A 72,089-nucleotide genomic window follows, 5' to 3' on the forward strand; every position below is an offset into this window, starting at 1 on the left:
GCCTAGTTCAAATTCCAGCTCCATGACATAGCTGTGAGACTTAGACAGAATTCTGTAACTCCATCTCCTATCTTACGTAATACAGGGCTAATAAAAACTACCTCGCTGGGCTGTGAATTAAATAAAGTCTGTAAATCACCTAGCCCAGTGCTCCTCAACCTTTAATGGGCATAGAGATGTCCTGAACATCCTGTTAAAATGCAGATTCTGAATCAATGGGTCTGCAGTAGGGCCTGAGATTCTGCATTTTGAACAAACACCCAGGGGATGTAGCTGCTGGTGGTCCGTGGACCACACTTTGAGTAGCAAGGCCTAGCCCAATTCCTGGCACTTAATAGGAACTCAGTGATGTCTGCTTCTCCCCACTCCCTGCTTTACTCTTTCCTCTTGGTGCCTATAACATTTTGTTCCTACAAAGTGCATAATGCTCACCACACATACTTTGGTTAGTTGCTATATCTGTGTCTCCAGCCAGACTGTGAGCAATTTGAGGATAGAAACTGTATTATCTTCCTCTCCGTATCACCGGTACCCAGCATAGGGCCAGGTATATTAAAAGGAATCAATAAATGTTTGATGAACTAAGCCTATAAAGTGGAAATACAGATATCAACTCTGCCTGTCTCAACAGGTTGTTGTAACAAGCAAATGTGATAATTTGGGAGAGCGTGGAAACATGCATAGTGTGCTACAAATATAAAGCATTATTATCCTTCAGCTTTCCACTCTGCATCAGTTCAGATTTATGCAGTTGAAGTATGTTTACTTGTGGCAGTTGCTCAGACTCTGATGATTATAAAACTCAGATTCATCTATGGTTTAAAAATAAACCAAATTCTCTTTGGGATAATAACTATCGCACTATCTGCCTATGGTAAGAAACTAACTTTAGTGATGTAAATGAAAAGGTTGTATCTTTCAATCAATCAATCAAGAAGCAGGCTCCGAGTACCTCTCTCCAGGTGGCACTGGGCTTTCTTATCTACCTCCTCCAAATGAGCAAGTGATACCAGCCGTATCGTCTCCTGCCTGATTGGAGGTGGGGGAGATTCACACAGGGAGGGCAGGATTAGAAGCAGGGTAGATGTGAGAGCAGTTCAGAAAACAGCTCAGAGCCAGGCTTGAGACCAGGGAGAAAACACACATGTCCTCTTGGAGGGAGGGGTGACGATCCAAGTGGCTATACCTGGTGACTCTGCCTGCGCCATAGCAGATGGTCTCAGGAGTTTGGGGAGGGTGGGCCTCGAAACTAGCCACCTGGAATTCATTCCTGGAAAATAGGTTACCCCCGGGGGGTGGTGGGGGGCGGCGGTGGGGGTGGGGATTATGCAGTGATTCACCTGAAATACATTCAGGTATGTTTTCCTTTCATGTTGCAAAAGATGATGCCAGGCAGGCCACCACCAAGGGCACTGCTTCTTGGTGGCAGTGATGGTAGGTGGTGGCGCGAGGGGGCTGAGACAAGTCATTGAGAAGACGCTGCCTCAGCTTAGGGACCTCTGGGCAACTATAGGATTCTAACTTGGGGGACTGGGGCAGTGGGGGGCAGAGGTTAATGTGAAGGCAAAATTCCAAAATGTAGCAACCTGGGACCTTTAGTAAGGCAGAGCTGTTGTGACAGTTTCATATAGATCAGGAATAAATGCCTACAAACCAATAAAATAATATTTTTAAATAATTATGATGATAATGAGTTAAAGTTCATAGCAAATTTTTTTTCGAAGTCTTTATTGAATTTGTTACCATATTGCTTCTGTTTTATGTTTTGGGTTTTTTTGGCCACGAGACATGCGGGGTCTTAGCTCCCCAACCAGGGATCGAACCCGCACCCCCTGCATTGGAAGGCGAAGTCTTAACCACTGGACCACCAGGAAAGTCCCCATGGCAAATTTTTTTTTAAAAAGCAAAATACAAGCCATGTGTTGAGAATGTTCAAAATTAGTTGAATACATATGTGTATATCATTCATAAAAATATTAATTCTGGTTATACTTGGGTGATTTTAATTTCTATGTTTACTTTTTTCTGTATTGTTTCTAATTAATATGTATAATTTTATTACCTGGAAAGTGTTTTCCTTATAAAAATGAGAGAAGATGAGAAGTAAATGAACCAAAAGATGAATAGTAGTTACCTGTGAATTATAGGCTGATGAATTTTTCTATTTCTTAATTTTATTTCTTGTATATTCTACAGAAATGTATATTGCTTTTATAATTTAAAATGTTAAGTTTTTTCTTAAGGTATGTATTAGCAGTAGGAAATAAGGAAAAATTCATAGTTGCCCTGTTCCAAACCTCAAAATGTTCCCTGATTCCTTTCTCTTATCCCCTGCACCTAACTTATCAGCAAGCTGGGTTGACTCTGTCTCCAAAACATATTCAGAATCTCATCATTTCTCCTCTTCCACCTTCATCTCCACCTTGGTTCAAGCCTATCACCTGAATGATTCTGTAATTACCTCCTGATTTCTCTGATTCCATTCTCTGCCGTGTATAATCTCTTCTCCACGTCATAGCCAAAGAGAGCTTTTGACTCATAAATAGGATCATGTATGTCCTCTGCCTAGAACCTTCAATAGCTCCCCATTACCCTTACAATAAAATCCAGGATCCCCACCCCAGCTGGAGCCTATCTCTCCAACCTCCTCTTCCCCACCTCTTCCCCTTGCTCACTTCACTCTGACCACATTGTTCTTTATGTTTCTCAGCTTAGGAGAGCTTGCCTTTGCTGTTCCCTCTGCCTTAGAATGCTCATCCCAAAGTCCACTTCTTCCTTCTCATTCAGGTCTCAGCTTAAACTTCAGAGAGGCCTTGTATGCCTATCTTCATCTAAAGTAGCCTGCCAGTCCTCTCCAGCTCACCACTCTGATGGCATGTTCATGACACCTGATATTTTCTAGCTGCTTGCATCAGAAAGTAAAGAGGAGCAACCTTGTCCTTCTTATTCACCCTGGTATTCCTAAAAACCTAGAACAGAGCCCAGCACATAAGACATGCCCAATATTTTAGAGTTTATGGGGAAGGTAACTAATGTAATTCCAAGTCTAGACTCATCAAGGCACAGGAAAGCACAGTTCTTTCCTCTGGCCAATTCTGAGAGGCTTCATGGAAAAGGTGGGAGATTCGGAGAGCTTCACAAGTCCCACAGACCGGTCCCAACCTACTTTTAGCCATCTTTTTTGGTATTTCGAGACACTTTCTTTAAAACCTTTCTTCATAGTATCCTTACTCTTTCTTCTCACTAAATTCCTGCATGTCCCCCTCCTCAATTTGATCTCTAGCCCAACTCCAGGAGAAAGTTTATATAACAGCCATGTCAGCCTAGGGACCTGTTCCTCCTGCTGGTGTTAATTTTCAGAACACACAGGGTTCCAAAAGAGAGACTCCTTCCTTACCCCCACCTTTCCCTACCACTCCGCATGGGATGTGCTGATGCAACGGGAGAGAGGTTTCTGGCAGAGGGTGCTATGGGGGGGGGGTCTCTGAATGCAGGTCCAAAGGCTCTGCACGCTGTGGGCTGTGGAGCACAGGGACCCACGTGGCATCTGGCTCCTCTCGTGGTAACTGTACTCAGGGAGGACTAGTGCAGCAAAAGGCCTGCCTTTGGGAAGTTACCTGACTACTTGGCATTTGATAAGTCAGCTTATGCCGTCTTATAGAGGGATGATTTTGAACGTATTTCATTCAGTAATGTATGTACATAGGCCCTGGGCGGTCTCCTAGGTCCCTTGTCCTAGATGCAACCACTTTGACCATCTGTAGACGGTTACTTAATTCACAGGATTTAGATAAGTTTACTGGTTAAGAAACGTAGGGACTGCAAATATTTTCTCCAGCCCTTCCCACATTTTTGATGATCACAAAGACACTATGTAATGAGTATCAGACACAAAATCAGGATACTGTTTGCCGATTCTTTTTTTTTAAATAAGTATGTAATTTATTTATTTATTATTATTATTTTTTATTTTTTTGGCTGCGGTGGGTCTTCGTTGCCACGCACGGGCTTTCTCTAGTTGCGGTGAGCGGGGGCTACTCTTCATTGCAGTGTGCGGGCTTCTCATTGTGGTGCCTTCTCTTGCTGTGGAGCAGGCTCTAGGGGTGCGGGCTTCAGTAGTTGTGGCTCACAGGCTCAGTGGTTGTGGCTCAAGTGCTCTAGAGAGCAGGCTCAGTAGTTGTGGTGCACGGGCTTAGTTGCTCCATGGCATGTGGGATCTTCCCGGACCAGGGCTCGAACCCGTGTCCCCTGCATTGGCAGGCGGATTCTTAACCTCTGCGCCACCAGGGAAGTCCACTGATTCTTTTTTCTTTTTTAAATGTATTTTATTGAAGTACAGTTGATTTACAATATTATGTTAGTTTCTGGTGTACAGCAAAGTGATTCTGTTTTATATATATATGTATATATATATATATACACACATATATATTCTTTTCCATTATGGTTTATTACAAGATATTAAATATAGTTCCCTGTGCTGTACAGTAGGTCCTTGTTGTTTACCCATTCTGTATATAATGGTTTGCATCTGCTGTTTGCTGACTTTTAATTCAAATTCTTACCAGGTTATCACCTGACTCTTCAAGGTCCTGGGTGGGCCGATGCTGTTTACTGTAGTTGAACAGATTTCCAGACGAACTAGAAAATCTGGAATCTAGGACAAGCTCCACACCTAGGCAGATAACACCCATGTGGTGATTTCCGAGTTGAAAAGATTCGCTGGCCTTCTGGGACAGCACAGTGCCCTCTCATCTGCCCTAAGCAGCATGGTGCAATGTGGAGTTACACAAAGAACATGTGCTAGACAGGCCTGGATTCAGAGCCTGCGTCTGCTTCCTGTGAACTGTGTGACCTGGGCCACGTTGCTTAACTTCCCTGAGGCTCTTTCCTCTAGTGTAAAATCAGAACAGTATCTACCTCATAGGGCTGTTGAGAGGATGAAATGAAATGATATGTGCAAATGGGCTCTCACCAAGTAGACATTCCCTGGTTTGTTACATAACTTAGGATCCACTGAAAATTCAGATGACCTCACCCAAGAGTGTCTTACGTGACTGGCCCCATCTGACTCTATGTAGTATCAGCATCTGCTGGTCTCCAAGGATGAGTCTCTCTCTTCCTGTTTGGAGTCAGACCTTCCACAGGTGATACCATTGCATCCCTCATCCTGGCTCCTCCGACATCTTCTTCCATCATTAACTTTTTCTCTCCTATATCTTGAGTATCTCTTGCCCATTGGCTCTTTGTCCTCAAGCTTGCTCAAGTCTTTTATGCTAAGACAAGGTCCATCAGTGAATCTTGTGCCCTCCACTAACTCCTACTCTTTTGCCTCTCTTCTAACAAGCTTTTTTTTTTTTTAATGAAAAGTTTTAATAAACCTAAAGAAGAGCCCAGGTGACTGGTCAGATCACTCTGGCTGGAACAGAACTGCCAGGGTCTGTTCAAGGCTAAGTAGGCCTCCCTCCTCCTTACAGGGCTGGCTTCCACGTTGATGGTAAATGAGGAAGCCTTTGGATCCGGCTGAGGCCTGGAGTAGGGCAAGAAGGACCAAACAGTGATGAAGGGAAGGGGCCCAATTCCTCCTCATGCTTCCCTGCTTTTAAGAGATTCCAGGCAAAAGACCAGCCTTCCTTCAGAAGAGTCATACACACCATTTTAACTGAGCTCAAGTTTGACCTGGGAGGGAAGGACATCCTAGGGCTCCCCCTTCCCCCGGAAGTTAGAGGAATGCACGTTAAATAAGTCCCAAGTCACATCCTCAGTTTCTCCTCCAGAACGAGCCTGGGTCCCATGGGAATTGGGAATCTGATACTCCATAATATGGTGGCTCTCTAGACCCTGGAAATTGAGGGGCTGGGTAAGGTATGAGGAAATCAGAGCAGGGGCGCTAACTAAAGGGAAAGGGGCTCGGGAAAGCCTGCTGATTCTGAGGGTTGACAGATGGTCTTTCTCTCCTTCCTGCCATCTTGGGTCCCTGAGAGCTGTAATCACTTCTGCGGAGCCCTGTGGGTTGCTGCGCCCCCATGAGAGGGGTCTCTGTTGGCATGGGAGACTGGGATCCATTATCCACCAGTGGAGGGAAGCAAAAGATGGAGAAGGTTAAGTGGAGTGATTTTGGGGAAAGAGAACACCCCTGAATCCTCTACCAGTATTGGCCTCAGGGGTTCTTCCTTTACTTTAGGGTTCTTGTTCCCAATCACTTGACTCTTAGGCAAGAGGGAAAGCAGAAAGGAAAGGGGGCCCAACGAAATGACAGTGGTCTACACCAGCAACTCAGGATGAAGAAGCTCAGCCAGCCTTATGAACAAAGGATCCACGCTCACTGTCTTCCCCTCCTCCACTCCCATTCCCTCCTGCCCCACCCCTGGGGCTACTGAAATCTCCCTTTTGTTGGGTCTTTGTTGCTGCCCGCAGGCTTTCTCTAGTTGTGGTGAGCAGGAGCTACTCTTCGTTGTGGTGCACGGTCTTCTCAATGCCGTGGCTTCTCTTGTTGCGGAGCACGGGCTGTAGGGGCGCGGGCTTCAGTAGTTTTGGCTCACGGGCTCTAGAGCGCAGGCTCAGTAGTTGTGGTGCATGGGCTTAGCTGCTCCGTGGCATGTGGGATCTTCCCGGACCAGGGCTCGAACCCGTGTCCCCTGCATTGGCAGGCAGATTCTTAACCACTGCGCCACCAGGGAAGCCCCCCAGGAGATACTTTTAAGTCCTTAGGTCCTGGATCTCTCTTGGGAGTTGCCGCCCCTCCAAACGGTTCCCTTGGCTCCTGAAACTCTTCCATTCTGCTTCTCCTCTTTGGTATCAGGGCTTTTGTTCCTTAGCTGCTCCGTGGCATGTGGGATCTTCCCGGACCAGGGCTCGAACCCGTGTCCCCTGCATTGGCAGGCAGATTCTTAACCACTGCGCCACCAGGGAAGCCCCCCAGGAGATACTTTTAAGTCCTTAGGTCCTGGATCTCTCTTGGGAGTTGCCGCCCCTCCAAACGGTTCCCTTGGCTCCTGAAACTCTTCCATTCTGCTTCTCCTCTTTGGTATCAGGGCTTTTGTTCCTCTGCATGGGTTCTTCCTCTGCCTACCCACTAAAAGTTGCTCCCAGGGATTTTCCCTTGGACCCTAGTCCTTCTTTGTCTTGCTTGGGCAACTTCGTCCAGTTTCAGGCTTTAAATACCACCTCTGTGGAGAACTTTCACGTCTTTATGTCTAGCACTGACCTCCTCTCTGAGCACCCAGAATCTATATATTACTAAATGCTGAGCATCTCTACTTGGGGATCCCGCGGATACCTCACTATTAACATTTTCAAAACTAACCTCATTGTTTTCACCCCACTTAATCCCTCACCCCCTAGATTCTATGAAACAAACCCTGGGATGCTCTCACCTCTATTTCATATATGAGTTCATGGCACTGCCGTCCACTCAGACACCCAAACCAGAACCTGGGTATTCTCTTAGGCTCCTGTCTCCCTGATTCTTCCTTCTGACGTTGAATGTCCATATACTAAATCCTGTTGGTGTTTGCTTCTGAAATGGTTCAATTCCACTGTAAGAATTCAGAACTATCTTTCTTCTGGGCTATGACCTCTTAATTGCCTCTGGACTAGCTGCTTCTTAAAACCATATTCGACTGATAGATTTCATATTCATATTCTCCTAGAGCAGGAGTGATAAATCCAAATTTGCCCTGTCATCCTCTTGCTTAAAAAACTCGAATGACTCCCTCCTGCCCATTAGACTTGAGGCTTTCCTTGATTTGACCCCTCTATTTCTCCAGCTACCCCACAACTTACACTTGCTCATTCTCTTCTCTGTGTCCTGGATTATGCTGGGACCTCCCTGCCCACCTCTCTTTACCTGCAAACTCTCACTCAGCCTTTAAGATACAACTCAGATGTTATCATGTCCAAGAACCCTCCTCTGAATCCTCAGGTGGCTTGCGGCTCCCTGTCATTTATCCTGTGACTATGTGTCTTAGGGAGTAATTGGGAAGACCAGCACTCAGTCTCCTAAGGTCTTCCCTTGGTGAGTTTACCAGTCAGGGTCTGGTACCCAACCTGGCAGATTCAGAAACCTGATTTCATCAGCATATTGAAAATGGATCCATCTCTTAGTGGCAGACTCAAATTACCTAACTTTTTGAAAAATGTATAAAGTCAGAATATCAAAAATTAATTATAATAAGAATTATAACTTTCCTAAGGGTGGTAATCCTGGAGTGTCAGAGACCAGTGCCTTCTTTCCCTGCAGAAAGACCTACCTGTAGAGGTGAATGAGAATCAGAACAATGGAAGTTAGATGAATCAAACAACTCTCGGAATCAGGCTGAAAAATCTGATGCCTCTATCTCCACATCAGGAAAGGGCTTGCCAATGGGACCGTAATATTAGAAGTCTGTTAACTAATGTTCCCTTTTCCCTGGCCAAAGCCAGGATAGTCACTGCCAATCCTAGTCTTTGTCATTCCTGTTTTATTTCCCCTGCCCCCTGGTCTGAGTGCTCCTCTCCCTCATTAATTCATTAGTGAAGTTACTGAAGAGGCTTGTTAGCTAAGGCCATCCTTTTGGCTTTTGCTTTGATCCTTTAAGTGTGGATTTCATAGTTTGAGAACTCAGCCTTATTTCCAGGTTCTTGATGGAGGCCTCTCTGTAGCAGCCAGATAGAAGCTAGAAATTCTAACATTATCCGTCATTGTCAGAAACAGGGGGCCAAGGCCTTGGAGGGGAGGCAAGGTGAGGGGATGAAGGGAATGGGGAGAAGTTTAAAGATTGATTCCCTCTTCTACCTCCATTCCAGCACAAATTCCAAAAGCAGCAGGCTTTTTAAAAAAATTAATTAATTTATTTACTTATTTATTTTTGGCTGCGTTGGGTCTTCGTTGCCGCTCGCGGGCTTTCTCTAGTTGCAACGAGCAGCGGGCTGCTCTTCGTTGTGGTGCACGGGCTTCTCATTGCGGTGGCTTCTCTTGTTGCAGAGCACCGGCTCTAGGCGCATGGGCTCAGTAGTTGTGGCACGTGGGCTCAGTAGTTGTGGCACACAGGCTTAATTGCTCCGCGGCATGTGGGATCTTCCCAGACCAGGGCTCGAACCTGTGTCCCCTGCATTGGCAGGCGGATTCTTAACCACTGTGCCACCAGGGAAGCCCTATATTTGTTTGATTTATTAGTTTTATGAGAATTACTTAAGAACTTGGGAAGGTGTGTTAATCAGAAAATTGATGTGTTTGAAAAACATAATCAAATTATTAAATGAACAAATGCTGTTTAAAATGATTAACCAAGTGGATCAGACATCAGTTTGTTAGATTTATAAATAGAATAAATGGATATACTTAATGTAAAAGCTGATGCACAAATTTTGATTTTGGAAGTAATATTAATTTAAAAAACCAAAGTAACTTCTTAATAAATGTTTCAGGGTGAAAAGTCTTAATGCATTTTTTAAATCCTTTCTTCTATTTTTTTAATGCTACCATAGAGAAAGTTCACAAGGAAATATACAAATCTATAAATGTGAATTTTGCTCAATAGTGAATTGCCGAGAAAGGAGCATTTGAAGCTGTGTGAGTAGGCAGTGAGTGTGCAGTTTGGGAAAGAGAGACAGAGGTTAATAAAAATGACAAAATATAAACTCTTGACTTCTCGCCTTCTTTCCAGACTTGTTTCTCTGTTGCCTTCAACTAAATATCCTGCACCACCTTCAACTTTGTATTTTAAAAACTTAGCTCATTCTTCTTTATCCCTAGCTCTCTACTCCTGGCCTCAGCCAACTGCTTCCCTGTAAAAATAACGTGTTTATCGCACCACAGTAAGCCCAGATCAATAGGCTGGAAACCTCGAAGCCAATTTTCACTCTTTTCTCTCCTCTCCCACTCTAAATCCATCACCCAGTCCTGATGGGCCTTTCTCTGCAAGGTCCACTTTCCTTCCCATTGTCTCAGTCACGGCTGCAGTCTATGACCACGTGGCCTTACACCAGGATTACTGTACCAGCATTGGGTCAGTCTCCTCTGCTGCAATTAGTCCTACAAAGAGCTGCCAGAAGAGTCATCAAACTTTGTTTTCATCTCTAATGTTTTATTTGCATGAGCTTTTACCAACTCCCCAATGTCTGTTGAATAAAATCTAAGCTCCCCTTGACATCTAAGGTCTTCTGTCAACTAGAAGTACTCCTCATCTTAGCATTCTCAGCTTTCATTATTTCTTGATGGAGCCCCTCTATTTTTGTCAGGCTAATTTGCTGGCTTTGCTCTCCACATGACACTGTGCCCACAAGCACATCTTTGCTTGGCCCATTGCCTCTGTGTGGAAGCCTGGGATCCCTCTCGTTTCTGATGCCTTGAACCTAGTTTCTTCCTCTCCTGAATCCTGTTAGGATTCACCTCTTTCTAGGCTTTATAATAGATCTCATTTAGCTGTATACAGTTCATAATCTCCTTGGTATCTGTATACATTTCAATAATTAATTTCCATGTGTTTACATAACTGTAACAATGTCTTCAGTTTTCCACGTGTATTATTTCCTTAAAGGAGCTATGTAAATTCTTGAGGGAAGGAATTTTACCATACTTGTCAATCACAGGGGTTGTAAAGAGATGAAATGAGATAGTTTATGTGGAAGTACTTTGTAAACTACCAAGTTTTATTCAAATATAGTGTTGGAGTAGCACTGTGGGGTGGCTGAAAAAGACAAGGACTTGGACTTGAAGCTGGAATTGGAAGAGTTGAGTTCATTTACTAGCTTCATCTTTTACCAGTTATGTTGTTTTAAGCAACATTTAATCTTTCCTGAGTTCTAGTAACCTCACCAGTGAAATGACCATAAGATGCCTTACAGGGTAGAAGGGGTTTTGAAGCTCAAGTAAATTGATATCAGACTTTTTTACAGACTTTAAAGCACCATATAAATGTATGTGTTTCAGTAATGATGAGAAGTAAGCACGTGTACTAATAAATGTTGACATAATGACCAATGCATGTTGACTTAGTGACTCAGAAAGATTACAAGATGAAGGGCACATACCATTATGGCATAAGCAGCATCACTTCATAGATGGCATATCATAGCAGATGCAAGTAGCTTTAATGATTCAAGCATACTGAACATCTCTAACTTACAAAAGAAGTAAATAGGACTCCAGATAAATATTAATGGAATCAAAGACCTCATACAAAAACAGTGTACTTTTTAGAGTAATTTACTGTGTTTATCGATTATGCAGGACTATTTGAAAGGCATGGCACTTGACCAAATTCTTGCAAGTTCTGGGCACTATATTTGAAATGCATTCAATATTTGCTCATTCAACATTTTTTGTTTTAGCAAATATTAATTGTACCCCATCTGTATACCAAGCACTGCTTTAGGTCCTGGAGTTATATTGGTGAAGACAGTTCAAGTTCCTGTTCTCAGGGATCTTACATTCCAATGGAAGGGAGAGAACATGTAAATAAACTAATTATAGATTATAATAAGGGCTATGAAGAAAGTAGTAGTGACGGGGCAGGGTGAGGGAGCACTATAGATGGCACATTCAGGAAAGACATCAAAAAGGAGGTGACATTTAAGCTGAGATTGGAGGATGAAGTAGAGAGCCACAGAAAGAGCCCAGGAAAGAGCATGCCAGACTGAGAGAAGAGTGAGTGCAAAGGCCCTGAGGCAGGAAAGGGCTGGCTGTGTTAAGAGGCCTATGTGGTTGGAGCCTAGTGATTAAGAAATCTGGAGCCAGATCATGCAAAGCCCAGTGGGTCTTGGTGAGGAATTTGGATCTTATCCTACATGCAACGGAAAGCCACTAATGGCGGTTACATATCATTGAAATTATAATTATACTATTTTTAAAAAAATCATAGTCAGTTTTATAAATACCTTGGGCCATTTCACAAAGCTTAACATGATTTGCTTCAAAATGTACATTTAAAAGAAAAAGGACTAGGCATTTTAAAATTTGTGCCTCCTCCATATGGGTGGGTGCACTGGGTAGGAGCTGTCATAGGTTCTGCCTGCTGTTATCCTTACCTGTCTTGTGAAATTAGGATGCTTCACATTCCAGATGCAAGCTGTCTCATCAGCAGAGAGGTCACCTTCAAGGATCCTTTATTAGATTCTTAAAGCTATGCAGTCATAACAAAGGAGACTGCTGATGTACTAATATGACATATCCCTAAACTATGTTAGGAAGAAAAAGCCTTGTGCAAAACAAAGGTGTACTGTCATTCCTTGTACATGTGGTCACACCAATGGTGAAGAGACCTGGGTAGCTGGGGAATACAGTGGGAGAGAATTCTTACTGTATACCTTTTAATATTTTTTAATGTTTTAAATAATGTAAACATATTACCTTTTCAAAGAATTTTTTTTATAGTATAGTTGAAGGATAGTTGATTCACAATGTTCTGTTAGTTTCTCAAAAAAAGATCCTTATCTTAAAAGAAACAGACAGGGCTTCCCTGGTGGCGCAGTGGTTGAGAGTCCGCCTGCCGATGCAGGGGACACGGGTTCATGCCCCGGTCCGGGAGGATCCCGCATGCCGCGGAGCCTGTGCTCCACAACGGGCGGGAGAGGCCCGGGAGAGGCCACAACAGTGAGAGACCCGCGTACCGGAAAAAAAAAAAAACCACAACGGGCGGGAGAGGCCACAACAGTGAGAGGCCCGCGTACCGCAAAAAAAAAAAAAAAAAAAAAAAAAAAAAAAAAAAGAAAGAAACGGACAATGTCTCAAAATTGATGAGAAGGAATTTGCATTGCTGAGTAAGCCTAAAGTTATTCTATATAATTAAAAGGAAGTTTAAAATCTAGACCTATGCTGTTCAATACCGTAGTTGTGAGCCATGTGTCTATTTAACTTTAAATTAATTTAAATAAAGTTAAATTTAAAATTCATTTCCTTGGTCACACTAGCCACATTTCAAGGGCTTAATAGCCATTAGCTGCATGTGACTAATGGCTACCATGCTGTATAGCACAGATATATCGATGGAACATTTCCATATCATGGAAAGTTCTTTCAGATAGCCTGCTATATAGACTTATGCAAAATACCACCAGGGTTCTGATCTAGCTCTCAAGACTTAGCTGATTAATACATAGAGACTCAGGAGTACAGTAATTTAAATATATTCCAATGCTAATTCCCCCAAGATGACTCACTAGAATGGTACTTTGAAGTATAATCAAAACTCCCGCCACTAGATTTCTAAGGCAGGCAGGGTTATAATTTTGTCACTAAAAAAAAATCAGTTTGCACTAGTATAAACACTGGCAGTTAATGGCCTGAGAGTTAAGAATTATTTTTCTAAATGTAAACTTAGATTAAGTAAAACTAACATACTTGATATTTACTGAATTTGATATTCTGCACTGATTCAATAGATGAGTCAGCAGTACTAACATGATAAGGGTGAGTAATGAGACTCAATTATATTCAACTTCTTTAGTACAATTTGTCAACTCTTCTCATTTTTGCTGTCATTTGTGATCACAGCTTTTCACAAATTAACACATTTTATTTATTTTTTTTAACACAATTTAACTGACCATAGTCATCATTTTCCTTCTGATACTCAAATTGGCAGAAGTTAGCCAATGAGTGTCCCTTTAAACTGGCTTCTGTGTTCTTCCACCCAACACCATTATTTTTTAAAGCTTTCTTGCTTTCTGGACTAATAAAATATTTTAAGACTCACCTGTACCTTCCCAGACCCAGACATGAATCAGTCATTCTTCTTAGGCATGTTGTTTTCTTTAAGTGAAAAATAGCATCAGACCCCAACATTTTTTGTTGTTGTTGTTGTTGTTGTTTTTTCTTCTAAACTTTTTGCTGTCCTTTTTTCTTTATTTTTTTTTAACATCTTTATTGGAGTATAACTGTTTTACAATAATGTGTTAGTTTCTCCTTTACAACAAAGTGAATCAGTTATACATATACATATGTCCCCATATCTCTTCCCTCTTGTGTCTCCCTCCCTCCCACCCTCCCTATCCCACCCCTCTCGGTGGTCACAAGACCCCAACTTTTAGAAATTAGGAGTGCATAGCATCAGCCTCGTGATGATGGAGTAATATTGTTCCTTGGCCATTTCATTAAACAGAGCTAGAAAAGATGTATTTTATTAAATGGTATTAGTTTATATTAATATTTCCAAATTAGTCCTCACATTACAGTATGCCTGCCTCAATTTTTTATTCTTCATCCAAGTTATAGTTCCTTTTTTTTATAATTCAATGAAACATTCAATTATCACTCTCAATAAAAATGTTGGATTCTTAACAAAGTTACAACAATCACTCATTTCTTTGATGATAAAAGCATAATACAGTAATATTTAGAAATAGTAATACTAACAGTGAAACTACTACATAACATTCAAATTTTTCTTTGCTTTTCTCTTAGAATGCATCTCACTAAGGATGTCCAGACCAACTATTTTGCCACTCAGTAAGCCTTCATTTTGCATGCTTATATTATACTTACAAGTGCAGGCTCTAGTCCTTTTGTCGTGGTCCATCTGAGGGCATCAGCAGGCAGACAACTGACACCTGAGTTCTTGGATGAAGTGGCTTTCAGCTTCTCACTTTTTCCTCTCGAGAAACTAGGATTCTGTTTTTCAAATGCAAATTATCTCATCAATACTTAATGGCAGATAGGCTAGCTTCACCTTACATATAGATTTTTATATGGAAAGAAATGGACAATGTTCCAAAATTATTAGTGAAAAGGAAATGATATCACTGGGTAAACCTGAAGTCATTCTAACCAATTAAAAGTAGGCTTAAAATCCAAACTATACAGCTATAGTTTTGCAAGTCAGAGACATACTGGACAGGTACCTACACACATAATTTTGTCACTACAATCATTCAACATACTCCTGTGAGGACAGAGGCAGTTATCCATCATTTAGCATAAACAGATTTTCTTGCTTAACCTATGAATGAGCCCAAAGGAAGATTTCTAAAAGGAAGTTAATCATGCCTGGTTGGTTTCCTAGAAGAAAAAACAAAACAAACCAATGAACCACAGTTACGGAGCTGCCTAATCATTAGTGATACGGAACCGGAACTGATTTTCTACATTTAATCTGGCGGGTAGGTCACTACTGACTCAGGAGAGCAGCTGCAGTGCTCTGTCAGGGCCTAACCCAGAAGAGGTGGTGCCATCACTGAATGCATTGCTGGTGGGCTAGAGGGTAGCTCTGTGCTGACCGTCCCTGGGCCTCGCTTTGCTCCGCCCTTGAGCTCTGTATTGAGTAAAGGAGCTTGATAAACGGCGGCTGTTATTAGATTAGAGAAACTCAGCCTGATTGCTTCTCTCATGCCCCCAGGCCCAAATGCCCAAAGCTGAGTTCAGTGCACCTGCTTGTGTACCCAGAATACTCTGTGCTCACCTACTACTATACCACTTACTGTGTAGCATTGTGATTGGTGGCAATCAGTCTGTCACCCCACTCAACTGTATTTCCTTCATGTAATATTTTACCATTATAGAGGTCTCCAGAAAATTTACCTTTCCACTTGGGAGTTGCTATATTCCCTCTTTATTCATATCAAATACGCTTCTTAATGTTAGACTTAAATACCTCATGAAACCCTGATTTATCTTACATAATAAAGTGTATTGTAAGTTTTTTTAGGTATATCTTAGAGAGCAATAGCTTGAAAATTATTTACAAATCTCTAAGGAAGTCCAATAGTCAAGTTTTCTAGAGAACTCTGCAATCCATTCACTAAGATTAAATAAACATCCACACCAGAGGTGAATTAAATGGTGTTAATGTCATTATACATTCTTTAAGGTAGAGATTCTCTTGTCCATTTCTGTATCTGCAGTGTTTCAAGGTACTTAATATAACACTCAGTAAATATATATTGAATGAGTTAAGTATACATGTAAATATATATACCTCTTTTTAATCACCAATCCAGAATAGGTGTCCTTTAGTCACCTACCAGAGACCTCAGTTTGAAAGTGACTTCAATCTACCTTTTTTAAAAAGCCCACTGATTTCTGAAGTATGTTGCCTAAAGGCTACACGGCCATCATTTTCTATAGATTTGGTAAGCTTTATGTCAAATTCAGCTCTCAACAGAAGAACTCTTTCTGGATTATAACTAGCCATTATAAAAGTTGACAAAAGAAAAACATCCACATGAAAATTGTTCCTGCATTTTTTTTTTGTAAAACCACGAAGACAGTTGCCCAATTTTCTAGAAAGTAAGCTCCACAAGGGTAGAGACTTCACTGGTTTTAATATTTTATATGCAAGCCCTTAAACAAGCATATACTGTACGCCTAAATGAATATTTGATTTGTAGTGAACAAATGAATGAATTCTATAGTTCAGTATCCTTCATATAAAGAGTTGCATAATAATTCCTTTTTAAGATTTATTACAGGAAAAAAGTTTGTCTTCCTGAAAAAAAACTTGTGTGCTTCTTTTCATTAGACAGTAAGAACGTGTTTTCTTTGAATTCACTTCCAGGAAGAGCAAAGTGGGACCATTCTAAGAATACCTTAATTGGTCTCTCTTTGTCTCTCCTCTTTCGAACGAATACTTTTACAATGCCACCAGAATTACCTCCTGATAAAACACAGGGTCACAAGATTAGATCCCATGCCCCAATCTATTTTTTCCAGTATTAAAGCCTTAATCTATTTCTCCTTGCACTTGCCCCCCTCTTTCACACTCTGACTTACCTTTACCCCTGTTTGTCTGTCATGTTTCAGCCATACGATTTTCTCATACCCTCAACACATCTTGCTTATTCCCACCTCCATGACATTCCTGATGTTATTTCCTCCACCTTCCAATGCCTTTCCTCTCATTATTCCAAGTATTAGCCCCCTTAATTCCCAGATCAAAGATCTCATCCTTTGATCTTGCACTGCCTATGTTTGAATCAAGGTTATTTGACTTCTTTAAGCCTTGGTTTCCTCACCGGCAATACTGTAGTTTCCTATCTGATAGGGTTGTTTTAAGTACTCAATAACTATTAGCTCTTAGTATTAATAAAATTTCTTCTATTTACCTGAAATATATTTTTGTTATTCCTTATACCTTAACTTATGTACTTAGATTATTTGTGCCTTAGGAACCATGGTCCTAGAGTAGAATACATTTCAAAGTTCTCATGTTGACCCCCTCCCCACATAATCCACACCCTAGATAGAAATTGATGTTAGTTTTGTTGTTGCTGTTGTTATTTATCTAATATTTAACACTGTCTTAATGTAGCCATTGCAATTTTCTATCCTCCAAAGCTAATGCTTAGGACAGTGACAGTTGTATCTTTTGTATGTCTGTTTGTGTATGACTCCATGTAATATTTCTGCCATGAATTTGAATTTAGTATCTGCCAAATTGATGTGTGGTTATATTCACAGAAATAGGAGCTGCTCAATAAATGGTAGCACTGTGCATTATGTAACTTATGTTTACATATAGTATCTTATTCAGGTCTCACAATAATCCTATTAGGTAGGTGGTAATATACCTATTGTAGCGGTATCCCCCTTGTTATCATTATGACATACACACGGATTTAACACAGATGGCTATGTCATTAGAAGAGCATCTTGTAAGAAACCTAAGTGTGCTGAGATTTCTTTGAGTTTCTTATTCTCTTCCACAACAAAGCCATTAATTATCTTTTTCTCCCAAGATTGTTTCTCTGTTTATGAGTCTATGTTTATGACTCTAAGTGGGTCTCTGTTTCAAGATCTATGTCTTCTTACTTGGCAGCCATTTTCTCAGAACTAACGTTACATCATCTGACACACAATGTCAGAACCAATTTCAAACTCTTTTATAAATCCCTTTCTTTGTTCTTTTGGTATGAGGAAAATATGTAACGTGTATGGAAGAAAACATAAAATTTGAATGGGACTCTTATAGGAAATCTTTCTGATCATGAGCATGACAATTTACAAATTTGAGTAGGTGCTGTGTTCCTCACCAACCAAGCAAACCAATGAAGCAGATAGCTAATATTCTTAAACATTGTATAATTTGGGTCTTATCATGGACATTGTTTAATATTTTTCTATTTCAAGGATCTACAGAAAGTATATCCCTTCAGTTGGGCGGAGGCTATAATATTCCCTTATTATTCAGCTCAAATATATCTCAGGATTACCTAAGATCTTATAAGACCAGTCAACTTTAGTTAGTCATACATTACATGGAATGTTATAAATGATTCTGGATATATTTTGAATATACACTGGATATAGCCTGAAAATTATTTATAAATCTCTAGTGAGCTTCAAGTGAACAAGTTCTCTGGAGAACTTTACATTTTATTTGCTAAGATAAAAACAGGTTAATTGAATGATGTTGATGTCATTAGACATTCTTAGGCACCCACAGTGAGATGCTGCACATATCAAGACATTATTCTGTCCCACAGCTTGCAATCTAAAATTAGAAATACACAGGCAAGCCAGATAAACATAGACAGCACATTCTTTTAAGGCCAAAAAGAAATGATGGGAGGGAAAAATGAGAGTGGTGAATCAAGTCAAAGGGAATTGACACATATTCTATCTTCTGCCTTTTACTTGTAGCCTTAATTACCTCTATCAGAAGTGATCACACTGTTCAAGTCAGACAGCTAGGCTGTCTGATAGCCTCTGAAGGGTGACAGGACACTAATGGGACTGCCACGGTATAGTGTCCTCAGCTTTGGAGGTCCAGAAACTCCTTTTATCCAGCAGCCCTGTTTGTCCCTGCTTGCCTGACTCTGGGTACTAAAGTCTACCTCCAAGCCCAGCACTGGAAATGAGTGGCAAGCCAATATGTTAGGAAATACCCCCTCCGGTAGCTGGTGGAGTTTGGAAGTAGTGTATTGCAGCAGGCCACGCGGTCTGGACTTGAACACAGCCCCAGCTGCCCTTGTGAAATTCAGGTTGAGATCTCCCTATTGACCCCTATTCTGTGTGGTCAGGCTGCAAGCCTGGCTGGCCCTCTCCCCGAAGTTAGGTTAAAAAAGGAAAAAGCACCTCCAGTGTGCCAGGCTTCATGCTCCGTCACAGGAATACAGACAAATAGGACCTAGGCTCTCTTTTGGAGCTTACAGCTTATTTGGGGAGACAGCTCAAGAACAGACTACTTCAGTATAATGTGGTAGATGTAGTGGCAGAGGGGTGGTGTGGGTAAAGGCCAGAGGAAGGGTACCCAGCCCAATCTGGTGGTCAGGGAAGGTGACAGGAGACAGGGGATAGTCTGAGAGCAGGACAGAACCAGGAGAGTTGCAGCCCAGAAGCCAAGAGAGTGTGTTAAAAAAGACAGAGGGAGAGAGAAGGAAGAGGAAAACAGTCAGATTCTTCAGATATTGAACAAGATGGACTTGAAGAAAGTCCATTAGATTTGACAAATAGAAGAGGGATCATTGATGCCTGTTGACAGGACAGTTATTGGGGAGGTGGAGGTATGAGAAGTCAGTGTCATGTTCATGTTGAGGAATTGAGGGGAGGCGAGAAGTGGAAAATAAAATCTTGGCTGTGAAAAGAGTAAATTAGAGAGGAATACATCATTAAGGGAGTCTTGACTTTTGATCAGAAAAACAGCTTTCTAATCAGAGAGAAAGGAGCTGGTGAAAGAGAAAGAGAAAGAGGTGAATGATGGATCGAGGGAACAGGTTCTTGATTCCAGTTCCAGATCCCATTCCTGTTTCCGCCTGAGATGGGCTCTGACCCCCACTTCTGATTCTACTAGCTCCCTCCCCCCAGGGATGGACTTTGCTTCTAGTCTCTCTTGTTCAGACTCAGCTGTACCTCCCTGAAATGTGAGAGTGACACCCACTGAATGTCAAGAACCGCAGCTGCATAGAAATCCTGACCAACTTGCTTCCCACAGTATTTAGTAATCTACAAAGAGCTGATATACCTTTTCAGTGACTAGAATAGTTTCGTCTGCCATCTAGAGCATCCTTCCCTGTGTCAGGGTGCCGTGATGGTTCAACTATTAACTGAACTTATCAGTTGGGAGGTTGCTTGTTCAAACTGGATTATCATAAAGAGAAATCTTTTGAGAGTGATTTAATCCAGCCTCTGGTGAAACCTGAGAGTAAGGTCTTTCTAGTGGCTGGAGTACTCAAATCCACCTTCGAGGGTGCTTGCCAAACTCCTGCTCTCTGACAAAATTTTCTAGACTCCAAGCAGACCATCTTTTCCCCACCTTTGTTATTTACAATGATGTGTTAGTGAGATTCACCAGAAACTGCACCCTCATCTTTCTCTATCAGAGGTATATACAATCTTAGTAATTATGTATGGTTTTTGGTAGTTTTAGCTCTTGGTGTAATTTCCAAGTTATTGGAGGTGACCCCCTTTCACATTTCTTTTAATGAGTGCACCTCTTCTTTTATCCCTTTTTGGTTTTTCATAGTTCTGTTCAGCAATTTAATGAAAACACTAAAACGAAGTCAGGTTTTCTTTTAAAGTCCAATAATGGAATTTCCATCCTCTTTTTCTTTTTAAGGAAACAAATTTAGAATCTAATAGAAAATCGTCACAGCCAGATTAAACACTGGGATTGGATGTTTATTGTACTCGCTGTAATGCTTATATGTATATGATTACCAGAGAGCTCATCCGCAGCCTCTTGAGGATAGCAATTTGTGTCTGTCATGTACTTTCCCTACATACAGATACACTTGGTAGGTATTCAATAAACATATGAATGGATTGATTTTAACCACAGAGTTCTAATAGATTGAATGGTGATTTGTCATCTAGTAATAGATGTGTCTTCCTAATGCACAGCCCTCAGTCTTGCTCTTTTGCCTAATAAAGCATGTAAGGCAACATGCTTTCCAAAATATTATCCTCTTCCTACCAAGACAGGGACAAAATAGCACTTATGTGGGATTCTGCAGGTTTAAGTTTGAATTAAATGAGAATAAAGTACCCAGTCCACACCTGGCAATATATTTGACATACATTAAAGTTTATTGAATAAAAGAATGAATTGGGCAATCATTTAACTTTAGACCATTCCCTTAACAGTAAAATAAAATTATTACTACTTGCTCCACCTCCCACACAAGATTGCTGTAGGGAATAAATGATAGGATGTTTATGCAAGTGCTTTAAAAACTGTGAAGTACATTACTACTTTAAAGTGGGATTTGTATGTTGACTTAATGTCATTCCTATTAACTGGTATTTTTGCTATCGATTCATTACAGCTACCATTCCTATTAAAGACCCCAACTAACTACAAAATTGTTTTAAACATTTTTAATACCGCGTTTAGACTATTTCTAATTTTGCCAGGTTGCAGGTCTGTGGTGCCATGTATGACTGTGATAGACTCATACTTGAAAGAAAAACATTTATTCTTCTGGAGTGCTGTTTTCTACCTCAAAGAAATTTCTGGCAGAAAGAGCACGAATAAGATTCCAACCTAGCACCTTAAGTGAACAGCGATCACGATACTTTAAAAAGGGAAGCGGACAAAGACCCCAAGATAGTTTCCCCCAATTAAAATCACTTTGACCAACGACAGCACTCAGTGGGGAGACCGGGGAGAGTCTAGGGCTCAGAACCGAGAGGACCGGGAGTAAGAAGGCCCCGCCCCTCCCCCTTCCTCTGTTGGAAGCACCGCGGGGCGGCGACCCGGGTCCAGCGCCAGGACGGTCGGGGGGTCCCCGAGCGGGCGGCCAGGATCCGCTGCCAGTTGGGGTCAGCGAGCGCCGCGGCCGTTGGGGACTCCAGCTCCCAGCAGGCACCGCTTCTGCGGCCGAGGCGCGTGGCGGCGCTGCCCGCTGGGACTCGTAGTGCGGTCCGGTAGGTGAACTGGGGAGTCAGCCCTGGCTCCTTTCACCGACGTTTCGGAAACTGGGCCTGGAAGGGATCATACTGGTCCACTCATGCCCAGCGTCCCTCAGGGGCGGGTGCGAGTGGAGCAGGCATGGCTGCCGCGCGAAGAGGCCCGGGTGGCCGTGCACGTGGGGGGTGGTGGGTGGTTAGAGCCGAGAAACCCGAAAGCCCCGCGCGCCGCCCACCGCCTCGGTGACGGGTTAACGCTTCTCCCGGGTGGAGGTGGGGCGGGATGTGTGGGAGGAGGGGCCGTCCCACTCGACTCCTCTGAGACCGGCCGGCGAGCCGACCCTCCCTTCCCCCACGGGCGCTACGCCGCGTGGGCCCCGCCCCCCGGCCGCTGCGCGTGCGCAGAAGCTCCGCCCCTCCGCCCCAGCCCCAGCCCCAGCCCCACCCCCGCAGCGGCGGCCGCCGCCACCTCTCCCTTCCTCTTTGCTCTTTCCTCCTCCTGTTTTCTTTTTCCTCCTCCCCCTCGCCTCCTTTTCTCCTCCTCCTCCGGCGGTGACGCTCGCGTAGGGCCCTGGCGTCAGACGCGCGGGGGCGGGGCGAGTGCGGCGCGGGGTATAAGTAGAGGGTGCAGGAGGCGGTGCTTCCCCTTCTCCCCGGCGGTTAGTGCTGAGAGTGCGGAGTGTGTGCTCCGGCCTCGGAACACACATTTATTATTTAAAAAATCCAAAAAAAATCTTAAAAAATCTTCTAAAAAACCCAAAAAAAATTTACAAAATATCCGCGTCTCCCCCGCCGGAGACTTTTATTTTTTTTTCTTCCTGTTTTATAAAATAACCCGGTGAAGCAACCGAGACCGACCCGCCCGCCCGCGGCCCCGCAGCAGCTCCAAGAAGGAACCAAGAGACCGAGGCCTTCCCGCTGCCCGGACCCGACACCGCCACTCTCGCTCCCCAGCCGGCAGCCGGCAGCCAGCAGCCAGCGGCAGCGGATCGACTCCTTTCTGCGGCTGTTGAGTAGTTTTCGATTCCGGTTGATTTTTGTCCCTCTGCGCTTGCCCCCGCTCCCCTCCCCCCGGCTCCGGCCCGCGACCCCAGCACTCGCTCTTCTCCTCTCACGGAAAGGTCGCGGCCTGTGGCCCTGCGGGCAGCCGTGCCGAGATGAACCCCAGCGCCCCCAGCTACCCCATGGCCTCGCTCTACGTGGGGGACCTACACCCCGACGTGACCGAGGCGATGCTCTATGAGAAGTTCAGCCCGGCCGGGCCCATCCTCTCCATCCGGGTCTGCAGGGACATGATCACCCGCCGCTCGTTGGGCTACGCGTATGTGAACTTCCAGCAGCCGGCAGACGGTGAGAGCCGGGCCCGACGGCGGGCGGGCGGCCATGAGGCTCAGGCGGCGGCGGCGGGCGGGTTAGGCCGGCGGGCTCGGGGGGAGGGGGCAGGAGGGCATGTCACCAGCCCTCCCCGGGGCCAGCGGGGCGAGGCTCGGGCGCCAGTACCCCGGTTCCCAGTGCCCGCGGGGACCCGCGCTGCCGGCAGCCGCACGCCCCTCGTACGCCGGGCCACTTCCTCCTTTGCGACCATTTTCTCGGCCTCAGCCGCTCTCAAACTTTAGGGTGATGACGCGCCGGGAGGGTGGGTGAGAATGGGTTCTAACACGACGCTCCCGCCAGTAGTTGCGGGATTCTGGGGTGTTGAGTGCCGAGCCCCCTTTTCCGGTAATAGGTGGAGGCGCTCCCACCACCCGAGGCTCTTGCCGGCGCTCCAGGACGCCCCAGGAAATGCATTTCGTTGCTCGAAAAATACCACGTGTTGAACCCTGTAACCTCACAGGCCCGAGGCCTGTTCCGGCTACTGGCCCAATCGCCTGGGGGAGCCACGGGGACTTAGAATAAAGTTAATATGGTGGTCTGGTGTTGGTCATCAGGCTTCTGATTCCGTTCTTAGTAACTTGTCAGTGACTGATGGCTCTGGAAGTATAAACTACCAATGAGACGTGCATTGGGGTTTTTCCCCTAGTTAACACATTTCTCACTCTTAACAGCAGGTTAGGAGGGAGGGGATGTGGAAGAGAACCCTTTTGGAGGCCATCGTTTTCTCAGGCTATTTAGGTAGTTGTGATTTTTTTAATCGAGTTAGTTGCGTAGTAGTGGTAATTTGTTCGGAATATTTTTTTCCCTCTGAAATAGTTTCTATGGTTTTGAGGGATTTTACTTAAAAATGCCGTCACCAATTTTGACTGGAAAATGTTACTTGTGAGTGACGCGTGGACTGGACCATTATACTTATGTGGCATTCTAGTGGTGGTTCCTTTTTTTATAAAGTAGTCCAGAATATCCATACATCATGGGGAATGATTGAGCACTAGAGTCAGCTTGAAATTTATGGGGAAAAAGACGCAGCTAACCTTGTATTTTTAAAGTAAAGTTAAACAGTTTGCAAAAAATCCAAAATTTGGCAGACAGATATGTGACCTGATGACTTGCCAGGATTTTTCTTTATATCTGGACCAGTTGACTTGCAGAAGTCATTTTCACTTGATTTTATGGTCCACTTTTGCCCTTTTCCCCCCTGGCTGCTTGAATATATGTCAAGTGTTACAAAACATAAGGAATTTATTTTTGTTTTTGTAGGAAAGGCCTTAAAGGTGGAATTGAAACTTTTATTTCATTAACAGATCTGGAGTTATTTAGTGATCAGCTTTTCACTAGGTAAAGTTAATACTGAGATTTTTGGGTAGGCAGGCTATTGACTGACAGCAAGCCCGAAGTTGTAAAACTGCACTGCAGGGTTTCTGCCCTTTTGCTCTGTAGGCAGTAGCTCCAAATGTCACTCCATAACGGTTCTTCCCAACTCTGGTCAAGATTTATCGCTGAATGAAAGATCAGGGAAGATAATTTGGGGGCAGATAATCACAAACTGAAGAGTTGATAGAGAAAACTTGGACAAATTCTAGAGAGCATGAAATGTAAACTTCTGAAAGTGGCTGTTATTCTTTCTAAATTTAACAATTTTAAATCCAAAAAAACCAATTTTTAAAATTTCTTGGGGTTAGAAAAGTTGAACTTCAGGTTACCGTGGTTACAGTATACTCACTGTGTATTATCCATCTATTGCCAGTAGACCAGTATTGTAACTACTCAAAAGAAGGTAGCATTTTTCCATCTTCCATTTATTTCATTTCTATATATACAAATTATTGTCTTTCCAAATATTATTTTCAGTGGTTTCCGTTTTTTTCTCCCCCTTATTTGTTGCTACATTGATGTATTTGTAGAATAGCTTCTGAAAGTGACCATTTTCCAATTTAACAGGAAGAGGTGACTCATTCAAAAGAAGCTCAAGCAAAGTCAGCTAAAAAACTAGGGGAGCTGAGTAGGCGTGGTCAATTGATAAATGAGCTGACAGTTGTCACTATCTTCTAGAACCTAAAACTTTTCATTTATAGAAAGAAGTGGCTGGAAAATTTGTCCTCTCACTAATTTTACAGTTAACACTAGCATGGAATTTGTGAAAATTGGTGTTTCAGGACTTCAAATGGACTGTGTGTTCCCACTCTAGGGACTAGTCTTTTCTACTTAAGGATATGTTTTTCCATTTAGAGTCTAAACTTTTGTAATAAGTGTTTCTTTAATGGTGTGGGTGCACATAATTTGATCCTTCATAGATGTAATCATAGGGTAGATTTTGAAATTTTCTAGCACTATTCAGAAATAATTGATTAATCATCAGTTATTAAGTAAATGAGTGATCTAAGATAAAATTGGTTTATATGTAAATAAAGCATTAAAAATGAATTGTGACTATCGTAGACCTGGTATTTCAAAAGTTTTGTGTTACATACCTAAGTACGTCCAACTTCACTTTAATTTTTGAAAGCCTGATTCAAGTCTTTCTGAATGGATAAAGCCTTTTTTTTTTAAACATGGCCATAGGAATTGTGCCATGAATCACTGAAATCCCCCCAATAAGTCAGGATTTTTTTTTTTTTTTTTAGAAAATGGACTAATTTTTGTACAGTACTGACAGTGATAAGCAAGAAACAATTTTGACAAGTAATAGAGAAGTTAAAATGCTTGAAAATCCATAAACTGCTCTGCTTGTGGGTAATCTACAATTGCTTACTGTCTTTTATGTTTCTTATTAAGCAGATTGTGAAGGGGGGAGTCTTGGTTTTACAGTTGACTAGGAACAAAAAGGTGCTTTTAAATTTCATGGCCATTAAAGGAAGAGGTTGTTTCAGAAGTTAGTTCTTAACGATACATCATCCATTAACAAATTAACGTGGGAAATTTGGGGTTTTTTGATATTTGTCTTCTCTTTTTGCGTTGTACAATTTAAATCTAGACTGGTATGAGGTAAGGTCCAGCCTTCTTGAAGTTTAAAGAGGTAGAGGGACCATGTGCCCTACTCTTCCCTCCACAATAGTTTATATAATTTTAAGTGGGCTATAAAAGTTTTGAAATAATATTTATTTTGAAAATGTCCTTCCTGCAGCGGAGCGTGCTTTGGACACCATGAATTTTGATGTTATAAAGGGCAAGCCAGTACGCATTATGTGGTCTCAGCGTGATCCATCACTTCGCAAAAGTGGAGTGGGCAACATATTCATTAAAAATTTGGACAAATCCATTGATAATAAAGCACTGTATGATACATTTTCTGCTTTTGGTAACATCCTTTCATGTAAGGTAAGCAAAAATATGACAGGTAAACATACTTACAGTGTTTTAGTTACTTGTAGTTTATTCCTTAAGATAGCAACCATGCTCTCTGTTAATGGATAAATATCTTTATTTCCCAAATGCCCAGGTTAGGTAGCTGACAAGTTATCTGAATACTGGAAAAATGCTAAATCAATAGCAAGTAATGAAAAATTATTACACATTTTTCCCTAGGTGGTTTGTGATGAAAATGGTTCCAAGGGTTATGGATTTGTGCATTTTGAGACACAAGAAGCAGCTGAAAGAGCTATTGAAAAAATGAATGGGATGCTTCTAAATGATCGCAAAGTGTAAGTATAAATATTTAGTTAATCATACTTCAGATGCTTTTAATAGTTCAGTTCATGCATTTTACAAGTAATATATTTGTGCTCTTAAAAGAGATACAGCTAAAGTGAAAATTAATAAACCACATCTTGGTAGATTTTATAATTGTCTTATAATTGTCTTTTCTCCACATTCAGTGTAACACAAGTAACAGTGAATTAATACAGGTGGTCAGCATTCAAACAGAAAAGAAACAGCAGAAGATAGGTATGCTGGAATATAAAGCTTTTTCAAAAATAAGTGCATGTTAGTTGAAAAACTAGAAATCCAGGCAGAAACTTAATTATAATTCCCAAGGTAGTAATTAGCCCCTTTTACATTCAAAGCTGAAGCTAAAATAACTTGCCTGTATTTACATGCTGGTATGACAGATAAACTGTGATACAAACCCAGTGGTCTAAATTCAGAGCCCAGGGTGACACTCTGCTTGGCTTTACTCCCACAGTTTATTGATGGAGTTTAAAGATTGTCATAATTGTTGTTTCAACACCTTTTGGCTCCCTTCCCCATGTAAAGATAAATCGTAATTAAACCAGAAGTCTTCATGATTAATCTTTTCTGAAATAAACTTGTTCTTAAAAGTTTCAAACTTTTAAAATAATGACACTGATAAAACCTCTATAAGACTTTCTGCTACAAGTTGTAAAAATACAGATTTTATGAGCCCAAAGAAATTACAAATCTCAATTTTATCCTCAGTGCCAGTGGATTTTGCTTAATTAGGCAAATTCAGCTGTGAGGTCATATCGTAAGTGAGCTGTGAGCTTATGTAAACTGCAGTGATGGCACGCAAATTGGGTTTGGTTCTTACAGGTCAACTGCATCACTCTTAAGGTGTGGTTCTCATAAATCTGCATCAAGTGGTCAGTCTGTACATGGAGAAGTCATGCACATGGTGTTACCTGTTTGAGTTCCGTCAATTACATGATTAAGGAAAGGCTTTGTAGTATGTAAAGAACCCCATACAAGTCTAAGAAAACCAGCAACTCCTCAATGGGAACAATGTTTACAAAGGCTAATTCTTAAAAATAATACATCTTTAAATGAGAAAAATGTTCAGCATCATTCGTATTCAGAGATGAAACTATCTTTTGCCTGTCAGCAGTGCTTTAGGGGAATAAAAAGAATGGCTACCACTGGTGGAGGTCTAGATTAAATAAAGAACTTGATTTATTGCTGTTTTTTGAGTATAAAATGACATAACCCTTTTTGGAAAGCAGTTTGTAGGTATAAACTTCAGATCATTTATATACCTTTCGAGCTGCCATGATTTCTGCAACTCTATCCTAAGAACAAATAACAAAGTTTCATAACGTTGTGGCATTATTTACAAAATAAAGTTTTGTTGTCCACAATGGAATATCATGTTCCCACTGAGAACATTTATAAAACTAATTGCATGGAGAAGCAGCACCATATGGGTGGGGGGAGGTGTGGGGTGCGGCTAAGGGAATAAAATGTAGGTGTCTCCTGTGGAAAGGAATTGTGCTGGACTAACGTTCTTAAGCACAGAGAACAAAAAGGCCTACGAAAAGTCAGTCATGATTTGGGTGGGATTATGGGCCATGGTTTTTTGATGTATATTATATTCTTTAATGACACATGTACTACTTTTAGGGAAAACCTCAATTTTTGAAACACATTTTGTTGATAATGCTGCAAAGAAATTTGTTCCAGGCTGTTGTATGTTAGAGTACAGAATTCAGTAGCTTAAATTTATATTTTAGGAGATTGCAAACGAAGTGCAAGAGCCATGTGGAAACAGCAACGATAAAAGCTTTTCTGTCTTTTCAGTGGCGTGGTGCAGGCATACTCCACTAGTTTGTACCGCTGGGCGTAATCTTCTTAACCCTAGGTTAGCTAGAAGGAAGGGAGAGGAGTGTGTATTAAGAAAAATGTTCTTTTTCATGATTATAGTGAAGAGGTTTGTTCTCACATTTCACTTAAGGTCCTATTTCTGTTTTATAGTTTGCTTTTTATTAGAGATTCTGAAGTTATCAGTAACTATTACAGAGTCAACCGTCAGGCTTAATTAACCTGAACTTCATAAAATAGAACCTAATTTTATAGTTCTTATCTATTTTATTAGATTTGTTGGACGATTTAAGTCTCGTAAGGAACGAGAAGCAGAACTCGGAGCTAGGGCAAAAGAGTTCACCAATGTTTACATCAAGAATTTTGGAGAAGACATGGATGATGAGCGCCTTAAGGATCTCTTTGGCAAGTTTGGTAATGTGTCTGAATTAAATTTTTATACTCAGTTCTGAGTAATTGTTCAATGTTACTTTGGGCTAATATTTTATACTAAAAAATAAATGGGACTTCACATATTTTAAAATATTGTAGTTATTTGAATTAAGCTACTGATAGTCCATTATACTAGCATATAAATAAAATTCTATCCAGTTTAAAGGTTAATAGCATTGTATTAGCACCGTAAGGTGTGACTGTAACTGGAACAGATCTTAAAAGCTTTTGCTATGTTAAGAAATTGTGCTGGATTTATGCACTAACAGATCCCATCTCATCAGAGGCATTGCATGAGACACAGCCAACTTAGGTTGGAATGTAGTCTTTAATTATGGGACAGGAAAGCTAGCCAGCTTTAGGATATTTGGCCAGTCTCAGCATCATGTTTGAGCAATTTAAAATAATGACTTTTAAAGACAAAGATCCAGATTTTCCTGTGAAGTGTGTAACCGGTCTCACTTCAGATAGTTGTGTAGCTGATCAGAAAATGAACTTTAAATTGTACTCTTGCAGGTGATTTACTTGCCCCTTACCTTTGCTTTCCTTTTTGTTTAACTTAAATAGGTGTCCCCTTTTTAAAAGCATTTCAAATCATAAAGAATGAGGAAATCTAATACCTTACTATTGCCAAGCTGGCATGCCACATCGAACCCTCTAAACAGTTGATGTGTGCCCATACATCTTGCAGATTCTCTGTAATCAGATGTGATTTTTAATCTTTTTTCCCCACCTACCTGAGATAATACTTAGCACTTCAGTTAAGTCTGTTTTATTTGAGGGGGTGGTGGGGGAATATGTGTCTTCAGAAACATGCCACCTCCTCCAGGTGCTTCTGCTATGTCAAAGGTCAAACCCCGTGTTTCCTCTACTCCTTGTTGAAAATCAAGTGGGCCAAGGCTTAAAAATTCTTAAAGAAAAGCAAATTGTTTTAAAATAATGCATTTGTTTTATACTAATGCTAAGAATAAAACTTCATCACCATTTACATTTGTCTAAAACATACCTCCTTAAATGGAAGGAGGAGTGTTTCAGGGAATAGACTATTTATTTAGCTTCTTAGTAGAAATAAAGGGTCTTTAAGAGAATATTTAGTGCCCATGGTGGGAGAGAAGAGGGTGGTTATAGGCGGGATAAATTTCTGGAGGCTTGGAGTTTTTTTTAATACCCATTTTTATATTTTTTTCATGGCTTTGTTTGTGTATTGAAACTTGAAATGTATAAACTAAATGTTGTATGGAATACCTTTGAATCATTAAAAAAAAATTTGTTTTTAGGACCTGCCTTAAGTGTGAAAGTAATGACTGATGAGAGTGGAAAATCCAAAGGTTTTGGATTTGTAAGCTTTGAAAGGCATGAAGATGCACAGAAAGTAAGACTTAAAATATAATAACCAAGGGCAGTGTGGGTTTTTCTGTATTTTACAGTAAGATGTGGGGGTATAAAGTTGAGTTGCTCTTGCATTGAAATACACATGCGTACCAACGGCTAGTCTACATGTTCATCTCCACATGTATTGTTTTGAATTACTTGCATTTTCTATATTTTGAGGGTGTAAATTGAAAACCTCTGTTGTCTTAAAACCTCAAAGTTTAGTTTTTATGGTGGGTCCATCTTTAGCTTTTATAATCTAACAAATTTTCTTTATTGTTCAAAAATGAATTTATATATTGCAAGCTAGTAATTAAAATTTTGTGGTCTTTGTAAGGCTGTGGATGAGATGAACGGAAAGGAGCTCAATGGAAAACAAATTTACGTTGGTCGAGCCCAGAAAAAAGTGGAACGACAGACAGAACTTAAGCGCAAATTTGAACAGATGAAGCAAGATAGGATCACCAGATACCAGGTTCATTTTTTAACTGAACGAGCAAAAATAAGACAGTGATGAGGAAATCTATTTTATGTTCATTTCAGTTACTGACAGGTAACTGGAGGGTTTGAGAGGGGAAAAGGAGAGGAAACATGGGATAAGATAATAGGAAGTATGCTTAAGTACCACTATGGTTTTCTTTTTCCTTTTTCTAAATTTTTTTTCTTTATTTTATTTTATTTTTTTTTTTTAGGGTGTTAACCTTTATGTGAAAAATCTTGATGATGGTATTGATGATGAACGTCTCCGGAAAGAGTTTTCTCCGTTTGGTACAATCACTAGTGCAAAGGTAAAGCATATGATACACTTTTTTTTTTTAAGATTTAGGGAAAATCCATGCCCATGGATATATGTATATAAATTTTATATTTCATATGGACTGTTTTTCTTTATAAATGAATGGTCAAATAGTTTTTTCTTTAAAAAATCAGCCTTTCATTTTTCAGAAAGTCATATCTTTGCTTCATTACTCCAAAAACATATTCAGATTTGAAGTGGCTGGAAAGGCTGCATTTGATGACCATAGTGATCGATCATCACATGATATGCACTGTTCTGTACTCTGTTAAACTAGTTATTTTACTGGTTAAAGAAAGCAATTTATTAGGGACTTGTAATTGTTACTATTTGAGCTAATCTATATTTGCTTACAGAATTCACTCTGGGGAGTCAAACTTAAAGCCCCCTAACAGTAAAGGTAGAGATCATGTTTGCTTTTACTTGAAATCAGAAATTAAGAAATACAACAGTAAGATTCTAGTTTAAATTCTGGAATTTTGATATAAGAACCTCTGCTTTAGGTGTTTTTTCTGGTGTCCATGGCCCAAGAATCCTTCTGTATTTAAAGTTCTGTATGTATGTACCTTGAGAGGTGGGAAGAGTATCTAAAACTTTAAACAGATCTCAAAAGAGTACAGGAAAAATTAAAACTGAGTGCTCTGGAGTGACCTCGTGGCTGATCTTTCTACTCTGCAACCCCATTGACTGAGGGAACTTCTATGATAGAATGTTAAGGAGCATAGTAGAGGAGAATACACATAAAAATGCAAGTGATGTAGTTGTCTTCTGTTTCATTCAGCCTGTGCTTTTGTAAGAGAACCTGGAGTATGACAGAATCTATTCCTGAGTTTGTTTATCCTCAGTATGTTCCTGAAAATCATTTAAATGAATATTGTGCATCAGTTTATTTTGAATGTATGAAGAAGCATGCATGTTTTACAAAGGAGGGTCTTTATTAAGTCCTTTTCAAAAAGTCCTTTGTGGATCATATCGCCGTTGGCAAGGAGGTGAAAAAGTTTCGCAGGAATTCTGGGAGAGGAGGTCATTATGTTAATTTGATAATGCTTGCTGAAAAACAAATTGGTCAAGACAGACGTGTAAAAAGGTGACCCCTCCATTTTTCATTTTCAGTCTTCAAAAGGAGTTTGGTTGGCCTTCCCAGATAATTTTCCATGCTTGTATACTTTTTGTATACGTATAAGCAGTTTTTATAAAACAGGATCATAGTATACCTATTCTGCAACTTGTCTTTTTATTTAACAGATCTAGGTACATATTTATTTCAGGCATTTTCTCATTTTTCGCTAAGGGCTGAATATTCATGGTATAGATGTACCATAACTTATTCTACTGTGCCTGTATTATTGGTCCTTTGGTTTGCTTTGCATGCTAACACTGTTAGACCCACCACTCTAACAAACATCTTTATACATGTATCTTTGCACACATACCAGTATTTCTGAAGTTCAAGAATTGAAGTTTCTGGTTAGTGTGTGTGTGTGTGTATTTAAAATTCATACAACTGAATTGTCCCAAAAAGGCTGAACAAATTAAATTACTACTAGTCTTTGTCAATTTAGTAGAAAGTGGGATACATCTTTTTAAATGAGATGTACTTTTTATGTGTTTACTTGTTTAGCCTATTCTTTGCATATTTTTATACTGCGTAGGTTATCTTTATTGATTTAGGGGAAATTTCATGTCAGCATTTTGTTTTATGTTGCAAGTATTTTCTCCAAGTTTTCCACTTAGGACTTTGGGGGTCTTGTGTCATCTTAGATTTTCCCTGTATTTTTGCATCTTCTGTTCAGATACAGAATCTTATCTGGCAATTTGATTTTTTTCAATGTGATGTGAATAAGAGCTCTAAGTTAATTCACAATTATCCCTTTGTACCACGTACTAGATAGTCCAAAGTCCGTCTTTTCCCCACTGTTTTTTTTTTTTTTTTTTTACGGTACGCCCCCCCATCGCGGCCTCTTCCGCCACGGAGCGCAGGCTCCAGACGCGCAGGCTCAGCGGCCACGGCCCACGGGCCCAGCCGCTCCGCGGCATGTGGGATCTTCCCGGACTGGGGCTCGAGCCCGTGTCCCCTGCATCGGCAGGCGGACTCTCAACCACTGTGCCACCAGGGAAGCCCGGAAACTGGCATTTTGGATTTTGACACCCAAGTCATCTATTGTTAGAGCTTCAACACAATGTTACCACCTAACCAAGAGTTTTTTTAAAAAAACAGCAATTTTTTTCCAGCAAAAAACTATATTCCTGGACCTAAACCTTTCTCTTCTGACTCTACTCTCATAGTACCTCATTCTTTCATTTCTGAACAATATGCACACTCAGTCCAAGGATTCAACTAACTAAACATATTGGATGGGAATTTCTGTGTGTACGTTTTTAAAAGGTTAATGTTCCTAAAGCAGTTTCCCAGTACTTAACGTAATCTAAGTTTAAAATACCAAACAATTTCTCCCTGCTTCCCTTCTGTCTCCTCCTCCCCTCCCCCTTTCTTATCCCTTCTCCTTCTCCTTCTCCCCCTCCCCCATCATTTCTTTATTTCTATTAACTTTCTTTGGTTTTTATTATTTATTCTCATTTATATGTCACATAAAAGTCTGGAGGGCTAGAATGGTCTAAGCCCCTTAGAGGTACAGGAAACCCATTCTAGGTACATGTATAAGCCAAAGATGCACTAAGAAATTATTATTACGAGCTCTTGTCCCTCTCTCTCTCTCTCTCTCTCTCTTTCTCTCTCTCTCTCTCACACACACACACACACACACACACACACACACACTCCCTCAGAAGGCTTTTCCTCTAGGTACTGTCCTCCTCCAGGTTCCAGTTTTCTGGATAGTCTAAACAATTTCCATCCTCCAGCCCTAGGACAACCTACTGTTCTTAGACCCATTTTTGGTATCTGCAAGACTAGTTTCCTTCCCGTTTAGGCCTGGTTTCTATAATGGGAATTCTGTATTTTCTCTCTCTCTCTCTCTCTCTCTCTCTCTCTCACACACACACACACACACACACACACACACACACACCCTCAGAAGGCTTTTCCTCTAGGTACTGTCCTCCTCCAGGTTCCAGCGGGGCACGAACCCATGTCCCCCGCATCGGCAGGAGGACTCCCAACCACTGCGCCACCAGGGAAGCCCTTCCCCACTGTTTTAAAATGTAGCTTTAACATACAAAGTTCCCATAATTGCGTGGGTATGTTTCTGGACTCTGTTTTTTGAGATGTAATTGACATAAAACATATTCAAGTGTACAACAATTGTTTGATATTTGTATATACTGCAAAGTGATCACAATAAGTCTAGTTACCATTCATTACCATAGTTAAAAAACTTTTTTTTTCTTGTAATGGTAACTGTAAAGATCCACTCTCAGCAACTTTCAGATGTATAATATAGTATTATCTGTAGTCCCCATGCTGTACAATACGACCCCATGACTTGCTTTATACCTGGGAGTTTGTACTTTTTAGCTACCTTCACCCCGTACCTCTTTGGCAACCACCAGTCTGTTCTCTGTATCCTTGAGCCCTGTTGTTTGTTTTGTTGTTGTGATTCCGCATTTATGTAAGATCATTGGTCTCTGTTTGATTGCTGTTTTGTTTGTTCTGTGCCACCAGCATGCTGTTTAATGTAGCTGTATAGCATGCTTATGTGTATTGCAAGGCTACTGAGAAGTTCTTCGCATCTCCTCATTGCTTGTTTAAACGATTGTGAGTCATTGTGAGCTTCCTGAATATTGTTTATACCCCAATATTTATGGCCCTTATGGTCTTGAATGTGAAATTTTAATTTTAAAATGTGGATATTATGATATTCAACTGCTTTTTCCTCCCCTCTAATGAGTAATAAAAGCATCTTGTCAGCTCGAATTGCTAGAATAGTCAAATTTTAATTGTGCATGTTTTTAGTGGTGCTAAAATTTAGTAGGCCTTGATTGTATTTAGAATTAGAAATTAAAACAATATTGAAAATCTAAAATTTTAACAAAGTTGCTATTGTACCTCCACCCCTTTACTTCTTTTGCTTGGCTGGGATAATGCATGCATGTAGTTTACCCTTAATATTTGGATATTAAGGGGAAAATTGTGGGAAAAAATGATGAAAGCATTGATAGGGTTTAGTTAAATGTGAGTCGGTGGCCATAGTTGATACTCTGCTTTTTGTGCCTCATCCTACCATTGCATTAATCATGTGGTTTCTTCCATTTTCTTTTAATAGGTTATGATGGAGGGTGGTCGCAGCAAAGGGTTTGGATTTGTGTGTTTCTCCTCCCCAGAAGAAGCCACTAAAGCAGTTACAGAAATGAATGGTAGAATTGTGGCCACCAAGCCATTGTATGTAGCTTTAGCTCAGCGCAAAGAAGAGCGCCAGGCTCACCTCACTAACCAGTATATGCAGAGAATGGCAAGTGTAAGAGCTGTGCCCAACCCTGTAATCAACCCCTACCAGCCAGCACCTCCTTCAGGTTACTTCATGGCAGCTATCCCACAGGTAGGTTTTAGAAGAGAACAAAAACCTCATGAAGGTTTTCCTCTGCAGTCATCTTTAATGTTTTGTGCCCCACTAAAAAATAAAGCCCTAAGATGAAGAGATGTTAATTATGATTGGATTTGAAAAATGCTTATAGTGTGAGGACCTGCTAAATGTTTTGAGTGCATAACTAGTTGCATTATTTGCTTTTTTCTTTAGCTGATACATTTGCTTGCTTTCTACAGACTCAGAACCGTGCTGCATACTATCCTCCTAGCCAAATTGCTCAACTAAGACCAAGTCCTCGCTGGACTGCTCAGGGTGCCAGACCTCATCGTAAGCTTTTTTTTTTTTTTTTTTTTTTTTTAAGGTTGCAAAGTATTTGAACTAAAAACATAAATGAGGCGAATTAGCTGTTATATCCCAAGGGTATATTAGCTGTTGCTTTTTATAGTTTATTTTTATGGGTGTTCATTTTGGGGATCCTAGCATTTTGTTTTTAAAAAAGAATTGTAAAATGTTTCACCATTCCTTAAGACAGCAGTATCTATGCTGTTTTGATTTTCCTTTATGACAAGTTTGGGAATGCATCCAACTCAATTTCATATTTGGTTAGGCAGTAGTTTTAAAAGATCTTGTTCCATGTATGAGGACCAGGGTCCAGGCATTTTCAGCCATGTCCTGTGGAATAGTGCTGTATTGCAGGAACACTTAGAATCAGGTTCATGTATCATATTCAGATATTAATAAGTACTTGTCCTTGTATGAATGAAAATTTTTTATTTACTGATGCTCTGATATGATTAAGTCTGGAGAAATGGCATATAGGAGCCTAAGCTTTTAAAAATGGTTTGTTTATATTTGGTCATCTATAGCCTTTTGTGCAAACCTCAGCTCTGAAAAAGTGGCATGAACACTTGGTGACTTTTTCCCAGTTAATGTGTGTTCATATCTTTAAACGTAGCATTCCAAAATATGCCCGGTGCTATCCGCCCAGCCGCTCCTAGACCGCCATTTAGTACTATGAGACCAGCTTCTTCACAGGTTCCACGAGTCATGTCGACACAGCGTGTTGGTGAGTCTTAACCCTTCCTGTAAAAGTTGGTCTCCAATTTGAAATAGCAAGATAAATACGAAAATCTTTTTATTTTTTTAGCTAACACATCAACACAGACAATGGGTCCACGTCCTGCAGCTGCTGCAGCTGCAGCTACTCCTGCTGTTCGCACCGTTCCACAGTATAAATACGCTGCGGGAGTTCGCAATCCTCAACAACATCTTAACGCACAGCCACAAGTTACCATGCAGCAGGTGTGGATTTAATGATTTCTTTATAAAGATGACAGTCCTTGATCTCAGTCAAAGACAACTGTATGATGCATGAGAGCTTAAGCTATGTAGAACATCTTGTTGAGGTGCTGCTAATTGATAGTATGTAAAAATGTCTTCTATGTGCTATACCCTAGGAACTAGACAAGCATTCAGCAGTCCCTCATCCTGAATTACTTATGAGATATGAGAGTTTTGTCTGGCATAGTTGTTAGAAAGGGTGAAATAAAGTTTAGTTTGTGAGATTTGGCTTACCTTTTTCTTTTTGACCCTAGGACCAAAATCGTCGTTGATCATAGTAGAAGTATGATTCCAAAGAATACTCCAGATAAAGAAAATTCAACATCCCCTGTGCTTATAATACTTGAGCACTTAGGTGTTAATATAGCTACCTTAGGCTGTATTTCTGAATCACTCAGCTTCTATTTATGTTTAGATTACAGTCTTTATCCAGTTAATTTCCAGTGATGGCTGTATTTGTACTTGCCATTACTTCTGTACTTTTTAAACTTAGGAATTTTCCCATTTTCTTTCTAGCCTGCTGTTCATGTACAAGGTCAGGAGCCTTTGACTGCTTCCATGTTGGCATCTGCCCCTCCTCAAGAACAGAAGCAAATGTTGGGTAAGTACCTTTGTCCCACCTAGTCAGTTATAGAGACCAGAAATAGGAAGACATTTAGACCTCCTCTGTACCTAAAAATGACAAGCTAGGGTGGCAGGATGTGAATTGGCATGAGTGGTTATGATGGCACAGTTTGTCTGCCTGGAAAAGCTACTAAAACGTTGCCTTTGGTGGACAGCGTAATAGGGCATTGCTTGCCATGTACCCTGCCACATTTTGGAAGAAGGAATTTGAACCAAATGAGTAACCACTTTGATTTTGCCTGAGCACAGATTTAACACTTCAATAGTAAACATAGCTTCAGTTCATCTTTTTTTTTGGCAAACTGACAACTGCCAAGAATTAATTGCCTTGTGGTAGATCTCAGTTCGTTTTATAGCAATCTTCTCATGAAAGATACTGAAATGGTGGATTATGGGTTAGCATTTATTTGCTGTATACAAAAGGTTCTTAAACCCCAGTTTTAATATGGTAGATGCCTTAAAAATATTTTGTTTTTTTTGATTGAAGGAGTGTTTGAATGTTTTTGTTCCTAGGTGAACGGCTCTTTCCTCTAATTCAAGCCATGCACCCTACTCTTGCTGGTAAAATCACTGGCATGTTGTTGGAGATTGATAATTCAGAACTTCTTCATATGCTTGAGTCTCCAGAGTCTCTCCGTTCTAAGGTAATTTAAATTTTATCATTTATCTAGTAGCTTCTTATAGTACATATTCCAAGATGTTTTGTAGGAACTTATTTTCTAGGACATTTATAAGTGCTTTATACAAGTCATGCACAGTTCTAAGAGCTTTATAAATATTAATTGAAAATCCAAATAATAACCTATGGTGCTGTTATCCCCATTTTATACATGGGGAAACTGAAGCATAGAGAGGTTAAGTAATTTGCCCAGTGCTCACAAAGCAGCTAGTGAATGGCAGAGCCTGGTTTCAAATCCAGTCACTGTAACTCCAGTGTTCGTGCTCTCTTAAAACTGTGCTGCGTCTTTATTGGAGGAAGGGATGTTTGCTGATATTTCTCAACTTTGGGGGATTTTTGGTGGGGAGAGAGTAAGAAGTGCAAGAGGTTCTTAATTCTAGAACCGTGGTGGAATGGAACCCAAAAGATACGGATATAGTTGGAATGTTTTTCAATAACAGTTGTTTCCACTTTCATCTGAGGAAAGGAGTTTGCCTTTGTTGGACATTTGTGTGTTGTCAATTTGAAATTATCGTCTAATTATTATTTCTCAGAGCCAGTTTTTCTTTTTTTCAGGTTGATGAAGCTGTAGCTGTACTACAAGCCCACCAAGCAAAAGAGGCTGCCCAGAAAGCAGTTAACAGTGCCACTGGGGTTCCAACTGTTTAAAGTGAGCCTGCCCTCTGTGTTTCTTATTTTATTTTAACAGTTTGAGCATATTTTGAAACATAGCAAAAACTCATTTTACCATTAATTCAAATGCATTGCAAATTTTTCGAAGTAGAGATACAGAGAGGAATTCAAGGAAACTTTACCTGTTACCCTGGTATTGACTTGAATTTTTTAAGATCAGAGCCCTTTCAAGCATTTTGTATGGTAATTTGTATTAAATGGCTGTAACAGGGGTTGGCCCTGTATAGCTCTTCTTGGAGGACTTTTCATAGCTTAATACATTTTCTTGGGTGGCAGCAATGACAGTTGCCTTTTGGCCTCTGCTGTTGCCTTCCGTTACCCCCAAGAAATGGGGTGATGTAGCTATGTAGCCAGAGCCAGGGGATGGGCAAAGCTTTTCTGTAAAATAGGAAATAGTTGGGGCTTCGGGGGCCAGTTACGTGTTGAAGCTACTCTGCTCCACCGTTAATGTGAGAACAGCCACAGACAACATGTAAACCAGTGGGTATGGCTGTGGTCCAGTAGAGCTTTACAGAAGCAGCCTGTAAACAGGCTGAATTTGGCCACGGGCTTTAATACTAACAAGTGTCAGTATTGGTCCTGTTATTTTTCTTGTTTGGTTAAAATATTTGACATATAACAATGAAAATTTAAGGTGTGTAACATGTTAACTGGATACACTTATATATTGTAATACGACTGCCATTATTATAGCTATAATTAGCACCTCTGTCACTTAGGTAAAGATCCTTTCTTTTTAGTGGTTGGAATCATTAAGTTCTGTCTCTCAAATTTGATGATTATAATCTTCTTTCCCCCCACATTTACAGATGATCAGGGACCACGAAAAGAAACTCATGCTTCACCGAAGAAAAATACCTAAACATCGAAAAACTTAAATATTATGGAAAAAAAACATTGCAAAATATAAAATAAATAAAAAAAGGAAAGGAAACTTTGAACCTTATGTACCGAGCAAATGCCAGGTCTAGCAAACGTAATGCTAGTCCTAGATTACTTATTGATTTAAAAACAACAACAAAAAAAACCAAAAAAAATAGTAAAATATAAAAACAAATTAATGTTTTATAGACCCTGGGAAAAAGAATTTTCAGCAAAGTACAAAAATTTAAAGCATTCCTTTCTTTAATTTTGTAATTCTTTACTGTGGCATAGCTCAGAATGTCACTTCTGTTTTAAATAACAGAATTGATAACTGAGCAAGGAAACGTAATTTGGATTATAAAATTCTTGCTTTAATAAAAATTCCTTAAACAGTGCACAGTGATGTTACGCTATTTTATTTCTCTTTGTAATTGGCTTGGGTAAATAGGGGATAAGCTGGAATTGGTGTAAGAACCTCTTTCGTGAGAAAGGTACTTCAGAGGTTTCTTAGTTTTATGGAAAAGAGGCATAAGACAATGTCTGTAATGCAGTTTATGAATTTAGATTTCCATGTGAGTTCTTGAATCAAGGCATATATTTTATTTGTTAAATGACCTTAACATCTTTTGAGATGATGCCAGTATATGACTATGTTAAGGTTTCTAGGCTGGCAGATAACTAGCTTAAACTCTCATTTATGTGGTATAAAACAGTAACAACTACTGTATTTGTTGGATAGGAGGGTGTAGATAACAGAAAAATTACACTGAAGACGACGTATTAAGTGTACAAAATTTAGGATTCGTTTTTTTTAAGCCTTCTTTTTAAAAGTCCTTTGATGATTGGGACTTATCTCAGTGTAATACCTTATCATTCAAAGTACTAGTGAATAATGAAGATATAGGGCTTCTACATCTAGAGAATAGATGTAGAAGATCAGGATTGGGGCCCAGGACATATGCATTAAACCAGATATTCCTGGCAATTTCAATGCACTTTAGAGAATGGCCTAGTTTTAACTCTATTCCATTCTCTACATACTGCTGCCAGAGTTAGCTTTCTAAGTTGCATATCTGATTATCTCATCACCATGCTAGAATGATCTCAACTCTAGCTCTCTCGCCTTTGGGAGCAAATAAATAAATCCAAATAAAACCTTGGCTATGACAATGGCAGCCCTCCCTGCATGTTGAAGCATTATGATGCTTCTGTACCTGGAATGCTTTTCACCTTGGCTTCATTTGGAACCCGATATACCCAAACCCCACCTCCTATCCCATGGCTTAAATCAGTGTACCTAGTAGGCATTACAGTGATGATTTTGTAGTTTGCCTGGCCATTGTCCTATTCTGACAGTTTGTTGAGATGAAAACAATCTTTGAGTCATCATGAAAGCGTTCCTCAGTGCCTTAGGAAGGCAGAGGAATATATACTATGTTTCTCAAAATTTGACTACAAAATGGTTCAAGCCTGTAGGTTTTAAAGGAGCAACTTCTAAGGTGTCTCAAGCTAAAGTTCTCACAGTTGGAAACCATTCCAAATCTAGAGTTACAGCTAGGGTTTGCACAGACAGTAGCTTGCTTTATACATTGGATAGCTGGAATTCAGTATTTCTTGTGTGATAGGAAGATAACTCATTTCTATCTTTGAAATGTCTATTTTCTTAGAGGAGGCAGCAAAACTCAAGTAGTTGTCTGTGATCTACTTGCAGGAATTGACATCAAAGTCAGTCTTCATTATTTGATGATTCTGTATTTGCAAATTCACTAAAAGTTACTTGTAACTCCAAAAATCTACTTGTGCAAATAATAGATTTCAGTCATTTGCAGACATGCACATAGCATCAAATTTTGAGTCACTTGAAATGCACATGTTCCCAGCTGAGGTAAAAAAAAAGTCTGCCTTCTTGTTTCAGCTCTCATAAACAAGTATCCTTTTCAAGGTCATTCTTGTGTCTGTGTGTGTGTGTGTTTTATGTGACACATAAAACAAAGCTATGTATCAGTTGATGAAAATGTTCACAGGTATCTAACCTTGTTATTTCTCCTAGGAGCAGTGATTCAGTATTAACTAATTTCAGTGTTAGCAAGACTTCACAAAACAATCTCCACAATTAATGAGGACTAGTGTCTGATAAATGTATGGCTCATCATCGACAGTAGTTACTTTAAACCACCTAACTTCATGCAGGATTTGAGGTGAAGCAGGAGGCAGCTGACACTACTACTGTACCGTACATAAGGCATATGTACGGCTGCTTCTATTGGAAGGTTTGAGATAAACTAAATTGATTATGTTTTTCTGTGGGTACTAGCTAAAGTAATGTGTCTTGTTTACAGGATGCTACCTTTGATTATACTTACTTCTCTCCTATCAAACTAATGGATCACAAATGAATGAGTGACATTTTGGAGAGTACTTTGAAATTTTCTTACTCTTTTGATGTAAAAACCATGGTCCCTATTTATTTGCAGTGAGTAAATGACTGAAGAGGACCTGGATAGTTGTGCTTAATAAGTGCATTCTCCCTGTAAGACCAGTTCTCATAGAAACAAAATCAGAAGTTTGGTTCAAGTTGGAAGCAAAGTGGGTAGAGCTGGCCAGCTCTGACCAGCCGTGATGGTCTGACGCATGCTGCTTTGCTGGAGACCAGTGCTACACTGATGAGTTCTGGCCTCCCTTTTTCTAGGCTTCACATTGACTCTCTTATGTACATATAACATATCTTTAATTAGACAATCTAACTGGTTAAATTGAAGGGTTTTTTAGTTACTTTGATACATCTTGGATGTTGCTGTGTCTTCTCAGCCACCTGGTCGCACGTACTATGTGTAAACATGGCAGAATAAGAAGGTAACTTTCAAATTGTACATGTTACCTTATTTACGTTTTTATCTGTCCACAATTGCAAGTTGGTGGGGAGGATTGTCTTCTCTGCAAAGGCAGAAAAACATGCAATTTATTTACTGATGTTACTGACATATTCCCCAGAAAACGTGAAACAGGTTATTCATTAGCCTAAACTAACATTCCCTCTGTAGAGAAAAAGCTCTTTACATTGGAAATCAAGAATCTCTTTCAGATCCACAAAATAAGTAATAACAGTTGATAAGGTAAACACAAGCAGATGGATTTGTGATTGGTGATGGGGTTCTGTTTCTGTGTATCCCCAGCCCCAAGTAAAATGTGGTACTTGGAATATTTTGAGTTTCAAATTGCTGAGTAAACATGCCAGACTACATCCAAAAAGTTAATATTTCCCAAACTATTGAAGACATTTTGACCATTTTCTTGTAATAGCATAAAAAGTTATAGTGACTTAAAAAAATGACTCAGATGCTAAATTGTATGCTAAACACATCCTTTCAATTTTTAAACTTGTTAAATAGATCTCATTTTTTATAAGTAACCATTTGCAAATGTTGGTGATTATTTACAGTACCAATTATGATACAGTGATAATTTGGTGGCACCATAATTATGAGCAGCAACAAAAATCATGAAATAAGTGTCTGAGGAATGGAGATGGTATGCACTAAGACAGCAGTTATGGGCACCTCTGTAGAGCAGGGATTCTTAAGATGGGTGGATCATTGTTTGAAAATCAGAATTTCTTTATACATGCACTATATCTAATTATTATTACCATCCTATAAGTTTGAGTCAATCATATTCTACAGATGAGGAAACTAAAGCTTCAAGAAGTTTTGTGACTTGCCCAAAGTCACATAGTAAGTTGTGGTGAAGCTAGGATTAGAATCCAGACCTACAGTTCATGCTCTCAGATTCTGTGTAAACTGCCTATGAACTACGTAAAAGTAAAGTTCCATAAAATCTCAGATGCTCAGGCTACTTTCAGCCTGGGAGATGGGATGATACGGGTATATCAAAGCGCATGAGAGTAAGCCAAAACATAAAGGTGCTTTTTTGTTTTCATATTTTAGGGCAGTCAAAAAACAGGGAAAGAGAAAGTCATTATTTAGAAAGTTAAAAAAGAGGTCTTTGACCAAGCTGAGCCTAAAATTCTAAATCAGAATATTTTCCTTTCTTTTGAGCATGTTGGACTGCCTGGGAATATCAGACATTTCCTTTATCAACCCTGTGATCATTTTTCTGAGCTTGTTCATGTTCTCATTTTAGGTTCCCTTGGAATTGTTAATGGACTTAACCAAAACCTTTTAATTATCCTGAGTTTTTATAAAACTTGTGGAATAAACTTCTGACCCTGTATTGTACTTCTGTGCCAATTAGGAAGATGTCAACCTTTTCTCAACAGTTATTAGCAAATAGATAAAATGCCACTGGCTGCTGCTAAAGAAGAAATTTCCAACAAATTAGGTATGTTTATTTAAGTAACATACTGCCAGTAAGTGGCAAAGCCAAATCTAGAACTCCAGGCTTTCTGACTCAAGTCTGTGCTATTAACTTTCATTTTGTTTTGGTTTAGTTTTTATTTCTCTTGCTAATCCTTTAAGGTGAAAAAACTTCAACAGGAATTCTTTGTATTTTCTTTACTAATTATATTAAGAATAACTTGTAAAGAGATTTTTTTTTTTTTTGGTCATCATTTAAACTTAGTTTTCACCTGGTCTCAGAGATCACTGAAGTGATGATGTCAGAATCATGGCAGTCTAAGTCATGCTTATTTTCTCTCTCCTTTTATAACAACTAACTAGACCTCCATAACAGAACAGAAGTGCCTCTGCACATTACACCAAGGGACACACCAGCCCACCTGTGCAAAAATAACAGGTCCATAGTAAGGGCTGTGGATCCATGGGATTTGGTGAACCTGCCCTACCCACCACCACTTGCCACGATGGGGGAAAAAAAAAAGCCTGGAGAGTGCAAAACTGGGCAGATATTCACAGGTGAGAGAGAATTGGTGAAAGTCCAGCCTGCCTCGGGAGATTCCAGCACGCCATCAGAACAGCATAGACACAGAGATGAGTTTGGATGCAGAAAAGAGGGAAGAACTCACACAGGCAGCCGCCTTCCCCAAGAGTGCACTGCAAGGGGCTGGGCTTTTGGTGGCAGCAGTGGCAACCTGTAAGAGGAAGTGGAAAGTGGGGACCTCGCCCATGGAGAAGGTAGGTGGAGAGCAAACGTGGTGAATGAATGCCTGACTACCACAGTTGTGCAGAGTTTATGACTGAAGAAACCCATCTCTGTCAAGCAGCACCAAGTTTTCTGAGAACAGACATCCATGACTGGAGAGGAAAGAGAAAGGTAAGGATATCAAAGGGCATTAAAGAAATGCATTTCCTGGTGTCTGCTTCAGGACTTCAACAGGAAGTCCACCAACAAACATCTGGGAGTATTCCACTCAAGGATCCCCCCACCAGGCTGTGGGCACCACCATTGCCTCAAGTGCCAGACTCACCTCCACCCCACTCTACTGCAAATTCCTTGTGCCCACTCCTGAATGCATCCCAAGAGCTAGCTCCAATAGACACAGAGGATGCCCAGATAACAGGTCAAGCTCGGTGAGCAAGGGAGAAAGCCACAAACTTGAGCTTTAGAACCACAGTCTGAAATACAAAAGAAAGGATTCCAATAGCCGGCCTGTTGAACTGTAAGAACCAAAGAGGACATAAAACCTTAGTTAAGGTGACTGCTGCTTCATATGTGAAAGCAGGAGTTTGTACCTACAAACATGAAAAAATCAAAGAAGTATGGTATCATAAAAAGAAAAATAATTCTCCACCAATTGAACACAAGGTACAGTAGAGTGCAATCTAACTGATAAAGAATTCAAAATAGCTTTGATGAAATTCACTGAGCTACAAGAATACTCAAAGATAATTCAATGAACTAGGGAATAAAATGAACAGAAGGAGGTTTTTTTAAAAATTAAATTTTATATTGGGGTATAGTTGATCTATAATGTGTTAGTTTCAGATGTATAGCAAAGTAGTTCAGTTATGGAAGGAATTCTTTAATGAAGAGATTTAAATTATGAAAAAACCAAATTCTGGAGCTGAAGAATTAAATAAATAGATGAATGCAATAGAGAGCAGCAGTAACAGGACAGACCAGATGGAAAAGAGAAAAAGTGACTTGGAGAATAAGAATATAGAAATAATTCAGTTAGAAGAGGAAAGAGAACTAAGATCTAAAAAGAGTGAAAAAACCTTAATGAGAGTTAATTGAATTCAATATGAAAGACAAGATTAATTGGTGTACCAGAAAGAGAAGAGAGAGAGAAGACATTATATAAAGAAAAGCTGAGAACTTCCCAGAAATTGGACATACATACCATAAAGCTAATAGAACAGCCTGTTACTTCAATGCAAAAAGACCTTCTCCAACACACATAATGAAACTGTTAAAAATCAATGATAAAGAATCTTAAAGGCAGACAAGGAGGAGAAAAAGTAACCTACAAAGGAACTCCTATTAGGCTAGCAATGGATTTCTCAGCAAAAACTCTACAGGCCAGGAGTGAGTGAAATGACATATTCAAAGTGTTGAAAGATAAAAAATACCAGCCAAGAATACATCAGGCAAAGTTATCCTTCAGATATGAAGGAAAAATACTCTCTCAGACAAACAAAAGCTGAGGGAATTCACCACCACTAGACCTGCCTTGCAAGAAATGCTCAAAGGAGTTTTTTAAGTTGAAATTAACATGCTAATAAGAGACATGAAAACATATGAAAGTATACAATACTCTGGGAAATGTGAAAAATAGAAAACTAAATATTAGAATGGTGTGTCAACCATTTAACTATAGTATAAAGGTTAAAGGAAAAGTATTAAAAAATAGCTACTATAATTTGTTAATGAATACACAGCATAAAAGAGGTAAATGATAACATCAAAAATATAAAAGGGGAGGAACAAAAGGGTAGAGCCTTATATATAAAGGCTTATATATGAAGACATGTCTTCTATATGAAGACATATGAAGATAAGTTGCTATCGGCATAAAAAGGACTGTTTTATCTATGAGATGTTTTAAGTAAGCCTTATGGTAAACACAAAGTAAAAAATCTCGAGTAGATTCAGGAAACAAAAGCAGGGGAGAGGAGGCAGGGCATACCACCATGGAAAACCGACAAAGGTAGGCAGAAAGGGAGGGAAAAATAAACAATGGAGATACAAAACAACCAGAAGGTCTAACAATAAGATGGCAGTAGTAGGTCCTTACATATCAATAATCACTCTAAATGTAAATGCATTGAATTCACCAATCAAAAGACCAAATGGCTGGATGGATTAAAAAAAAAAAAAGACCCAAATATATGTACTGCCTGAAGGAGACTCATCTTAGCCCTAAAGACACATAGGCTCAAAGTTGAAGGGATGGAAAAAGATACTTCATGTAAGTGGAGACCAAAAGAAAGCAAGGGCAATCATACGTCAGACAAAATAGACTTTAAGCCAAAACTAGTAATGAGACAAAAATGGTCATTGTATGATGATGAAGTGGTCAATACATCAAGAAGATATAATAATCATAAAACTATATGCACCCAACATTGGAGCACCTTATATATATTAAGCAAATACTAACAGATCTGAAGGGAGAAATAGACAACAATACAATAATAGTAGGGGGCTTCAATACCCCACCATCAGCAACTGATAGATCATCCCCACAAATATTAAGAAAACACTGGAACCATACTTTCAACCAAATCGATTAACAGACGTATAGAACATTTCATCCAACAGCAGCAGAATACATTTTGTTATAAGTGCACATGGAACATCCTCCAGGATAGATCATATATTAGGCCACAAAACAAGTCTTTATAAACTTGAGAAGATCTAAATCATCTATCTTTTGTGATCACAACAGTAAACTAAAAACAAGAGGAAAGCTGGAAAATCAACATGTGGAAAGTAAACAACATATTTCTGAATAACCAATGAGTCAAAGAAGAAATCAAAAGGGAAATAAAAAATTATCTTAAATAAAATGAAAACACAGCATATCAAATACTGTGCTGCAAATAGTTCAGAGAGGAAGGTTTAAAGCAATAAATGCATATATTAATAAATTAGAAAGATCTCCAATAAACAACCTAACTTGACAACTTAAGGAACAACTTCAGAAGAACAAATTAAGCCTAAAATAAGCAAAAGGAAGGAAATAATAATATCAGAGTGGTAATAAGTGAAATAGAGACCAGATAAAAATAGAAAGGATCAACACAACTAAGTGCTGGTTTTTCAGAAAGATAAAATCAACAAATCTTCAGCTAGAATAAGAACATGAGAGCAGACTCAAGAAATGAAAGAGAAGACATTACAACTGATTGCTACAGAAATACGATCATAAGAGACTACTATGAAAAATTATATGCCAACAAGTTAGATAACCTAGAAGAAATAGATAAATTTCTATAAACACACAACCTACCAAGACTGAATCAGGAAGAAATAGAAAATCTGAACAGACCAATAATGAGTGAAGAGATTGAATCAATAATCAAAACCTCCCGACACAGAAAACCCCAGAACTAGACAGCTTCACTGGCAAATTCTACCAAACATTTAAAGAAGAATTAATGCCAATCTTTTTCAAACTCTTCCAAAACATTGAAGAGGAGGGAATACTTCCAAACTCATTCTACAAGGCCAACATTACCCTGACACCAAAGCCAGATAAGGACACTACAAGAAAACTCTAGGTCAATATCCCTGATAAATATAGATGCAAAAATTCTCAACAAAATATTTAGCAAACTGAATTCAGAACATATTAAAAGGATTACACAAGATGAGCAAGTAGGATTTATCACTGAGAGGCAAGAATGGTTCAACATAGGTAAAACAATAAGTAATACATCATATTAAAAGAATGAAAGATAAAAATCACATGTTCATCCCAATAGATACAGAAAAAACACTTGACAAAATACAACATCCTTTCAAGACAAAAACCCTATGACCCAGCAATTCCACTTCTGAGTATATACCCAAAGGAAATGAAAACAGGATATTGAAAAGATACATGCACTCCCATGTTTATTACAGCCTTATTCACAATAGTCAAGATATGGAAACAACCTAAATGTCCATCAACAGATGAATGGATAAAGAAAATGTGGCATATATACAATGGAATATTATTCAGCCTTTTTTGAAAAAGGAAACCCTGCAATTTGTAACCACATATATGGGCCTTGAGGACATTATGCTAAGTGAGGTAAGTCAGACAGAGAAAGACAAATACTATATGATCTCACTTATATGTGGAATCTACAAAAGCCAAACTCATAGGGTTCCAGTTCAAGATGGCAATGTAGGAAAATCCTGAATTCACCTTATCCCACGGATATACCAAATCTACAGCTACAAATGGAACAATTTCCTCTGGGAAATTACCCAAACCTAGGCTGAGCAACTCCTACACATCAGGCAAATGAGGAAAAAACCCATTCTGAAGCATGTAGGAGAGGTTGAGACACAATGTTACTATAAACCCCACCCCTGGCACAAAGAACCCTGAATTGGGAGGAAACCCAAAATCTGGAGCTGCTTCTTGAAGAATGAAGGGTTTGAACCGTGTATCAGACACCTCAACTTTTAAGACCTGCACTTTATAGACGAGCCCCCCAAACATCTAGCTTTGAAAAAACAATGGGGTTCATGTCTATAATAAATACAAGGATACAGTGAACTGAGAAATGACTCCTAAAGGGCTTGGGTGCTCAGACTCACCCACTGCAGGGACCAGCATAGAGGGAGCCAATTGAGAGGTACTGAGACGTCCTGTGATAAAGGTTTATTTGCTTACCTTAAAGCACTGACTTAAGGGGCAGGCACCTGATTTAACACACATCTAGGGACCTGCTGGGGTACCCTCTGGAGATGGACGCTCGTGGGTGCTATCTTTGCTCTCTCCCTCTGCCTCATGTCAGCTTGCTGGTATCTCTGGGAAAGGAGCTTGTACCCTCCTCTAACACTGATTTTTGTGGCTGCCACCAGGGATACCTTTGAGATTGACTGGCTTTGGTGACCAATCAGGCTTACACTGGCAGGTCCCATAGGCATGTAACCAATGGAGAAAGTGTTCTTAACTGGCTAACACCCCCAGAACACAAGAAGCAACAGACTGAGGCACCCAGTCCTACTGTGAAAGAAGCCTATTATCTTCATAGCTGTGGCCTAAAGGGCAGGCTTCTAATTAAACACACATGTGAGGGTCCACCGTACTTCTCTCCAGAGACCCCAAGTGTGGGCACTATCTTCATGCTCTCCCTCTGCTATGCTCCAGAGTGCCTGTATCTCCTGGAGAGGAGCCTGTACACATATCTGGTGCCCTGGTTTTTGTGGCTGTTGCCTAGGGGATGCCACTTGATTGCCTAGCTCTGATGGCCAGCAGGGTTTGTGTTCCTGAGTCCCATGGGACAGAAACAAATGGAGACACAGATCTTGGCTGGCTACCATACCCAGGGCACTGTGCAGACAAGCGGACTGAAACACGCACCCCCCACTACACACACACACTTTCTGTGAGATAGACCGGTTTGCTTATTCTGGAGCTTCAACCGGATGGGCAGGCTTCTGGTTTGACACATCTAGGAGCCTGCTCAGCTCCAGGGATGGAGGCCAGTGGATACCATTTTCCATTCTCTTTACCTTGCTCCAGGTCACCAGTATCTCCTGAAAGGAACTATTGGGTTGGTCAAAAAGTTCGTTTGGGTTTTTCCATCAGATGTTACAGAAAAACCCAAATGAACTTTTGGGCCAACCCAATACTATGCTCATCTGTTGCCTCAATTTTTGTGACTCCCACCCAGGGAACATCTCAAAATCACCTGGGTCTGGTGGCCAGCAGGACTTATGCTTGCAGTTCCATAGGTCTGTATATATCTGCATACTTTAAAAGCTGCTGCCTGGGGGTCTAGCTTTCAATCAGCCTGAATCTAGGTACTGAATGAGATCTTTCCCTTTGGAGTACTGACAGGTCTTGACATACCCTCAACTACTGGGAGCCACGAAAAATAAAATAGGCTCCTTGGACAATCACAAAAGTTTGAGAGACAAATAAAAGATAGGGCAAGGTTGAATGATAAGGCTTATCTCCTACACAAGACTGCTTCCTCAAGACAAGAAGAGATGGCTGTTTTATCTCATACATAGAAACTAACACAGAGTGTCAAGGAAAATGAAGAAACAGGAATATGTTCCAAAAGAAAGAACAAGCTAAAACCTCAGAAAAATCCATTAATGAAATAAGAATAAGTGATTTATCCTATAAAGAGTTCAAAATAATGGTCATAAAAGTGCTCACCAAATTCTGGAGAAGAATGGATGAACACAGTGAGAATGTCAACAGAGATAGAAAATATAGCTCTTGGCCCTAGCGCCATCTTCTGAGAAACCTCCACGCCCTTAGAGCAAAGTGGAGGAAGAAGCAAATGCGCAGGCTGAAGCGCAAAAGAAGAAAGATGAGACAGAGGGCCAAGTAAACTTGTACACCCATGGAAGCCACAGGAGCAGAAACAAGGGCAACCAGAGGCCAGGTATGCTGGTACAAATTGTTGGACTGCATGCCTACTGTCTAGAACTTGTCTCAATGGATCTAGAACATCTATGGCCATTCTGGTCACCTCTCCCACCTTCGAGAGACCCACCTTGCTCATATCAAAATGGTCCCTTTTGGTCCTTTGCCCTGGACCTGTGACATTCTGGACTAGTTCTGTTCTCAGTTGTGGCTGAATATAACACATGTACAATAAATCAAATCTTTTGCTGTCTTAGCTGAAGAAAAAAATCATTAAAATAAAATATAAGATGGTATCAAATAGAAATCATGGGGCTGAAGAATATAATAACTGGACTGAAAAATACACTAGAGGTAGAGGGGTTCAACAGCAGACTAGATGAAGAAGAAAGAATCAATAAACTCAAAGACAGGAAAGTGGCACTTACCCAAGCAAAGCAGAAAAGAAAAAAAGGTAAGATAGCTTAAGGGACTTATGGGACAATATCAGTCAGACCAGTATTTACATTATAGGGGTCCCAGAAGAAGGGGAGAGAAAAGGGGGAAGAAAACCTATTTGAAGAAATAATGGCTGAAAACTTCCCACGCTTGGAAAAGGAAACAGAAATCTAGATCTAGGAATCCCAGAGAGTTCCAAAAAAGAAGAACCCAAGAGAGCAACAGCAAGATGCAGTATAATTAAAGTATCAAAGTTAAACAAAGATAGAGTCTTAAAAGCAGCAAGAGAAAAACAACTTGTTATATTCAAGGGAACCCCTGTAAGACCATCAGTAGATTTTAATAGAAACTGCAGGCCAGAAAAGAGTGGCACAATATATTCAGGTGTGAAAGAAAAAAAAACTGCCAACCAGTAATACTCTACTCGGCTCCACAAAAGCAAAAGCTAAAGGAATTTATCATTACTAGACTGGCCTTATGAGTAATGTTAAAGGGACTTCATTAAGATGAAACAAAATGGTGCTAATGAGCAACAGGAAAATATACGAAAGTATAAATTTCACTGGTATAGGTAAATATACAGTAATATTCAGAAAATCTAATGTAAAGGTGGTAGATTAGTTACTAATAAAGCTACTATGAAGGTTAAAATACAAAAGTAGTGAAAATTACTATAACTACAATACTTTTTAAAGGGAAACACAAGATAAAAAATGTAAAATGTGACATCAAAACATAAAACGATGGAGGGGAGGGGCATAGAATAAGAATGTAGACCTCCAGAATGCGTTCAAACTTAAGTTGTTATCAGCGTAAAATAGACTGTTGTAAGTTTTTATTTGTAAGCATCACGGTAGCCACAAAGCAAAAACTTATAGTAAATACACAAAAGAGAAAAGAGAATCTAAGCATACCACCACAGAAAAATCATCAAATCACAAAAGAAAGGAAGAGAAGAAAGGAACAGAAACACTACAAGACAGCCACACAACAATTAACAAAATGTAAATAAGTACATACCTATCAATAATTAAATGTAAATGGATTGAATTCTCCAATCATAAAACAGAGTGGCTGAATGGACAAAAAGACAAAAACAAAACAAACAAAAAACCCAAGACTCAATATATGCTGCCTACAAGAGACTCATTTCAGAAGTAAGAACACACACAGACTGAAAGTGATGGGATGGAAAAAGATATTTCATGCAATGGGAACCAAAAGAACTGGGGTAGTTATATCAGACAAAATAAAGTTTAAGACAAAGACTGTAATAAAAGACAAAAAAGGAATTACATAATGATAAAGGGATCAATCCAACGAGGATATAACATTTGTAAATATTTATGCACCCAACATAGGAGCATATATTTTATATTTATTGACAGACATGAAGGGAGAAGTAGATAGCAATGTAATAATAATAATAGTAGGAGATTTTAATAACTTGCTTTCATCAATGGATAGATCATCCAGACAGAAAGAAAAAAAAAAAAACCACATTGCCTTAAACAACATATTAAAGCAGATGGACTTAACAGATATAACTGTTAAAGAATTCATTCTATCCACAAACAACAGAATACACATTCTTCTCAAGTGCACATGCAACATTCTCTGGGTTAGATATATGTTAGGCTAGAAAACAAGTCTTAATAAATTTAAGAAGACTGAAATCATACCAAGCATCTTTTCCGGCCACAGTGGCATGAAACTAGAAATCAATTACAAGAAAAAAACTGGAAAATTCACTAATATGTGAAGATTAAACAACATGCTACTGAACAACTAATAGGTCAAAGAAGAAATCAAAAGAGATCAAAAAATACCTTGAGATGAATGAAAATGAAAATACAACAAACTAAAACTTATGGGATGCAGCAAAAGCATTTCTAAGAGGGAAGTTCACAGCAATAGATTCTTACACGTCAAGAAACAAGAAAGATCTCAAATAAACAACCTAACTTTATATCAAGGAACTAGAAAAAAAATAAAATAGAGATGATAAAGGAAATAGAAAAGATTAATGAAACTAAGAGCTGATTTTTTAAAAGAAAAAATTGACAACCTTTAGCTAGACTCACTAAGTTAAAAAGAGTGAAGACTCAAAATCAGAAGTGAAAGAGGACATGTTACAGCTGATACCACAGAAATACAAAGGATCATGAAACTGCTATGAACAATTATATATGTCAACAACTTAGATAACCTAGAATAAATTGATAGATTCCTAGAGACATACAACTTAGCAAGACTAAATGAAGAAGTAGGAAATCTAAACAGACTGCTTACTAGTAAGGAGACTGAATCACTAATCAAAAACCTCTCAAAAAACAAAAGTCCAGGACCACATGAGTTAATTTATGAATTATACCAAACATTTAAAGAAAAATTAACAGCAGTCCTTCTCAGGCTCTTCCAAAACGAGAAGAAACACTTTGAAACTCATTTACAAAGCCAGCATTACCCTGATACCAAAACAAGGACACAAGAAGAAAAAATAATTACAGGCCAATATCCCTGATGAACAAAGATGCAATAATCTTCAACAAAATATCAGTAAACCAACTTCAACAATACATTTCAAGGATCATACACCATGATGAAATGGGTTTTATTCCAGGTATGCAAGGGTGGCTCAACATAATATAATCAATGTAATACATCACTTTACAATATGAAGGATAAAAATTATATGATCATTTCAATATAAATGGAAAAACATTTGACAAAATTCAACATCTATTTTTGATAAAAACTCTCAACAAAGTGGGTATAGAGGAAACATACCTCAACATAATGAAGGCCATAAATGACAAGCCCACAACTAACATCATATTCAACAGAGAAAACCTGAAAGCTTTTCTTCTAAGGTCAGGAACAATATAAGGATGCCCACTATCCCCACTTTTGTTCAGCGTAGTATTGGAAGTTTAGCCGCAGCAATTAGGCAAGAAAAAGAAATTAAAGACCTCCAAATTGGAAAGGAAGAAGTTAAAGTGTCACTATTTGCAGATGACATATTATATATAGAAAAACTTAAAGACACCACAGAATACCTGTTGGAACTAATACAAGATTCTATACGCTAATAATGAACTATAAGAGAAATTAAGAAAATAGTCCCATTTACGATTGCATCAAAAATAATAAAATAACTAGGAATAAATTTAACTAAGGAGGTGAAAGACCTGTATACTGAAAACTATAAGACATTGAGGAAAGAAATTGAAGACACAAATAAATGGAAAGATATTCCACGCTCATTGATTAAGATGTCTATACTACCCAAAGCAACCTACAGATTCAATGCAATCCCTATAAAAATTTTAATGGCATTTTTCACAGATATAGAAAAAAACAATTCAAAAATTTGTATGGAAATAAAACACACACACACACACACACACACACACACACCAAATAGCCAAAGCAATATTGAGAAAGAAGAACAAAGCTAGAGGCATCATGTGCTCTGATTTCAAACTATATCACAAAGGTCTATAATCAAAACAGTATGTGTCTCTCTTTATGCCAAAACCAGAGATCAACAGAACAGAACTGAGAGCCCAGAAATAAACTCATGCATATATGACCAATTAATTTAGGACAATGGAGTCAAGAATATACAGTGGGGGAAAGGACAGTCTCTTCAATAAATAGTGTTGAGAAAACTGGACAGCTCCATGCAAAAGAATAAAACTGGACCACTATCTTACAGCATACCCCCCAAATTAACACAAAATGAGTTAAAGACTTAAATGTAAGACCAAAATCATAAAACTCCTAAAGGAAAACAGGTGGTAAGCTCCTTGACTTTAGTCTTCCTTCTGTACATCAAAGGAAACAATTAACAAAATGAAAAGGCAACCTCTAAAATGAGAGATAATATTTGCAAATCATATATCTGATAAGGGGTTAATCAAAATATATAAAGAACTCACACAACTCAATAGTAAAAACATAAACAATTCTATTAATTATTGGGCAGAGGATCTTAAAGACCCAAAGCAGACATATAGATGGCCAACAGGTACATGAAAAGGTGCTCATCACCAATTATGAGGGAAATGCTAGTCAAAACCACAATGAGATATCACCTCACTCCTGTTAGAATGGCTACTATCAAAAAAACAAGAAATGACAAGTGTTGGCAAGGATGTAGAGAAAAGGGAAAACTTGTGCACTGTTAATGGCTGCACCAATTTACATTCCCACCACAGAAAATAGTATGGAAGTTCCTTGAAAGATTAAAAATACAACTACCATATGATCCGGCAATTCCATTTCTGGTTATTTATCCAAAAGAAATGAAAATGCTAACTTGAATAGATATACGTACCCCCATGCTCACTGAAACATTATTTACAGTAGCTGAGATACTGATGAATGGATAAATAAAATGTAGTACAGTCATACCTCTTACCTGAGGAGGATTGGTTTCTGGACCCCCCAACGGATACCAAAAGCTCCAATGCTCAAGCTCCGTATATAAAATGACATAATATTTGCTTATAACACATGCACATCCTCCCATATTCTTTAAATTATCTCTAGATTACTTATAATACCTAACACAATGTAAATGCTTTGTAAATAGCAGCCAGCATGCAGCAAATTCAAGTTTTGCTTTTTTAAACCTAGAATTAAAAAAAAAATTTTTTCTGTCTCAGTTGAATTCATGCATGTGGAATCTGCAGATATGGAGGTCTGACTGTGTGTATGTGTATATATTCAATATAAATATGCATAGATATATATAATTTCTCACATATATAAAATGGGAAATTATTCAGCCATAAAAAAGAAGGAAATCCTGCCATTTGCAACACGTGGATGGACCCTGAGGGCATTATGCCAAGTGAAATAAGTCAGACAGAGACAAATACCATAGGATCTCACCTTATATGTGGAATCTAAAAAACAAAAGCAAATTAAAAACCTGAGCTCACAGATACTGAGAACATGTGGCAGGTGCCAGAGTCAGGTGTGGAGTGGGTGAAATGGATGAAAGGGATCAAAAGGTACAAACTTCCAGTTATAAAATAAATAAGTTCTGAGGATGTAATATACAGCATAGTGACTATTGTTAGTAATACTATATTGCATATTTGAACATTGCTGAGAGTAGATCTTAAAAGTTCTCATCACAAGAAAAAATTTTTTAACTATATGTTGTGACAGATATTATCTAGACTTATGATCACTTCAAAACAGATAAAAATATCAAGTGATTATGTTCTCCATCTGAAACTAATTTAATGTTACATGCCAATTATACATCAATATGAAATTAAATAATGTTCTTAAAAAGCCAATCTCATGTAGCCACCAATGGTGTGGTTACCAGGGGTTGGCGGTTGGGGGGATAGGATGGATATTGTTTAAGGGTAAAAACTTGCAACTTGAGGTAAATAAGTCCTAGCGATCTAATGCATGGGTTAGCAAACATAGTCAACAATAATGTATTATAATCATAAAACTTGCTAAGAGACTAGAACTTAATGTTTCCAATCACTAAAAAGAAATGGTAATTATGTAATATGATAGGGGTGCTAATTATCACCACAATGGCAATCATAATATATAAATGTATTAAATTAACACATTGTATACCTTAAATTTACACAATGTTATATGCCAAATAAATTTCAATTTAAAAAACTTATAGATGACCAATACATATGTTCTGTGACATTTGAGTGTAAACATAGATCTCATCCCAGCTCTCCCCATGAAGAAACAAACCAGTGGATTTATGGAGAGATGGTGTATTTACCATGTGTGAGTGTAGCAAGGAGACTTTTAGCATACTGTAAACGAGGTATCTTTGGTGTATTTCCTTCTAATAACATCTTTGATACATGGCAATTTGGGAACATTACCCCATGCCCTGCCTTGAGGGTTTTTGTTGTTTGTTTTTACTACAACCAGATTTCATTTTTACATGAATTCTATTTTTTTATATTGAGGTATTTATATTCATTTGGGTACAAAAATCTAAAGAGTACAGCTTTATGATTTTTAGCCAATGTTTATAATCACCGTGTAATCACCACCCACACCAGGAAACAGAACACTTTCAGTACCCTAGGAGGCTCCCCTGCAACCCCACTCGGTTAATATTCACACCCCTCTTTCCAAAGGTAAACACTTTTCCTACCTCTCTCACCATATATTTGTTTTAGCTGTTTTTGAACTTCATAGAAATGAATTCACACAAAATGGACTCTTGTGCTTGGCTTCTTTTGTCCAGCATTATGTCTGTGAGATTTATCCATATTGTGTGTAGCAGTAGTTTGCTTACTTTGCTGTATAGTATTCCATTGTATGAATATGCCACAATTTATTCATCCCATTGTTGATGGAAACTTGGGTTTTCAGTCTTTGGCTGTTATGAAAAAACAAGCTTGTGACCAGGCCTTTGAACTACAGAAAACCCAACAAGTGGGATATCATATACTGTAGTGACAATTGCTTTGCTAAGGCCACCAGCAAACTACAACTTGATTTAGTGCTCTAGAACAAGCCCCAAACTCCAGAGACAATATAAATTCATTGTTCATTGCAATATAATCATTGTTTACATGGTGATCCCCAAAACAAAGGGAAAAATGTCTTCAAGGTGCTGCAAAATCAGAGCAAATCTTAAAATGTGTACTATTAGTGTCTTAATAAAATGAGATGTCTTGAAGTGTATATTTACTGCTATGACTTTCAAACAAACCTACATATAATTTCCTTTCTCTTTATTCCCCTTTTCTCAACTGTTGGGAAGGGCTTTTGCTCTTTGAAGAAGTGGACTGCAACAATGATGATAATAACAAAGGCAATGATGACGATTCAGGGATTTGCATTGAAATCCAACCCTACTGCTAAGATCCTGGATGAAGGTGACTTCAGCAAAATAGATAAAAGTAGATAATAGAGCTGGATTTCCCTCTCTGCTAGGGCACTTAAGGGGAGGGTCCTTACCAAGTGTTCTCTCTAGCTTTAGTGCCTGGCACAGAGTGGGTATTCAATAAATACTTGCTGAATCAATGGTTCAAACATCAAATACTATTTCTTCTCAGGTTATTACTTTCTAAAATGAGAAACTAATTACTTGAAAGATGGCATACTTTTAGTTTTTACTTTTCATTGAAATAATCCCAAACTTACAGAGAAGTTTCAAGAAGAGTATTGAGAATTTTCACCTACTCATATTCACTGAAATTTAACATCTTACCTCATTCACTTTTATTTTTTTAAAGACTTTTTGTTTTAGAGCAGTTTTAGGTTTATAACAAAATTGCTGTGGCCTCACACATGCACAGCCTCCCTCGTTACCAACGTTGCTCATCAGAATGGTACACTTTTTAATCAAGGATAAACCTATATTGACACATGATAATCACCTGAAGTCCACAGTTTACCTTAGGATTCACATTGTATGTTCTTGGGTTTATATTCAATGGGTTTGGACAAATGTACAATGACATATATCCATCATTATAATATCATACAGAGAATTTTCACTGCCCTAAAAATCCACTGTGCTCTGCCTATTCATCTCTCCCCCCCACATACACATCCCTGGCAACCATTAATCTTGTTACTGCCTCCATAGTTTTGCCTTTTCTAGAATGTCACACAGTTGGAATCATGCAGTATGTAGCCTTCTCACATTGACTTCTTTCACTTAGTAACATGCGTGTAACTTTCCTCCATGTCTTTTCATATCTTGAGAGCTCATTTCTTTTTATCACTGAATCATATTCCATTGTCTGGATGTACCACAATTCACTCATCCATTCACCTACTGAGGGACACCTTGGTTACAAGTTTTGGCAATTGTGAATAAAGCTGCTATAAACATCCGTGTGCAGGTTTTTGTGTGGACATAAGTTTACAACTCATTTGGGTAAATACCAATGAGCATGATTGCTGAATCATATGGTAAGAATATGTTTAATTTTGTAAGAAATTACCAAACTCTTCCAAAACGACCAAACTATTTTACATCCCCAATAATGTATGAGAGCTCCTGTTGCTCCACACCTTCATCAGCATTTGGTGGTATTAGTGTTCTGGATCTTGGTCATTCTAATAGGTGTGTAGTGGTATCTCATTGTTTGACTTTGCATTTCCCCGATTATATATGATGTGAAGCATCTTTTCATATAATCACTTGTCATCTGTATATCTTCTTGGGTGAAGTGTCTGTTAAGATCTTTGCCCATTTTTATTTTTTATTTATTTTAAAAATAAATTTATTTATTTGTATTTGGCTGCGTTGTGTCTTTGTTGCTGCACACAGGCTTTCTCTAGTTGCAGCGAATGGGGGCTACTCTTCCTTGCGGTGCGCAGGCTTCTCATTGCAGTGGCTTCTCTTGTTGTGGATCATGGGCTCTAGGCATGCGGGCTTCGGTAGCTGTGGCGTGCGGGCTCAGTAGTTGTGGATTGCGGGCTCTAGAGCACAGGCTCAGTAGTTGTGGCGCACGGGCTTAGCTGCTCCGTGGCATGTGGGATCTTCCCGGACCAGGGCTGGAACCCATGTCCCCTGCATTTCTTTGCCCATTTTAAAATCAGACTATTTGTTTTCTTATTGTTGAGTTTAAAGAGTTATTTGTATATTTTGGTAACAGTCCTTTATCAGGTATGTCTTTTGTAAATATTTTCTCCCAGTGTGTGGCCTGTCTTCGCATTCTTTGGACAGTGTCTTTCATAGAGCAGACTTTTTAATTTTCATGAAGTCCAGCTTACCAGTTATTTTTCATGGATTGTGTCTTTGGTGTTGTATCTCGAAAGGCACCACCAGGGAATTCCCTGGCAGTCCAGTGGTTAGGACTCAGCGCTTCCACTGCCAGGGGCCCATGTTCAGTCCCTGGTTGGGGAACGAAGATCCCGCAAGCTGTGCAATGCGACCAAAAGAAAAAAAAAAAAAGAAGAACTAAAAAAAATATTAAAGGCACCACCATATCCAAAGTCATCTAGGTTTTCTCCTATGTTATCTCTGTTATCTCCTAGAAGTTTTATAGCTTTGCATTTTACATTTAGGACTGTGATCCATTTAGTTAATTTTTGTGAAGGGTGTTAAGTTGTGTGTCTAGGTTCTTTTTGCTTTGTTTTGTTTTTTGCATGAAAATATTCAGCTGTTCCAGCACCATTTGTTGAAGAGACTATTTTGCTCCCCTTTATTGCTTTTACTTCTTTGTCAAAGAACAGCTGACCATATTTCTGGGAGTCTATTTCTGGGTACTCTATTCTGTTCCATTGATCTATTTGTCTTTTGACCAGTGCCACACTATCTCGATTACTGTAGTTTCATAGTCTTAAAGTCAGATAGCGTCAGTCCTCCAACTTTGCTCTTCTCCTTCAATATTGGGTTGACTATTTTGGGTCTTAGGTCTCTCCACATATCTTCACAATCATTTTGTTTTTAGTCCCAAAATTACTCACTGGGAATTTGATTGGGATTGCATTGAGTCTGTAAACCAAGTTGAGAAGAACAGACACCTTTGACGATATTGACAATATCATCCTATCCATAAACATGAAATTTCCATTATTTAGTTCTCTGATTTAATTCAGAGTTTTATAGTTTTCCTCATATACATTTTGTACATATTTTGTTAGATTTATACCTAAGTTTTTTGTTCTAATGTAAATGGTATTGTTTTTAATTTCAAACTCCACTTGTTAATTATTGGTGTACAGCAAAATAATTGTTTTTTTTCTTTTTTGGCTAAGTTGGGTCTTTGTTGCTGTGCACGGGCTTTCTCTAGTTGTGGCGAGCAGGGGCTACTCTGTTGCAGTGCAGGCTTCTCATTGCAGTGGCTTCTCTTGTTGCAGAGCATGGGCTCTAGGGTACATGAGCTTCAGTAGTTGTGGTGCGTGGGCTCAGTAGTTGTGACTCGCGGGCTCTAGAGCGCAGGCTCAGTAGTTGTGGCACATGGGCTTAGGTGCTCTGCAGCATGTGGGATCTTCCCGGACCAGTGATCAAACGTGGGTCCCCTGCATTGGCAGGTGGATTCTTAATCACCGTGCCACCAGGGAAGTCCCAGTAATTGGTTTTTGTATGTTAACTTTGTATCTTTAACTTTGCTATAATTTATTAGTTACAGGAGTTTGTCAATTTTCTTTTCTACATAGGCAATCATGTCATCTACAACCAAAGACAGTTTTATGTCTTCCTTTTCAGTCTGTATACCTTTTATTTCCTTTTCTTGTCTTTCTTGTGTTAGCAAGGAATTCCAATATAATGTTGAAAAGCAGTGGTGGGACATCCTTGCCTTGTACCTGGTGGGAAAGCTTTGAGAGTCTCACCAGTAAGTATATGTTAACCACAGGGTTTTTGTAAATAATCTTTATCAAGTTGAAGTAGTTCCCCTTTATTCCTAGTTTGCTTTTTATCAAGAATATGTGTTGGATTTTGTCAAATGCTTTTTCCGCATCTAATGATGTGATCATGTGATATTTTCCTCTTTGGCCTATTGATGTAATGGATTACCTTAATTGAATTTTTAAGGCTATCCTTTGACTCCTAAGTATTAACCACCTACAGTCAATTATCCTATTTTACTTTTCCTTTTTTCTCTTTCCCTTCTCTAAATTTTTATTTTTGTCATTTTGACCTTTTAAATTTTTACTTTGGAAATTTGTACATGTATACAAAAATAAAGAAAATATTATAATAAATCCAATGTTCCCATCACCCACTTTCAACAATTATTAACACTTGTTCAATTTTGTTTCATCTACCTTTCCCTGAACCCACATGCCCCCAGATTATTTTGAAGCAAACTTCTAACAGCATATCACTTTATCTGTAATTATTTCAGAGGCTATCTATAAAAGAAGACTCTTAAAATAACCACAATGCCATCATTCTAGCTAAAAGAAATTAACAATATTTCTTTGATACATAAAATATCTAGTCAGTGTTCATATTTATCCAATTGTTTCAGTTTTGTTTTGTTTTGTTTTTTTGGCAACAGGTTGTCTGTTTGAATCAAGATTTAAATAAGTTCAATTTATTGGTCTTGGTTGACTTGTCTCTGACACACCTCTTAAGCCTCTCTTGATTTAAAGGTTCCTACCTACTGACCACTAGTGATACTGGGCACTTTTTCCTTGCTTATTGGCCACTTGTATGTATATCTTGTTTTGTGAAATATCTGTTCAAGTCTTTTGCCCAATTTTAAAAATTGGGCTTATTTTCCTCCTTATTACTGAGATGTAGAAGTTTCCTTATATGTTCTAAGCACAGGCCCTTTGTGTATGTGTCTCTCAATTATTTTTTCCCATTCTGTGATTTGCCTATTCTTTCTCTTAGTGGTATCTTTTGATGATCAGAGGTTTTAGTTTTTATAAAGTTCAGTATGTCAATTTTTTCTTATGTGATTCATGCTGTTTAGGTCCTCTCTCAGTACTCAGTAAAGGTATTATACTTAATATTGTTAAATTCCTGTATGATTGTTGGAGCAGGGTGGTGAGGGACACTAAGCGGCAAAACCTTAGAGGCTAAGACAATAAGTTACGGCATTTAAAAAATTGAGATGTAATTAACATATTAGTTTCAAGTGTACAACAATGATTCAACACTTGTATGTACTACGAATTGATCACAATAAGTCTCGCTGACATCCATCACCACAGATAGTTACAATTTTTCTTGTGGAGAGAACTTTTAAGATCTCCTCGCTTAGCAGCTTTCAAATATACAATACACGGTTGTTAACTGTAATCACTATGCTGTACATTACATCCCCATGACTTATTTTATAACTGGAAATTTGTACCTTTTGATCCTATTCACTCACTTTGCCCATAGCATGTGTTTTAAAAAGTATCTGTATTATTTTGTCCTTTCGCTTATTCTAAAAATAATAGCTCCTCTTAAAAACTATTCAAAATAAAGCAGAGGGCTTCCCTGGTGGCGCGGTGGTTGAGGGTCCGCCTGCCGATGCAGGGGACGCGGGTTCGTGCCCCAGTCCGGGAAGATCCCACATGCCGCAGAGCGGCTGGGCCCGTGAGCCATGGCCGCTGAGCCTGCACATCCGGAGCCTGTGCTCCGCAAGGGAAGAGGCCACAACAGTGAGAAAAAAAAAAAAAAAAAAAACAACAAAACAAACAAAAAAAAAATAGCAACAAAATAAAGCAGAAAGTAAAAGCCCTTCATAACTGGGTGGAGGGGGGTGGGGGAGGGTTGGGGATGGGGAGTTATGAAGGAAAACTTCGAAAATGTCTCTTACATCCTAAAAGAATGGTTCTAACTTTTTTGAGCAAGAGATTGACATGGCCAAATCAAAACACTCATGTCCATGTTCAAACCTCCAAATCAAAATATGCCCTGCAATGGAGTAGCTAGAAGGAAATGTCCTGCTATACTGCTGAGCATATTGTTTTTTAAATCAAATTTAAATTTTTTATACTTTGAAACAATCACAAGTTATAGAAAAGTTGGAAATATAGTACAAAGAATTTTTTTTCTTAACCATTTGAGTTAGTTGTCAATCGGATGCCCCTTACCCTAAATACTTCAGTGCCTGTTTTCTTAAAAATTTAGGACATTTTCCTGCAGAACCATAATACCACCATCCTCAAACCCCATGTAAGTTTCTCTAATTGTTTCAGTGATGTCCTTTATAGCAAAAGGGTCTATTTTAAAAGCACGTGTTACATTTAGTTGTCATGCCTTTTTGTCTTTTTCGATTTGGGGCAATCCTCAGTCTATTCTCAACTTCCTGACCTGGACACTGTGGGGCATGATGGACCAGTTATTCCGTAGCATATCCTTCAATTTGGGTTTGTCTGATGACTCCTCATTATGAGACTGAGAGTACATACATTTTTGGTGGGAATGTCACGGAACTGGTGCTTTCTTCTCATCACATCCTGTCAGGTGGCCCACAGTTTCCATTTGTCCCATGACTGGTGATGTTCATTTTGAACACTTGATTAAGTTGGTATCTGACCCTGTAAAGTAGCTATTTTTCCCTTTGTAATTAATAACTATTTTGTAAGGAATATTTTGAAACTATGTACATACCCAGTTTCTCCTCAAACATTCCATTTAGTCATTGATTCATTTATATCTGTATGGAGTCATGGTCCTTTATTTATAACCTTTATTTATAACCTTTATTCAATAGGTTATAATCTGTTACTCTCATGATTAATTACTGTGTGCCAAATGTCCATGAGGTGTCTAGTAGCAGTCCGTTCAAGCTGGCTTATGTGTTCTTTTGACATGTTCCCATTATGCTTTGAGCACTTTCTTGTTTTGGGCCACAAGATATTCCAGGCTTTTCTTACCTTTTTCCTGCTCCAGCCCTAAAATGAACCATTTTCTCTAAGGAGCCCTGGTTTTTTTTTAGTGGAAAACAGCATTTATAAACCAAGACCTGGGTGTATATATATTTTATATATATATTATATAATATATATATTAATATAATATATATAATATATATTAATATAATGTATTAATATATTAATATAATATAATATATATAATATATATTAATATAATGTATTAATATAATAATACAATATAATATATATATAATATATATATTATATATATGATTGTCTCTGCTCCTAAGCTGTCTCAGTGAAAAGTGCTAGGGAATATACCCAAGACCTACTGAATTAGAGTATACATCTTTAACAAAACCCAGGGCGATTCACACACACATTAAAGTTTGAGACACACAGCCCACCTATAGAGTAAAGACTGCTGTGTCCTAGCCAACTGTTGGCGTGTCAGGTGTCACAGCTGCATCTAAGGCATCGGGAAGGAAGAAGGTAGAAGGACTCCCCTCCCTGTTGTGTCACCTTCCTTTAATCCCAGAAAACCCTCACAACAGTCCTGCTAACAGCTTATTGCTTCAAACTTATTCACCTGGCTGCATGCAAGTGAGGCAGGAAAATCTAGATTTTCCAGCTGCACCTAGTGCCACCCAGAGTAAAACTAGCAATCTGTTTCTAGGGGTGAAAGGGAAGGATGCATGTTGGGAAGGTTACAGGAATCTGTCCCTCTGGCCTCATTTGGTAATCCCTCTGTGTGCTCTCAGCATGTAGGGAAGTTTTTGGTAGCAGCAGCCAACACTGGGCACAGCTGCCAATCACCCATATGTGGACAGCAGGGAGGTCACCAGGGCCAACCCAGAGTTGAAGCACAGAGGTAAAATCTGCCTTTCATTTAGGCTCTGGTACCATCATGCCTGCCAACCCCACCTTCCGCCCAGCAAGGGCCAGAATTCAAGGAGCAGCAGGGTAGAACTGAAAATCTGGGGGGCCTAGTTTATCACAGTGTCTTAGGCTGGAAGACTCTAGAAGCAGACCTCCAGGTTCACATCCCAGCACCATCACTTACCAGCTGTAGGGCTTTCAGTAAGTTATGTCTCCTCACTAGGCCTCAATGGCCTCGTGTTAAAATGGGGATGAGTGTAGGCCTACCTCGCAGGTTCTTGCGAAGATGTAATGGAAATCACCCATGCAAAGCTCTGGGAGCACCTGGCCCATGTGAATTCCCCACAAACAGTAGCTACTCTTAAGCTACCAGAACTACCACAAGCAAAGACATGACCTCCCTGGAGAAGGCCGCCTACCCTGACAGTGGGCTTGGGCACAGAGACCCGTCGTGCAGGAAGTATGGGAACCACCAACTTGGAAGTGCTAGCGATTTACTTAATACTTTTGCTCAATATTCCCACCATCTTAGAGAAGGCAGCTAGCTTCATTTACTATTTAACACCTTTGTGACAAATCCCCAGGACTTTCCTGTTTGTTGTTATTTTATGGCACAGTATTTTTTTTCTAATTAATAGTAATCTTTTATTTACTTATTTATTTTTATATTTACTTTTGGCTGTGTTGGGTCTTTGTTTCTGTGCGAGGGCTTTCTCTAGTTGCGGCAAGCAGGGGCCACTCTTCATCGCGGCGCGCGAGCCTCTCACTATCGCGGCCTCTCTTGTTGCGGAGCGCAGGCTCCAGACATGCAGGCTCAGTAGCTGTGGCTCACGGCCCTAGTTGCTCCGCGGCATGTGGGATCTTCCCAGACCAGGGCTCGAACCCATGTCCCCTGCATTAGCAGGCAGATTCTCCACCACTGCGCCACGAGGGAAGCCCACAGTATCTTTTCTTTCCTTGAGTTTTGTTTCCCTTCTTGACTACTTGAACTGCTCCCAAAGCATTTTTTTTGAACAATACTTAAACAAAAAACCAACCTACTAGATAGAGCATTTGACCTTACACTCATCTTTTCCACGATAAAGCCTGCAGCCACCACTGTCCCTTCACAAGGACTTAGCGAACCCTGGCAAATCCACATTCATCACTGGATACACGAAAAGGGACACTATAATTTTCTTAGACAAACATCCTGGGCAATCTGGTTTCTTTTACTTTCTCATTAATACATCTGGTTTTGCCGAGTATCTTAGGGGACCTTGAAAGACCAGTTCTTGTTATTTTAACCTCCTCACTGTCTTATCATTTGGGTTTGTAATTCTAATATATTTGCCAATGGCTTCCAGGTATCACTGAAAGAAATTCCTAAGATAAACAGAGAGCATTTTTTCTTCCAAAGTCTGTGTCACCGTGATGGGGAAAGAGTTGAAGAATGCCAACAAGTGTGTGAACATGTGAGCAAGTGTTTATGCAAAACCAGAACTAAATGTCCCTGGCAGCTCTGCTTTAGCTCTTTCTGCAACTTCCCAGTTTGGCTGAAACGGTTGGAAGTAATCTCTCTGCCCTTTTAACCTGTGATTTAAACTGGGATCTAAATGACACCTGGCTGGCCACCTCAGAAACCAGAGAAGTGAGAAGAGTAACATCGCCCCCTACAGGTGTGTGTTGGTGACAGTGAACCTGACCATCGGAAACCTCTCCCAGGGGCTCCCTGAAGCAGCCGGATTGTGTCCCTTGGTATCTGGCCTGATGGCAGGTGCAAACTAGTGATTAATGGAGACAATAAGCATGGCACTGATTGCCAGTGTCTCAAGGAGCCCAGAGACTGGACCCTCCATGTTGTCTCTGCAGTGGGCTGTAGTAGCTACAGCTGGGGTCTCTTCGGCCGGTTTTCCCATTCCTCTTTTCCTGGTAACAGTACCCCCTTTCCTTCAGGAAATGTCCCCCCAACTGCAGGTGACTCTAGTGGGTTTGACAAGCCACTGTGTTTGATCCTGTCTACAGGGGTAGGTTATGACCCTGCCAGGCCAGTCTTGGACCTGCCTACCTTTGGACATTATTGAGCAAGCTGGAAAGCTGTACGTCATCCTTGACACCAACTGCCCCCTTACCTGCCATATCCAAGCTGTCAAGGCCTGCCAATCTCACCACCTACATTGCTTTCCTGTCCATCTCTCCTGTCGTCCTAATCCCAGCTGTTACTGCCTCTCCCAAACAACTGTATAGCTTCCTAACAGATGTTCCACATCCACCACGGCCACCTCCATCCAGTCTACTGCAGCTGGAGTCCTTCTTTCAAAGGACAAACATGATTGTGTCACCCCATCCATTCCCCATTTCTATCCTGGCTTCCCATGGCCTTAGGATAAAGACACATTTTTTTAATGTCACCCACATAGCACTCCATGGACTGCTACCTCCCCGTTTCTCCTGTCTCACTTGAGCTACTCTCCACAGGGTACCTTCGTTCCAGCTACTCAGGACTTCTTGCAGCCCCAGGCCTTGGTATTAACATGCTGCTTTGTACATGCTGTTCCTTCCACCCTAAATACCTCTACCTTAACTCTGCACCTAGGTTACTCATCCTTTTGATCTTAGCTCAAACATCATTTACTTAGGGAAGATTTCCCTGACCTCCAAGGTCAAGTCCTCGTGTACACTCTCATAACACCACCTATCTCTTTCTTAACGCACCTGCCACAGTGCAATCTTGCACTTGTGGCCATTGATTTACATTTGTCTCCCCCTACTGATTATGAGCTTTATGACTATGGTGTCATTTTGCTCATTATATTTGTTGAATGACTGACAATGAATTGGTCCACGTGGCGGGCACCCAGCATAGGCTGGGCTGACTGGAGCCTTTCCCCAGATTTCCCAAGTCAAAGGTGAAGGAGAATTGCTCTCTTTTGTCTTGGGCTCGTGAGCTACCAGGAGGCAGGCTCTGGGTTGCAGATGACCATCTTTCCTGCCTATGGTGCTCATCTGTCCACAGGATGAAACCTGGCAAGTGGAGGGGAGACAGGTCCTGCCAGAGTGGCGTCCCTTGTTCCATCCCAGGCCCTGAGCTCGGAGCTCTCCCCCCGGTTCTCCAAGCCTCCCAAAGTCATTCCCAGCTGTGAGAGCCAGTAAAACCCCAGGTTATACAATCTGGTTGGGGTTTTGTGACTTGCAACAGAAAGATTCTTGGCTAAGGCAAGTTAACCTTGTGACATGAACCAAGAGAGCTAGGACTGGAGAGACATTATGTTAGGCCTTTAACAAACAATCAGCCTAAAGGCAAGTTAAAATTGTATTTGACAAGCCAAATTTTGCCTGCTACAATTAGATGGCATGAATGCTGACGGCCATCGGCCATAGGGAAGTTGGCTGTAAACTGCCGGCAAGCATTTGGGGCACGGTTCAAGTATTTCATCCGAAGGCTGAGTCCGTTTCTGCAGCAAACGAGCAGCAGCCAATCTAACCAGCCATCCATTCTTGCAACATACATGTATTGTGTACCCACTATGTGTACCAGAGTTTCCATAGGGAACACAGATGGATAGGATCCAGTCTCCTTGAGAAACTTACAGTATGGCTTGTTAGGGGGTGGGGCACAGTTGTGGACAGGATAGAAAGTGCTCAGAACTGCTGTCAGGTATTGGGCTGGCCAAAATTTTGTTCAGGTCTTTCCATACCATCTGAGGGAAATAGCTAACTTCTGACAGGCTGCATGACGGGTAGGGCAGCAGCATGCTGGTAAGAGTCAGAAAGCCCTGGATGTGGATTTTGGCTCTTCGGCTCACTGACACTGAGCCTTACCTAGTTTCCTCTGCTCCTAATGGGGATAATAATACCTTTGCAGGTTATCAGGAGGATTAAAACAGAGAGAATATATAAAGTGCCAAGCAGAAAGGCTTTCAGCAAATTGGAGTTAATGTTATGTGTCCAGATGGTACTTTGAGAGCCACCTGGAAAGAGCCTCTGTCCGAAATTATCCTTCTACACATCAGCCAGAGCACTTGAAATCCCAGGTTTAGGGATTCAGGTTTTGAGTTTATGGTTTGATTGCTAGAAGGTCCCTGTAAAAATGCAAATGTGTTACTTGAAAGTGCTAACACAATGAGTCAGTAGAAGATATAAACACTTAACAAGGATTAATCAAACGAAATCAGCAAAGAACAGAATAGAACTTGGAGAATAAGGCAAAGGATAATGTGACCCAGCTGCATGCGGGCACTGTGGCCTGTGTTTTTCACACCCAATTTCCCTCAGATAATTGAACTAAGCTCTTGGTGGCTCAGTGTCCTTATCTGAAGACCCTAATAATAACCGCATCTCTCTCATAGGATTGTTTTGATAGTTGATTAAGATAGTACAGGAAAAGCACATGCCAACATGCCCAGGCACGCCAGAACTGGAGCCCAGCCCTGTCTGAATGGTTAGGAAGCATGTGGAGCCATGGTCCATCTAGTAAGAAGGGAGACAGCAAAAGGAGAGGAGGGAGCACTCAGGTTCATCTGCCACTAGAGCAGTTAAGATGCTGTTGTAACATGACCACGTAGTACTGCTTCACCAACTAATTTCATTTCCCCTGGATATAGGCCCAGGAGTGAGATTACTGGATCATATGGTAGTTCTAGTTTTTTGGGTAACCTTCACACAGTTTTTCTATAATGGCTTAACCAATTGTCATTCCTGTTAATGAAGTTATAAGGGTTCCCTTTTCTCCACATTCTCACCAACATTTGTTATCACCAATTGAAAATGGCCAATGAAGGGATGAGGAAAACGTGAAGGAGCTGGATCCTTTTGTGACGGCAACAGGAAAGAACGAGATGCGACCAGATCTCTCTGACCTTGAGGAAAACTGTTCTTGAAATTCCACCAGTTCTGTGAATGTCACCTTTTAAGGTGTGTTCTGTCTTCTTGTATTTCCAAGGACTAAGATGTGCGCTGTCTCTAATATTCTAAGACAGGTGAACTGACAAGAAGATGATACCAACAGGAAAGATTGAGTTATATGGTTAAAATATCTGAAAGCAATGTAAACACTGAGACTTCTTGTTGCAATAGTCCACAGGGGGGCATTGCATGCCAATTCATAATTTATGGAACTTTCTGTTCCGTCACTAGACACCTGAACATCACAAACAACTCCTACACACAAACAAATGACAACTCTGTTTTTATCTCTATTAACGTATACTCCTCTTCTGATGGGAAGGGTTGATTTTTTTTTCAGAAAAGGTCAGTCAAAGGCAACAAAAGCAAAAACAAGTGGGACTACATTAAACTAAAAAGCTTCTGCACAGCAAAGGAAACCATCAACAAAATGAAAAGACAACCTGAAAAATGGGAGAAAATATTTGCAAATCATGTTTCTGATAAGGGGTTAACATCTAAAATATATAAAGAACTCACACAATTCAATAGCAAAAAACCAAAAAATCTGATTTTTTAAATGGGCAGAGGATCTGAATAAACTTTTTTCCAAAGAAGACATACAGATGGCCAACAGGTATATGAAAAGGTGTTCAACATCAATAACCATCAGGGAAATGCAAACCAAAACCACAGTGAGGTTTCCAGTCACAATCAGATTCCCAGTGAATAATCACAATTTAGATTTTGTGGAATCTTAAAAAACCAAACCAAACTAAACAAACAAAAAATTGAGCTCAGGGGTACAGAGAACAGATTGGTAGTTGCCAGAGGTAGGGGGATAGGGAGTGGGCAAGATGGGTGAAGGGGTTTAAAAAGTACAAACTACTAGTTATAAAATACATAAATCCTGGGGATGTAATGTACAGCATGGTGATTATAGTCAATAATACTGTATTGTATATCTGAAAGTTGCTAAGAGAGTAGATCTTAAAAGTTATCTTCATAAGGAAAAAAATTTGTAGCTATGTGTGTTGATAAATGCTAACTAGACTTACGATGATCATTTCACAATATATACAAATACTGAATCATTATGTAGCATACCTGAAACTAATATAATGTGACATGTCAATTATCTCTCTCTTTCTCTCTCTCTGTGTGTGTATATATATATACATACATATATATGTGTGTGTGTGTGTATATATATATATATATATATATATATATATATATACTTTAAAAACAGA

General features: G+C 39.6%; 1 protein-coding gene across 2 annotated transcripts; it reads left to right on the forward strand.

Moving 5' to 3' along the window:
• The first annotated feature begins 22,413 nt into the window (after positions 1-22,413).
• On the forward strand, positions 22,414-40,288 carry PABPC1 (poly(A) binding protein cytoplasmic 1). Of its 2 annotated transcripts, none has more exons than XM_007104853.4 (15): positions 22,414-23,113; positions 26,262-26,455; positions 26,663-26,778; positions 28,905-29,035; positions 30,340-30,434; positions 30,771-30,908; positions 31,126-31,221; positions 35,453-35,725; positions 35,950-36,040; positions 36,669-36,779; positions 36,861-37,015; positions 37,571-37,655; positions 38,192-38,322; positions 38,913-39,006; positions 39,839-40,288. In XM_007104853.4, exons 1-14 carry the CDS (start codon positions 22,921-22,923, stop codon positions 39,003-39,005), a joined length of 1,902 nt encoding a protein of 633 aa, XP_007104915.1. In that variant the 5' UTR covers positions 22,414-22,920; the 3' UTR covers position 39,006; positions 39,839-40,288. The 2 variants fall into 2 exon arrangements, with proteins under 2 accessions (XP_007104915.1, XP_007104914.1); XM_007104852.4 differs by having other exon boundaries at positions 22,415-23,113; positions 28,905-29,044.
• Positions 40,289-72,089: the final 31,801 nt, after the last annotated feature.

The sequence above is a fragment of the Physeter macrocephalus genome, chromosome 15 (genome assembly GCF_002837175.3).
Source record: "Physeter macrocephalus isolate SW-GA chromosome 15, ASM283717v5, whole genome shotgun sequence".
In the NCBI taxonomy this organism is placed as follows: Eukaryota; Metazoa; Chordata; class Mammalia; order Artiodactyla; family Physeteridae; genus Physeter; species Physeter macrocephalus.

Excerpts from the sequence above, each read along its gene's own strand:
- PABPC1 (XM_007104852.4), top strand. The coding sequence starts at position 22,921 with ATGAACCCCAGCGCCCCCAGCTACCCCATGGCCTCGCTCTACGTGGGG. Across the intron at positions 36,041-36,668 it reads TCAGGGTGCCAGACCTCATC|CATTCCAAAATATGCCCGGT; the intron begins GTAAGCTTTTTT and ends CTTTAAACGTAG. Across the intron at positions 37,016-37,570 it reads CACAAGTTACCATGCAGCAG|CCTGCTGTTCATGTACAAGG; the intron begins GTGTGGATTTAA and ends TTTTCTTTCTAG.